The sequence below is a fragment of the Eulemur rufifrons genome, chromosome 7 (genome assembly GCF_041146395.1).
Source record: "Eulemur rufifrons isolate Redbay chromosome 7, OSU_ERuf_1, whole genome shotgun sequence".
Taxonomy (NCBI): Eukaryota; Metazoa; Chordata; class Mammalia; order Primates; family Lemuridae; genus Eulemur; species Eulemur rufifrons.
The window spans coordinates 191,731,108-191,802,545 of NC_090989.1; the positions used below are offsets into that span (position 1 = coordinate 191,731,108).

General features: G+C 43.5%; 2 protein-coding genes, 1 non-coding gene and 1 pseudogene across 3 annotated transcripts; 3 read left to right on the forward strand and 1 right to left on the reverse strand.

Moving 5' to 3' along the window:
- Positions 1 to 18,795: 18,795 nt before the first annotated feature.
- On the forward strand, positions 18,796 to 18,899 carry LOC138389043 (small nucleolar RNA U13). The gene has a single exon (XR_011234483.1). It is a non-coding gene; the product is annotated as a small nucleolar RNA U13 (small nucleolar RNA).
- An 8,410-nt stretch (positions 18,900 to 27,309) lies between these two features.
- On the reverse strand, positions 27,310 to 28,251 carry LOC138385872 (olfactory receptor 1f45-like). Its single transcript, XM_069472068.1, has one exon. It carries the CDS (start codon positions 28,249 to 28,251, stop codon positions 27,310 to 27,312), a length of 942 nt encoding a protein of 313 aa, XP_069328169.1.
- An 8,175-nt stretch (positions 28,252 to 36,426) lies between these two features.
- LOC138387076 (heterogeneous nuclear ribonucleoprotein A1-like) lies at positions 36,427 to 37,365 on the forward strand (annotated as a pseudogene).
- A 19,345-nt stretch (positions 37,366 to 56,710) lies between these two features.
- Positions 56,711 to 59,337, forward strand: PROP1 (PROP paired-like homeobox 1). Its single transcript, XM_069473960.1, has 3 exons — positions 56,711 to 56,819; positions 58,018 to 58,247; positions 58,999 to 59,337. Exons 1-3 carry the CDS (start codon positions 56,711 to 56,713, stop codon positions 59,335 to 59,337), a joined length of 678 nt encoding a protein of 225 aa, XP_069330061.1.
- The last annotated feature ends 12,101 nt before the right edge of the window (positions 59,338 to 71,438 follow it).

Genomic DNA, 71,438 nt, shown 5'->3' on the forward strand with positions numbered 1-71,438 from the left:
GCAAGTTCTGCTATTTCTTTTCTCAGTGTTTCATAGTTTTCCTTATAGAGGTCCTTTACCTCTTTAGTTAGGTATATACCTAGATATTTTATTTTCTTTGTTGCTATTTTGAAGGGTATTGAGTCTTTAATTTGGTTTTCCGATTGACTGTTATTGGCATATATAAATGCCTCTGATTTGTGTATATTAATTTTGTAGCCTGAGACTTTGCTGTATTCGTTAATCAACTCCAGGAGTCTCATGGTTGAATCCTGGGGGTTTTCCAGATATAGCATCATATCATCAGCAAAAAGTGAGAGTTTGATCTCTTCCTTCCCTATTTGGACTCCCTTGATTCTGCTCTCTTGCCTGATAGCTCTCGCAAGGACTTCCAATACTATGTTGAAAAGTAATGGAGACAGTGGGCAGCCCTGTCTGGTTCCAGTTCTAAGTGGGAGTGCTTTCAATTTTTCCCGGTTCAGAATGATGTTTGCTGTGGGTTTGTCATATGTGGCTTATATCATTTTTAGGTAGGTTCCATCTATGCCTATTTTGTTAAGCGTTTTTATCATAAAAGGGTGTTGAATTTTGTCAAATGCTTTTTCTGCATCTAATGAGAGTATCATATGGTTTTTGTTTTTGCTTCTATTTATGTGGTGAATTACATTTATAGATTTACGTATGTTGAACCACCCCTGCATCTCTGGGATGAAGCCCACTTGGTCGTGGTGGATTATTTTCTTGATAAGTACTTGGATTCGATTTGCTAGTGTTTTATTGAAAATTTTTGCATCTATATTCATGAGAGAAATTGGTCTGTAGTTCTCTATTTTTGTTGAATCCTTTCCAGGTTTTGGTATCAATGTTATATTGGCTTGGTAGAACGTGTTGGGGAGAATTCCATCCTTCTCAATATTGGAGAATAGTTTATGTAGGATGGGCACCAATTCTTCTTTGTACGTATGGTAAAATTCAGGTGTGAACCCATCTGAACCAGGGCTTTTCTTTTTGGGAAGGTTTTTTTTTATTACTGTTTCGATTTCAGTTCTTGATATTGGTCTGTTCAGGTACTCTATTTCTTCCTAGTTGAGCCTGGGAAGACTATGTGTTTCTAAAAATTTGTCCATTTCCTCCACATTCTCCAGTTTGTGTGCACAAAGATTTTTGTAGAATTCATAGATGATATCTTGTATCTCTGTAGCATCGGTTGTGATTTCTCCTTTCATGTTCCTAATGGAGGTTATTACAGATTTTACTTTTGTGCTCTTGGTTAGTCTAGCCAGAGGTGTGTCTATTTTGTTTATCTTTTCAAAGAACCAACTTTTTGTTTTATTAATTTCCCTTATAGTTTCTTTGTTGTCCTTTTCATTTAATTCTGATTTGATCTTAGTAATTTCTCGCCTTCTGCTGGGTTTGGGATCGTTCTGTTCTTCTTTCTCCAGCTCTTTGAGTCTATTTGTTAGGTTGTCTATTTGCAGGTTTTCTGTCTTTTTGATATAGGCATTTATGGATATGAATTTTCCTCTCAGGACTGCTTTAGCTGCGTCCCATAGATTTTGATAAGTTGTATCTCCATTGTCCGTTAATTCAAAGAAACTTTTGATTTCCATCTTGATTTCTTCCTTCATAGAATAATTATTCAGGAGAAGGTTATTTAGCTTCCATGACTTTGAGTAAGCATGAGGGTTTCTGCTTGTGTTCATTGTTACCTTTATTCCGCTGTGATCTGAGAAGATGCATGGTATAATTTCTATTTTTTTGAATTTTTTAAGACATACTTTATGTCCTAGGACATGGTCAATCTTAGAGAATGCCCCGTGAGCTGATGAGAAGAATGTATATTCTATGGACTTTGGGTAGAATGTCCTATAGATGTCAGCCATGCCCATTTGTTCTAGCATTCTATTTAGGTCCATTATGTCTTTGTTTATTTTCTGTTTAGAGTATCTGTCCTGTACTGTCAGTGGGGTGTTAAAGTCTCCAGCTATTACAGTATTGTTATCTGTCATTTGGTTGAGATCTAGTAGGGTTTGCTTTATGAATCTAGGTGCACCTAGGTTGGGTGCATATATATTGAGTATAGTCATGGCTTCTTGTTGAATTGTGCCCTTGACCAGTATGTAGTAGCCATCTTTGTCTTTTATTATTTTTGTTGGTTTGAAAGCTAAGTTATTGGAAATTAAGATTGCCACACCAGCTTTCTTTTGGTTACCGTTTGCTTGAAATATCGATTTCCATCCTTTTATTTTGAGTCTAAATGCATCTTTGTAGGTTAGGTGGATTTCTTGAAGACAACAGATACCTGGATTGTGTTTTTTTGTGCATTGGGCCAGTCTATGTCTTTTGAGCAGGGAATTCAAGCCATTCACATTTATTGAGAAAACTGATAAGTGAGACGGTTTTTTGTTCAGCTTGTTGGGTAGAACTTTATTGCGATGTTTTCTCTTCTGAGCCATTGTGGTATCTGGAATTTGATCTTTAGCTCTTGAGTAGTTTTACATTCATGGATCTTTCTTGTGCTGATCCGTGTGTAACTCTCTTTTGAGTACTTCTTGGAGGGCTGGTCTTGTCTGGGTGAATTCCCTCAACCTTTGTTTATCTGAGAATGTCTTAATTTCTCCTTCGTATAGAAAACTTAGCTTAGCTGGGTACAAGATTCTAGGCTGGGCATTATTCTGTTTTAGAAGTGTGAAAATGGGGCCCCAACCTCTTCTTGCTTGTTAGGTTTCAGCTGAGAAATCTGGCGTAATTCTGATGGGTTTTCCTTTGTAAGTTACTTGTTTCTTTCTCCTTACAGCTCAGAAAAGGGATTCTTTAGTGGATATTTTGGTCAGCCTGATGACTACATGGCGTGGTGTTTTCCTATTTGCTATGACTCTCCCAGGGGTCCTTTGAGCTTCTTGAATCTGTATGTCTAGAGTATTGGCAAGGCCTGGAAAATTTTCCTCGATTATGTCTTCAAATAGCTTGTCCAACCCTTGCTTATTGTCTTCTTCACCCTCAGGAATGCCAATAACTCTCAAGTTAGGTTTCTTCACATAATCCCACATTTCTCGAAGACTCTGATCATTTCTCTTACTTTTTTGATCTATCTCTGTGACTGACTTATTTAGTTGGAAGGAGTTATCTTCAATTTCTGAGATTCTTTCCTCTATTTGATCTACCCTGCTCTTGAGACTTTCCACAGTGTTTTGTAGCTCTCTGAGTGAATTCTTTATTTCTAGGAGTTCAGTTTGGCTTTTCTTCAATATTTCAATTTCTTTAGTGAATTTTTCCTCCAAATCCTGTATTTCTTTTGTGGTTTCTTTGTGTCGATTATCCATTGATTCTTGTATATTATTCAGCTTGTTTATAATCCATAATTGGAATTCTTCCTGTGACATGTTGGTGTTTTGAGTCTGGTTTGTGTCAAATGGTTGAGAGCTGGTATTTCTCTTTGGGGGTGAGCTTTCCGTTTGATTCTTTGTGCTCTCCGTGTTTTTTTGCTGGGCCCTTCCCATCTAGATTTATCGTTGGATCTTTTCTTATAGATCTATTCTGGTTAACAGCACTCTTTGTGCTCTATTCTTAGCCTGTGAAACAGTCTAGGTATGTTGCTTCCTTTGGCAAGAGGGGGAGACTGTTGTGAATTGTTTAGAGATTTTTCTATTTCAGTTGGGGGATTGCTTCTGATGGATCCAATCCTAAAGAATTGGAGTGATCCAAGACCACTTTGGTGAGTTAGGACACTGTGTTGTGGTCTTTCAGAAGGCAGGCAGGGTCCACACTAGTAGTAGACTGAAATTCTCTTTGTTTGTTTTTTTGTTTGTTTCCCTTTGGTTCTTCCTCTATAGGGGAGGTTTCTGTCTCTATCCGCAGGAAAGATAGTAGCTATGGGGAGTGGACAGTGCCCTTGCTTACTCAGTGCCCCAGTTGCTGCAGCTCCCATGGGCAAAAGTCTGCCTTGGCCCAATGTCCCCAGGGACCAGGCTCCACACTCTCGCTTCTGGAGAAGTATTCAGTGTTTACACATGGGCAGGGCCCCTATATAAGGTCCGTGGACCAGGGGCGGGGGCTGTCCAGGGAGCCTCTTGGCACCCTATTGCTCCACAGTGACTTGGCTGTGGGCCCCAAGATGGCGATTGTGTGCCCGCAGATCGCTGGCGTTGGGGGTGACTGCTCAGGTTCTGGTATGTACCAGAGCCAGGGGCCTGCCCCGTTCCGAAGCTCACCGTGGCTCCCCAGTTAGAAGGCAAAAAGAAAGAAGAAAGAAAAAAAAGAAAAGAAAAGAAAAGAAAGAGAAGAAAAAGAAAGAGAAAAGAAAAAAAGAAGAAAAAAATATATATATTAAAAAAAACACAAAAAAACAAACCAAAAACACCAAAAACACAAACAAAAAAGAACAAAAACAAAACTACACAACACCACACCACACCGCTAAACGAAAAGATACACAAATCTGAAGTATATAGTTCGGCGACTCAATGTTTTTGTTTTTACACCTTAGCACAGCTCCGCCCCTTCACGCCCGCTCTGCACCTTTTGGGTCCGAGCGGTTTCGCTGTAGATTTCAAGATGGCGCCTGCACGCACGCAGAGCTCCGGGGGTGGTGGGGATCTAGCTCCCGCGTTCAAAAGGCACAGCAGTCAGAGGCCTGGAGGGCAAAGGTGCCTGCTGAGGCTGTCCAGCTCATGAGGCGCCGCAAAAAAAACCAGAAAAAGTACACCAAGAATAAAATATATAGTTCAGCAAGCCTATTATTTATTTTTTTTTTTTTTACGCCTTAGCGCAGCTCTGCCCCTTTACGCCCAGCGCGGCCCTGGTGGAGATTCCCCCAGGGTCCAAGCTGTTCACCCTTTAATGCCTCCTGCCCAGCATGCCCATACATATCCCGCACTCCCGGCGCGGGCCCAGAGACCAGCGGAGGGCGCCGGCCAGAGAGAGCCGCTAGGCACCTTATGGCTCCCGAGCGGTTCCGCCTTCGCTTTCAAGATGGCACCTGCAGAGCTCCGGGGCTGGAGGGGGACTGGCTCCCCGGCAGGCAGAGACCACCACTGCCGGGGGGCTGGCGAGCAAAGATGCCCACCGGGGGCCACCGGCGGGAGAACCGCCGAAAGAGGCAGCACGGAGGCACAACGCAATTCACTGTCCGGGGATCCTTCATGCCCTTCCGCCCTGGCGCAGGTCCATCCCTCCTCGCCAAGCGCTGTCTCAGCTGAGACTCCCCAGGCTCCAAGCTATTCTCCCGAAAAAGCCTCCTGTCTGCAATGCCCCATGTCTCCCTCGGTGATTCTGCACTGGCTTGAGGGAGGTCTCCAAACAACTGGGAGTGGAGGTCAATGAGCAGAGCAAGCCGCATTCCCAGGAGGCTGCCCCGGCCCCACCTGAGGGCGGGTGCAGCCGACCCACGCTCCACTGACTACTGTCTGTCCCCCGTTCCGCAGAATTTCGCGATCCTAATTTTCGTTCACCTCAGACCTCAGTTGCTCTGTTTGTCCCACGTTGATTTTCCGTGGATTCACACCGCTGTTCCTGTGTGGGAGCGGTCCTCTAGCATTGTGGCAGGTCCGGATCCACGACTTCCTCACCGGGAGCACAGATCCAGGCAGTCACCACCACTCCGCCATTTTGGTAAAAATGGCAGAAAGTTTGTGGCATTCTATTTGCTGTATGTCCAACACCTCCATGGCTCAGCAGTGATACAGAAGATAGCAGTTGACAATCCCAGTGTGGGATTCCCACTAGTTCTAAAGGGAACAGATGACTGATTTTTGAGAGTTGAATTTATATCCTGTGACCTTGCTAACCTGAGTTCCAGGATATTTTTGGTTATGTTTGTTTGTTTCTGTCTTTTCTTGTGCATATTTCTTAGGATTTTCTACATAGGGGGTCGTGTCTTCTACCCATAGGGTAGCTTTATTTTTTTTTTCTTTTCGATCTGTGTACTTTTACTTTTTTTCTTGCCTCATTGCACTGGTGAGGACTTTTTAGTAGAATGTTCAATAGGAGTGGTGAGAGTGTACATCTTTGTGTTGTTCTGAATCTCAGTGGGGGAAGCATTTGGTCTTTCACCATTAATTATGACAATAGCTCTGGGGGTTTTGTAAAGGCACCATATCAGGTTGGAGAACTTCCCTTTGATTTGGAATTTACTGAGAATTTTCACAGTAATTGATTTTAATTTTGACAAATGCTTTTTTTCATTGATTAATAGGATTGTATTGTTTCTATTCTTTTTTTCTTTTTTTGAGACAGGGTCTCACTGTTTCACCCAGGCTATAGTATGGTGGCATGATCATAGCTCACTGTAACCTTGAACTCCTGGGCTTAAGGGATCCTCCTGAGTAGCTAGGACTACCGATGCACACCATCACACTGGCTAATTAAAAAAAATTTTTTTAGAGATGGGGTCTTGCTATGTTGCCTAGGCTGGTCTCAAATTCCTGGCCTCAAGCATTCTTCCTGCCTTGACCTCCCAAAGCACTGGGATTACCGGTGTGAGCCACTGTGCCAAATGATTCTTCAGTCCATTTATTTAGTGATTACATTGATGGATCTGTAGTTTCCTTTCTGGCAATGGATTTGCCAGGTTTTGGATCAGGATTATACTGGCCTCATAAATGAGTGGGAAGGGTTCCCATCCTCCTCCGTATATTTTGGAAAAAGTTTCTGTAACATCAATATTATTTTTTCTTTAAATGTTTGATAAAATTACCAGTGCAACCATCTGGGCCTAGAGTTTTCTTTTTAGAAGTTTTTAAACTAAGATTTCTATTTCTTTAATAGAAATACGGTTACTAATAGTTTCTTTTCATTTTATTTGGCATACATTTTGGTAAGTAATGTTTTATTCTGGAATTTGTCTATTTCTTCCTGATTCAATCTTAAAGATTGTATGTGTCCAGGTGTTTTGGGAAAATCCCAGGATGGTATAGAATAACTTACCCCCAAACTGAGAAGGAGCTAAGAAACCAAAGAATGACTCAGACAAGTCCAGTTTGACAAGTTAGATGAGTTTCTTAGAGGTTGCCTACAAGGGCACTTGCTCTTGGGTGGCACAGGAATGTCTTCTGCAAGAGCTTCCTGACATGCAAAATCTGCATCTGCCTACCCTGTGGTGTTGTCTTAAATCCCTTCCCAAGGAGTTATACTGAGCCGTTACATTGTATCATTGCTTGTTCACAGTGAAACAAATCACCCATGCATAGTACCATCATCATGGGCCATCACACCACCCCTGTTATGTTAATGATATTACAGTTTTCCCTTTGGTGAGGATTTTAGGATTACAACTAGCTAAGGGCACTGTAGGAGAGTGAAAGCATTTTTAAAGCAGTAGGGGCTTGTCTGAGCTGGCCATCTCAGGGCAAGAAAGTGCTGAGCTGCCCAAGACAGTGCTGGGCATGTCTACTGGGCCCAGTAGTTATCTTGGTACTTGCTTAATCTACTTTGTAACAATTTGCTGAGCACTCCAGGCTAACACGGTGTTCCTTTCATGTGGTGTGGAACTTGCATTTTTCCCTATACCAGGTATTTATCCATTTCCTGTAGGTTTTCCAGTTTGTCAGCATGTAGTTGATCATAATAGTCCCTGATGATCTGTTGTATTTCTGTGGTATCAGTTGTGATGTCTCCTTTTTTTGTTTCTGATTTCATTTCTTTGGGTTTGTCTCTCTTTTCTTTTTGGTTAGTCCAGCTAGCAGTTTATTCATTTATCTTTTCAAGAAACCAACTTTTTGTTTTGTTGGTCCTTAGTGTTATTTTTCAAAATCTATATTTTGTTGATTTCTGCTCCGATCTTTATTGTTTCTTTCCTTCTACTAATTTTGGGTTTGCTTTATTCTTGCTTTTCACCTTCCTTGAGGTGTATTGTTAGATTGTTTATTTGAAATCTTTCTACTTTACTGATGTAGGCATTTATTGCTATGAAATTACCTCCCAGCACTGCCTTTGTTGTATCTCACAAGTTTCAGTATGTTGTGTTTCCATTTCCAATTGTTTGCTTGAATTCTTAAATTTCCTTGTTAATTTCTTCATTGACCCCCGCCATGGTCATTCAGGATCATGTTGTTTACCTTCCATGTATTTGTGTAGTTCCCAAAGTTCGTTTGGTATTGATTTCCAGTTTTATTCCATTATGGCCTGAAAAGATACCTGATATGATTTTGATTTTTAAAAATCTATTGTGACTTGTTTTGTGACCTAATATATGATATATGCTGGATAATATTTAATGTGCTGATAAGAAGAATGTGTATTCTGCAGCTGTTGGATAAAATATTCTGTAAATTTCTATTAAGTACATTTGTTAATGCACTTAAGTTTAAATCCAATATTTCTTTGTTGATTTTTTTTTTTTAATTTTCAGAATACTATGGGGGTACAAATGTTTAGGTTACATATATTGCCTTTGCCCTGCCCGAGTCAGAACTAGAAGTGTGTCCATCACCCAGACAGTACACACTGCACCGTTAGGTGTGAATATACCCATCCCTTTCTCCTCTCTCCCCACTGCCGAATACCCAATGAGTGTTATGACTATATGTGCACATAAGTGTTGATCAATTAGTACCAATTTGATGGTGAGTACATGTCATGGTTGGTTTTCCATTCTTGTGCTACTTCACTTAGTAGAATGGACTTCAGGTCCTTTCAGGGTAATATAAGAGGTGCTAGATCACCATTGTTTTTTGTGGCTGAGTATACTCCATGGTATATATACACCACATTTTATTAATCCACTCATGTATTGATGGGTATTTGGGTTGTTTCCACATCTCTGCAATTGTGAATTGTGCTGCTATAAACATTCAAGTACAGATGTTTTTTTTAATAGAATGTTTTTTGTGGGTTTTTTTTTTTTTTTTTTTTTTTTACCTTTGGGTAGATATCCAGTAGTGGGATTGCTGGATCAAATGGTAGCTCTACTTGTAGCTCTTTGAGGTATCTCTGCATTACTTTCTGTAGAGGATGTACTAGTTTGCAGTCCCACCAGCAGTGTATGAGTGTTCCTATCTCTCTGCATCCATGCCAACATTTGTTGTTTGGGACTTTTTGATAAAAGCCATTCTCAGTGGAGTTAAGTGATATCTCATTGTGGTTTTGATTTGTATTTCCCTGATGATTAGAGATGTTGAGCATTTTCTCATATGTTTCTTGGTCATTAGTGTTTGTTCTTTTGAAAAGTTTCTGTTCATGTCTTTTGCCTACTTTTTAATGGGGTTGTTTGATTTTTTTCTGGTTAATTTTCCTGTGTCCTATGTAGATTCTAGTTATCACCCCGGTATTGGTTGTGTAGCATACAAATATTTTTTCCCATTCTGTAGGCTGTCTATTTGCTCTCATGACAGTTTCCTTGGCTATGCAGAAGCTCTTTAATTTTATCAGGTAGGATTTACTTTCTGTTGTTGTTGCTGTGCTTGCCTTTGGGATCTTCTTCATAATTCTTTGCCTACGCAAACTCTGTAAGAGTTTGTCCAACATTTTCTTCTAGAATTCTTATGGTCTCATGATTTAGGTTTAAGTCTGTTATCCATAGTGAGTTGATTTTTGTGAGAGGCGAGAGGTGTGGATCCTGTTTCAGTCTTCTACATGTGGCTATCCAGTTTTCCCAGCACCGTTTATTGAATAAGGTTTATTTCCCCAGTGTATGTCTTTGTCTGCTTTGTCAAAGATCAGATGGCTGTATGATGATGGTTTTATATCTGGATTCTCAGTGCTGTTTCATCACTTTATGTCTCTGTTCTTGTGCCAGTACCATGCTGTTTTGGTTACTGTAGCCTTGTAGTATAGCTTGAAGTGTGGGAAATTGATGCCTCCCAACTTATTGTTTTTGCGTAAGATAGTTTTGCTATATAGGATCTTCTCTGTTTTCATACATAGCATAGAATTATTTTGTCTAGCTCTGTGAAAAATGATGTTGGTATTTTAATAGGGGTTGCATTGAATCTGTAGATCACTTTGGGTAGTATAGACATTTTAACAATGTTGATGCTATTGACCCAAGAGCATGGTATGGTTTTCCATCTGTTTATATCCTCTGCTATTTCCTTGCTGAGTGTATGGTAGTTCTCTCTATAGAGATCTTTCACTTCCTAAGTTAAATATATTTCTAGGTATTTTATTTTTTTGTTGCTATTATAAAGGGTATTAAGTCTTTGATTTGGTCCTCAGTTTGACTGTTGTTGGTGTATAGGAATGCTACTGATTTCTGTACATTCATTTTGTAACCTGAGACTTTGCTGAATTTGTTTATCAATTCCAGTTGTCTCATGACAGAATCTTTGGGGTTTTCTAGAGATAACATGATATCATCAGCAAAGAGCGAAAGTTGGACCTCCTCTGTCCCCATTTGGATGCCCTTCATTTCCTTCTCTTGTCTGCTCTGGCTAGGACTTCTAGCACGATGTTGACTAGAAGTGATAAAGGGCAACCTTGTCTCGTTGCAGTCCTAAAGCGGGAATGCTTTCAATTTTCCCCCATTTAGTATGATTTTGGTTGTGGGTTTGTCCTATATGGCTTTTATCATTTTGAGGCAAGTGCCATTGATGCCTATTTTGTTAAGCCTTCTTATCATAAAAGGGTGCTGCATTTTGTTTAATGCTTTTTCTGCATCTATTGAGAGGATCATATGGTCTTTGTTTTTACTTCTATTTATGTGGTGAATTACATTTATAGATTTGTGTATGTTGAACTGTCCCTACATCTCTGGGATGAAGCCCACTTGGTCATAATGGATTATTTTTCTGATAAGCACTTAAATTCATGTTGTTAGGGTTTTATTGATAATTTTTGCATATACATTCATAAAAGGTATTGGTCTGTAGTTTTCTTTTTGTGTTGAGTCCTTTCCTGGTTTTGGTATCAGGGTGATGTTGGCTCATAAAACGTGTTGGGGAGGATTTCTTCCTTCTGGATGTTGTGGAATAATTTCTGCAGGGTAGGCACTAGTTCTTTGTAGGTCTGGAAAAATTCAAGTGTGAAAACATTTGGTCTGGGACATTGTTTTAGGAAGGTTTTGTATTGCTGCTTCAATTCAGGAATTCCATTTCTTCTTGATTAATCCTAAGGAGGCTTTGTGTTTCTAAGAATTTGTACATTTCCTCCAGGTTTTCAAATTTATGTCCATAGAGGTGGTGTTCATAGATGATATTTTGTATTTCTGTGGTATCAGTTGTCATTTCTCCTTTTTCATTCCCTATTGAGCCTATTAGATTCCTTTCTTTTCTGCCTCTGGTTAATCTATTGAGAAGCATGTCAATTTTTTTTTTGAAGAACAATTTTTCTGTTTTATTAATCTTTTGTGTGGTTTTATTATTGTTGATATCATTTAGTTTTTCTCTGATCTTGGTTATTTCTTTTGTTGTGCTGGGTTTCAAATTGGTTTGGTCCTCCTATGCCATTTCTTTGAGATGATTCATTAGATTGTTGATTTGTGATCTTTCTGTCTTTGGGATGTAGGCATTTATGGCTATAAATTGTCCTCTCAGGACTGCTTTAGCTGTGACTCAGAGATTTTGATAATCCGTGTCCCCTTTATCATTTAATTCAAAGGATCATTTGATTTCCATCTTAATTTGCTCCTTGAGCAAAGGTGGTTTAGTTTTCATGACTTTGTGTAGAGATGAGTGTTTCTGTTGGAGTTGATTTCTAACTTCATTCCACTGTGGTCTGAGAAGATGCATGGTATAATTTCTATTTTTTAGAATTCCTTAGGCCATGTTTTGTGGCCTAGAATATGGTCAATCTTAGAGAATGTCCCATGAGCTGGTGAGAAAAACGTATATTCATTGTTTTCTGGGTAGAATGTTCTGTAAATGTCTGTTAGGCGCATTTGTTCTACAGATCTGTTTCAGTTAACTGTTTCTTTATTTATTTGCTGTTTGGAGGACCTGTCCTATTATGTCAGAGGTGTGTTGAAGTCCATGGGTATCATGGTGCTGTTTATCATTTTGTTTAGATAGAGTAGGATTTGCTTTATGAATCTGGGTGCACCTGAGTTACATGCATGAATATTTAGAATTGTTGTCTTCTTCTTGAATTGTATCCTTCTCCATTATATGACATAATGATCATCTTTGTCTTTTATTACTTTTGTTGATTTGAACTAAGTTATCTGAAATCAGAACTGCTACACCAGCTTTCTTTTGGTTTTCATTCGCATGGAATATTGTTTTCCATTTCTTCACTTTGAGTCTAAGTGAATCCTTGTGGATTGTGTTTCCTGAAGACAGGAGATACTTGGCTTGTGTATATTTATCTATTCTGCCAGCCTATGTCTCTTTTTTTGGGCAGTCCAAGCCATTCACATTTATTGAAAGAATTGATAAGTGGGACAGATTTCTGTTCATCCTTTGAGTTGACATTGTTGCTTTGTTTTCTCTCTTGACCCATTGTGGTATCTGGTCTTGGACCTTTAGCTTTTGGATGATTTTACACTAGTGAGTGTCTATTGTGCTGATCTGTGTGTATCACTGCTCTGAAAACTTCCTGGAGGGCAGGTCTTGTCTTGATGAATTCCCTCAATGTTTCCCTGTCTGAAAAGGCCTTTCTTTCTCCCTTGTATAAGAAACTTAGTTTTTCAGGATACAAAATTCTAGGCTGGGCATTATTCTGTTTGAGAAGACTGACAATGGGGACCCAGTCCGTTCTGGCTTGTAAGGTCTCAGTTGGAAAGTCTGCAGTTAGTCTGATAGGTTTTCTTTTGTAGGTTACCTGCTACTTTCACATTATGGCTCATAGGAGGGCCTCTTTCATGCTTATTTTGCAAGTCTGATTATTATATGTCGTGGTGTTTTTCTGTTTGCAATGAATCTCCCAGGAGTCCTTTGAGCTTCTTGTATCTGGATGGATATCTAGATTTCTAGCAAGGCCAGGGAAATTTTCCTCCATTATTCCCTGAAATGGATTATTCAACCCTTGTGTATTTTCTTCTTCACCCTCAGGGATGCCTGATTCTCACCTTAGCTCTCTTCACAAATCCCACATTTCTTATAGGCTTTGTTCTTTTCTTTTCTTTCTCTGCTCTATCTCTGCAACTGAGTTGTTTAATTGAAAGGCATCTTCAATCCCTGAAATTCATTCTTCTGCTTGATCTGGCCTACTCTTGAGGCTTTCCACTGTTTTGTAATTCCTTGAATAAATTTTTCTTTTCAAGAAGTTCTGTTTGGGCTGGGAGCGGTGGCTCACACCTGTAATCCTAGCACCCTGGGAGGCTGAGGCGGCCGGATTGTTTGAGCTCAGGAGTTCAAGACCAGCCTGAGCAAGAGCGAGACCCCGTATCTACTAAAAATAGAAAGAAAGTACATGGAAAAATAAAAATATATACAGTAAAAATTATCCGGGCACAGTGGTACATGCTGGTAGTACCAGCTACTTGGGAGGCTGAGGCAGGAGGATTGTTTGAGCCCAGGAGTTTGAGGTTACTGTGAGCTAGGCTGACGCCACGACGGCACTCTAGCCTGGGCAACAGAGTGAGACTCCATCTCAAAAAAAAAAAAAAAAAAAAAAAAAAGAAGAAGAAGAAGTTCTGTTTGATCTTTCTTTAATATTTCAATTTCTTTAGTGAATTTTCCGTTCATTTCCTGAATTTCTTTTGTGTGTGTGTGTGAGTGTGTGTGTGTGGTTTCTTTGTGTTGGGTTTCCATTTATCTTGCATTTCATTGAGTTTTCTTACAATCCATGTTTGAAGTTCTTCATCTGTTATTTCAGTGTTCTGATTTTGGTTGCTACCCATTGCTAGAGAGCTGATGTTCCCTTTGGGGGTGTCCTTTAAATTTGATTCTTCATACTTTCACAGTTCTTTCACTGATTCCTTCTCATCTGCACCAGCTGTTGCTTCTTTTCTTTGGATTTTCGTTTAGATAATGACATGTCTGTGAGCCAGTTTAGTGGTACTTGTGGGAGAGAATTGACCACACCCTGTATGATGAATCAGTAGATGCAGTAAAAGGGCATGCAAATTGACCTCCCTGTCAGTAGGTGGCACTTACCTGAAGGAACAAGCTGCAGTGTTGTTTTTGGGTCCTGTGATCAGCTCTTGTTCCTCTGGAGAGGCACTCTAGTGCCCCAGGTGGTGGCTGGGGCCTTGGGACTTCCAGGTGGGTTCTTATTCTCCACCTCATCAGGGGAAGGTGGGAGAGGGATGCTGGGTGGGGCTGGGTTGGGCAAACCTGCCCTCAATCTCCACAAATGCTTTCAGCAGGGCTCAAAGTTCTGTTCCCTGAGTCTGGGCAAAACTGCCAGGGAGGGGCTGAAGTGGCCCCATTCAACCAGAATGTATGCGTGTGAAGGTGGGCCTGTCTGAGACCCTCAGTCTGGCAGTCTGGAGGAGACCCTGCTCCTTTCCACCCTCCCCTTTTCCACAGTTTCTCCCAGGCCTCTGCTGGCAGGAGGACCTCAAGCCAACTGAGCTCCCCTCTGGCTGTCATGTGGGCTGGGAGATTCCCTGCCTTCGATCCTAGCCTGAGCTGGGAGTATGGCCTTCCTGTGGAAGGAGAGGTACCCGAGGAGTGCACTGCAGCTAGGACTCACTCTGATCTGCCCCCACAGGCTTCCACACCACAGTAGACTAATTCACAAATATCCCCTCTGTGCTCCCGGGCAATGCGATTGAGACCTGGGTGTACAGGATCTGGCCTGCAGACCTGTCGCCCGGGCCCCACAGATCAATCCCTGATCATGCCAGGGAGAAGAATGCTGGTTGGAAGTCACCCACAGGGTGCCAAAGCTGATCAATGTCCCTCTGCCTTGGAGTTTGCCCTGCTCTGCTAGAGTCACCAGGCAAGCAGCACCAGGAAGGGCCATCATGTAGGGAGTTCACAGTCTGAGCACTCCTCAGTCCACTGAGGGCTCCAGTGGAAAATGTCAGAGCCCAGTTCCCAGGGGATGCCTCCTGGTTGTGGCTAAATTGTCTCTCTTGGCAGCCATGAGTTGGGGAATGGAAGGGGAGAATAGAGGACTAGGTGGAAGAAGGACTGCACACTGGTTGTATTTGACCCACTGTCTAGGAGGCAGTCTACCTACAATGATGGGGCTCTGGAGTCATGCAGTTCTCCCAGGACCCACTGGAACCCTGTGGCTCCTGGAGTCTGGGCTGGAGTTGACAAATGTCTGTGTCAGATAAGCAAGACTCATCCTGAGGAGTTGAGGTCCCCCAGGCAGAACAAAGACATCCAGTGGGTAGAGAAGCAATATGGCACCTGCTCACCAGCTTGAGTATGCAGGGCAAGAGGTGCCCTGAGGGAGCTGGGAGCCTTTTGCTCTGTCTGCAAGAGGCTCTCCACTCACTGGCAGCAGCAGTCTCTGGGCTGGTGTCAGGGGGTCTCTCTAGTAACTCAGGACCACCCCCCAGCAGTCTGAGATGTAAAGGAGGGGAATTTTAACTTCTCTAAGTACCCTTCTTGCTGGTCTCCAACCTTTTGGGGCTTAATCCCTGCTGATGTCTTCCTCCTTCCATTTCTGCTCTGCAACCTCGTCCCATGGAGTCTCCTATAGGTTCAGGCACCCTTCCTTCCAACTCTCATCTCATCTATGTTTATCTGTTTGTTTTTTTCCTCTTTCATCTTAAATTTCTCCTTCTTGCAGAGATGCTCTGGCTGGTGGTGTTTCTCGTCCACCATCTTACCTCCTCCTCTCTTTGTTGATTTTCTGTCTAGATGATCTGTTTAATGCTGAGAGTAGGTGCTGAAGTCATGCATTATTATTGTGTTGGAGTCTCTCTCTCCCTTCAGACCCTGTAATATTTGCTTTATATATCTGCATGCCCCAGTGTTAGGTGCATATAATATTTAGAATTATATCCTCATACTGAATTCATCATTTATCATTATATGCTGACTTTATGTCTTTTTATTGTTAACTGAGTCTGTTTAATCTAAATATTGCTACTACTGCTGGCTTTTGGTTTCTGTTTCCAAGGAATATATTTTTTCTCCCTTTGATTCCTACTTTTAACATTATTATTTACTTCATTCATGTTGCTTTGTGTATATTTTCTTTCTTTTATTTCTGTCTTTTACAGTTGAAAGCATAGATCATTGATTTCAAAATTTTCTCTCTTTTTGTCTAATGTAAGCATTTTAAATGGCAAATTTCCCCATAAACATTATACAGGTTTGATATAATTTATTTTCATTATCATTCAATTAAAAATATTTGTTTCCATTATGTTATTTAATTTCCAATTATGTGGGGGATTTTGTAGATGTGTTACTTTTAATGTTTTCCAATTTAAATTTGTTTTGGTCAGAGAACGTAATATATAAGTTTGATGTATAGTGTTGAATAATTCATGTGCATTTGATAGGAAAGTGCAGCGTAGCTTATTGTCAGTTATGTCAAGTTGTTTGATAAGTTTATTCAGCTCTTCTCTATCCTTATTGATTTTTAGTTTAGTTGTTTTACCAATTACAGAGAGAAGGCTATTAAAATCTGCTTTTACTTTCATCAGTTTTTATTTTGTGTGTCTTGAAGTCTTCTTTTGGTGCTTGTACATTTAGGATTATCATGTCTTCCTTTTGAACTGACCCTTTTATCACGTTGAACTGTCTCTTTATTTTTGGAAATATTTCCCTCTTTAAAATCTATTTTTATGTGCCATGGTGGCTCATGCGTGTAATCCTAGCACTTTGGGAGGTCGAGATGCAAGATTGCCTGAGGCAACGAGATTAGGTTGCAGGGAGTTATAGTGATGCCACTGTCCTGGGCAACAGAATGAGACCTTGTCTCCAAAACAATTTTTGTTTAATATTAATATAACCATACCAGTTTTTATATACTTACTGTTTGCATGGCATATCTTTTCCACCTTTTAACTTTCAATAATTGATATGGTTTGTCCAGAAACTTTTTCCAGGGTGTTTAGGTTGTTTTTAAGGGGATAGGAAGTCTGCTACAGTTACCCTGATACGGCTGGAAATGGAAGTTCCCCACCATTTTAGGAGTTCTTCATATATTAAGAACATATAGTGTAGGCTGGGCGCGGTGGCTCACGCCTGTAATCCTAGCACTCTGGGAGGCTGAGGCGGGTGGATCGCTTGAGGTCAGGAGTTCGAGGCCAGCCTGAGCAAGAGTGAGACCCCATCTCTACTAAAAATAGAAAGAAATGATTTGGACAGCTAAAAATATATATAGAAAAAAATTAGCCAGGCATGGTGGTGCATGCCTGTAGTCCCAGCTACTCAGGAGGCTGAGACAGAAGGATTGCTTAAGCCCAGGAGATTGAGGTTGCTGTGAGCTAGGCTGACGCCACGGCACTCTACTCAGGGCAACGGAGTGAGACTCTGTCTAACAAAAAAAAAAAAAAAAAAACCACACAAAACAAAACGAACATATGTTGTAGATGGATTATATCCTTTACCCAATTTTCCAGTCTCTGCTTTTTAATAGGAGTGAATAATTCATTTACATTTAATGTAATTACTGATAAAAAGGATTTATTCTGCCATTTAGTTATTTATTTTCTGCACGTCTTCTGTTTTTTTGTTCCTCCATTCTTCCATTCCTATCGCTTTTTTTTTATTTAGTTGAGTTTTTTTTATTCCTTTCTCTCTTTTTCTGTTTTTTTTTTTTTTAATTTTTTAGTGGTTACCCTGAAATTATAATTTAAAATTTAAACTTATAGCATCTAGTTTGACTGATACCAACTCAACTTTCTTTTTTTTTTATTTCAGCATATTATGGGGATCTGAAAGTTTGGTTTACGTATATTGCCCTTGCCCCTGGCGCCCCCGAATCAGAGCTTCAAGCCTGTCCATCCCCTAGATGGTGCGCATCGTACTCATTATGTATGTATACACCCATCCTCTTCCCCCGCCACAGCTGCCGGACATTCCATAGTATACACTTTATTCCTATGCATCTCTGTCCCCCACCTTTATATTGTTATCACAGATTACACCTTTAGACATTGTGTGCCCATTAATATAGATTTATTGTTGTTTTAGGCATTCATCTTTTAAATGATAGAGAAACGTACAATAATGCTGGCTTCCATATTTACCTATGTAGTTACTTTCGTCAGTGCTCTTTTTTTTCTTTTTGTTTTTTACCAAGTTTCTTCAGTGTATCATCATCAGTGTTCTTTATTTCCTCTTACAAACTTGAGTTACTGTCTAGCATCTTTCATGTTAGCCTGAAGGACACCCTCTAGCATTTCTTGCAGGGCATATCTACTGGTAAGGGACTCCTTCACTTCTGTTTGTTTGGGAATGTCTTAAATTCTCCTTTATTCTTGAAGGGTAGTTTTGCCAGATATAGAATTCTTGATTGACAGTTTTTCTTTCAGCACATTAAGTAGAGTCATATGTCACTTAATGATGGGGATATGTCTTGAGAAATGCATCATTAGGCAATTTCATCATTGTGCAAACTCCATAGAGTGTAGTTACACCAACTTAGATGGTGTAGCCTACTACAAACCTAGGCTATATGATATGGCCTACTGCTCCTAGGCTATAAACTTGTACCACATGCTATCAAATACTGTAGGCTATTGCAACAGAATGGTAAGTATTTCTGTATCTAAACGTATATAAACATAAAAAGTACAATAAAAGTATGTTATAAATGATTAAAAAATTGTACACTGTATAGGAGCTGTCAGGACTGGCATTTGCTTTGGGAGAGTCAGTGAGTGAGTGGTGAGTAAACGTGAGAGTCTAGGATATTACTGTAAATTCTGGGATAGACTTTATAAACACTGTACACATAAGCTAACTACATAAGCTAAATACTTTTAAAAGTATTTATTTCTTCAATAATCAATTACTATTAGCTGACTGTAACTTTACACTTTATAAACTTTTTAATAACTCAGCTGAAAACACAAACACATTGATCCTTTTCTAGTTCCTAAGCATGATGATTGGGTGTTCACACACATGCGTGAGATGTGCCTCCCTCAATCCTCGTCATGACGTGGGCACATTAGCCGTCTGACATGAAAACAAAACAAAACAAAAAACCCACACAAACACATTGTATAGCTGTATAAAATATTTTCTTTCTTTATGTCCTTATTCTATGAGCTTTTTCCTATTCTTAGTTATTTCATTTTATTTTTTTCTTTACTGTTTAAACTGTTTTATTAAAAACTAAGACACAGACTCGAGATGGTTGCAGTTTGGCTTCTCCAACCTCCAGGGCTGGGAAGGGGAAAGGAAAGAGGGAGAACAGTGGGGTTGGGAGGAGGAGCCAAGAGGGTGGGAGAAAGGCGGAGTGCGGAGAGGAAGGGAGCCCAGGCAGAAGTCAAGGAACCTCCCTCGTGGATGTGAGGCTGCCCCTGCTGCCCAAAATGTGGGTGCCCAGAGGGAGGCGTAAGTAAGTAAAGAGGAAAGCCAAGTGACATCCCCGGCCACTCCAGGTCTCCAGGACCTCTGCTCCCTGCGAGCAAGGTGGACTTGGCTGGTGCCGGCACCACCTGATCTGCCCCCGCCCCAGGGGCCAGGTCCCTCACCTTTTAGGGACAAAAGGAGGGGCAGAAAAGGCTGAGGCTTGGGGCCTGAGCCCCGGAGTGGACTGGGAAAGGTAGGCCAGCTTTGCAGGCTGTGCAGTGGAGAAGGAGGTGGGGATTAGTGGTGGTTGAGGTGGAGCAAAGGCTGGGAGGAGCCTGATTTGGGCGGGGTTTCAGGTGAAAGTGGGAGGGGTTTGTGTTAACATACCCACAGAGGGGGTTCAATGTTGCCCGCTGCACAAAAAGCCAATTACTGAGACAGTGAGGATTGTGAGGAGGAATTTTTTGCTATGGATGTGTCAACAGGGAGGGGGAGGTTATGAGTTGCCTCAAATCTACCTCCCTGACCAGCAGGTTCAGGGGATTTTCCTGCAGACGAAATGAATAATGCATGAGCGGGGTGGGCATCATTGTGCGTTTGGGGTGGAGTGTAGGGCACGCAAGCGCAGGGAGAAATCGTGCCAATTCATAGAGCCCATGATCAGAAAATGGCAGATAAGTCGATCTCTGGGTGGAGCTGCGGGTTAATATTGGTCCTTCATTGAGCTTTAGGCACAGGCTCAGTGGGTCTTCAGGCACCGTCTGTGGTGGACTGTGACTTCTCTTCTCTTCTCTTCTCCAGACAAGCTGATGGTGTGAGGCTTTGTAGGAGGTTCTACCATTCCTCGGAAAGAAACTCGAAAGAGAATGCGTCAGTGCAACAGAAAGTTACAAAGTTCTCATCAGCAAATTTTACTAAAGGGTTGCCTGTCTAATTGAGACTGAAGCTGTGAAGTTACCAGGGCTGAGATAAATCTTGCTGTCAAGGCCACTTAGAGCTGCCAGCCCCAGCCACAATGTGAACTCTGAAAACGCCTTTGAAATATGAGGAAACCAAGCACATTATTGAGAAAACATTTTTTTGCGTATAGAACTGGTTACAATTTCCCCCATTTTTCTTGGCTCATTCCTCAGTCTTGGGGAATCAGGGTGTCGATCGATCTAGCTGCTTTTTGCTGAAGTGAGGTCTCATTAGGGCTCGAGAAATAAAACTTTGAGCCTGTTGTTGAACGTACTCTTGAGTCATAGGTGTATTATTGAGAGTCTGTAGTACAATTACTTGAGTGTTTTGGGTTTTTGTTTTAAAAGAACATTTTAATCTACATTTAATTAATATATTTGTAATGAGATAAATCAAGAAAAATATCAAAGAGTGGAACAAATATTCTGAGGAATCCAAGAGAATAGTTCTGAAAACCAATCTCCTGTTCCTAGATCATCTTTATTAACCTGCTGTAACCACTAAGCTTGTTGTCTAATTTTATCAACATGTGTCTCCACTTCTGTGGAGGTATTAATATAAGGGCAACATGAGGAATTAGCTATAACACAAACACCCTCGTGTTCTGCTAAAATATATTCAAGAGCAATGCGATTATCAAGAGCTAAAGGGGGCTGGGGGAGGGTAAATGCACAACTAATGGACACGGTGAGCATTGTAGAGGGGGAAGGGCACATCTCAAATCATGGCTGGGATGTGAAAAAGTCATAACATGTAACCAAAATGTTTGTACCCTCATAATTTCCTGAAATAAAAAAAAAAATTAAAAAAAAAAGAGTTCAAAGATTTTGTTGAGCAGCTATTGCTAATACAGTTTCATTAGCTAGCATTTTTAAGGTTATAGATAGGTTGCAAAGCACATGTTGGTGAGCTGCCACTCCCCACCAGGGCAGTAGGGTATACCCAAAGAAGTAATTATCTCCACCTGGGATTCCTTCTGGGAGGTATTTGTTGCTGCTTCTCAATCATCCCAAAACCATCCTCCTGTGCCCCCCAATGTGTGGAAAAATTGTCTTCCATGAAAATGATTCCTGGTGCCAAAAAGTTTGGGGACTGCTGCGTGGTTCATTTATTTTTCCATTCTTTGTGATACTTCACTTAGAAGAATGGTCTCCAGTTCGATTCAGGATGTTACAAAAGGTATTAGTTCACTATATGTTTATGGCTGAGTACTATTCCATGGTATACAATTGTTGACTGAACTGTGGTTATGCAGCACATGACTATATGTCATCCCACTTCCTTCTGGCCTCCATGGTTTGTGATGAGAAATCAGCTATTGATCTTATTGAGAAGCTCTTGTATGCTATGAGTCACTTCTCTCTTGCTGCTTTCAAAATTTTCTCTTTCTCTTTAGCTTCTGACAATTTGACTATACCATGTCTTGATGTAGATCTCTTGGAGTTTATCTTCCTTGGAGTTTGTTGAGCTTCCTTAATGTATATATTCATGTCTTTCATGAGATTTGGGGTATTTTGTTTTGTTTTGTTCTTTACCCCTTTACTCCTTCACACAAATGAGATTTGGGATGTTTCAGGCATTATTTCCACAAATATTTTTTTTCTGTCTCATTATCTCTCTCTTTCTTCTCTTGAGATTCCTTTGATGCCTCTGTTGTTATATTGATGGCATTCCACAGTTTCCTCAGTCTACATTCCTTTTTATTTATTCTTTTTCCTTTCTGCTTCTCAGACTGTATAAGCTCCTCAGACTGTATAATTTCCATTGTCTTATCTTCCAGTTTGCTGACCTTTCTCCTGCCTGCTCAAAGCTGCTGTTGAACCCCTCTAGTGAATTTCTTATTTTATTTATTGTGCTTTTTAGCTCCAGAATTTCGGTTTGGTTTCCTTCCACAATTTGTATCTGTTTATTGATTTTATTTTTCTGTTTTTATAGCATTTTCCTAATTTCCTTTAGTTCCTTATTCATGGTTTTCTTTAGCTCATGAGTGTATTTAAGACAGTTGGCTTAACAACTGTGATTAGTAATTCCAATGTCTGGGCTTCCTCAAGAATGGCTTCTGTGAAAGTTTTCCCCTGTGAATGGGCTATGTATTTTTTATTTGGTATGCTTTGCAATGTTTGATGATGTTGAGAACTCTATATTCTGAGAATAACATTTTGGCGACTCTGGAAATTTAATTTTCCCTACTTACAGGGATTGCTGATATTTCTCCTTGTTGAGGGCTGGAGCTGTCCAATTGTGACTTTTCCAACATATTTGCAAAGTGTGTATTCCTCATGGCATGTGGTCACTAAAATATCTGTTCCATTATCTCTGCAATCATCCAGTGACCTGACAATGATTTCCTTAAATGTTTGGTTCCAAAACAATGGAAAAAATGGACAAGGTACTGTTTCCTTACATCTTCTGATATGTGCCACTGAAGAAAGGCATTGCAGTCCAGATTGCTGAGAGCAAGCTAGGCATCTATGGCATCCTCTCGGGGATCCACAAGACCATCAAAAACATACAACCCCAGATTTTTGTAGGATGAGGTCCCCACTGCCCACTCTGTCACTGTTCAGCCACTCCAGGAATGTGGGCTACTATTCCCACAGACACAGGAAAGTTAAGGGATGGGGTTTCATGTATGTCACCAGCTAACCAAAGAACTGCAGCCTTTTTCTTCATCAAGCACTCCCTGATTGTTATAATTGTCTGATCAGGATCCAGAGTTCTGAAATGAAGGATTATAATTTGTTTTTCTCCTTTACTGGTTGTTTGGTAGAGGAACCAACCCCTAGATTCCTATGTCTCCATTTTGCATCTGGGTCTATATCTGAACTTTCTCTTTTAATCTCCTGAGGTTTTTGACTAATCACTGGTTTGATCACAATAGCTTTATGGTATGTTTAATATCTAGTATGGCTAGTTCTCCCCTTGTTTTTATTCTTTATCAGCAGTTTCTTAGCTATATTGACATATATCTTTTTCTTTACAATTTTAGTACAAACCTTTATGACTCCAGATAAAAAACTTTGCTGATATCTTACTTCTTACAGCTTCTAAATTAGTGGAAAAATAGGGAAACTGACATCTTTGTAATGTTGAGTTAAATGATTTAAGGACAAGGAATATATTCCCTTGTTTGATTCTACTTATATGTGTTTTACACTTCCTAGAGGTTTTTAACATTAATTGTTAACTTTATTCTTTTTTTTTTTTTTTTTTTTTTTTTTTTTTTTGAGACAGAGTCTCACTCTGTTGCCCGGGCTAGAGTGAGTGCCGTGGTGTCAGTCTAGCTCACAGCAACCTCAAACTCCTGGGCTTAAGCAATCCTACTGCCTCAGCCTCCCGAGTAGCTGGGACTACAGGCATGCGCCACCATGCCCGGCTAATTTTTTGTATATATATATTTTAGTTGTCCATATAATTTCTTTCTATTTTTAGTAGAGACGGGGTCTCACTCTTGCTCAGGCTGGTCTCGAACTCCTGACCTCGAGCGATCCACCCGCCTCGGCCTCCCAGAGTGCTAGGATTACAGGCGTGAGCCACCACGCCCGGCCTGTTAACTTTATTCTTAACTGTTTTATGTTTCATACTTTATTATAAATGGGGTTTCCTTTGCCATTCTATCTTACAACTAGTTATTTTATATATATATATATATATATATATATATATAAAGGCTATCGAATACTATTTGTTAATTTACATTCTGGTAACTTACTGAATTCTTCCATTTGTTTGATTCAGTTTTACTATTGTTCCTCAAAGAATCTGCAAGCGTACCATCCTATCATCTGGATATAAAGATAGTTTTGCTCCTTATTTTCCAATTCTATTTGTCTAATTGCTTTGGCTTACACCTTAGGTTAATACTGCGTAAGATCAGAGATAGTGGACATCTTGACCTTCTTACTGATTTTAGTGAGAATGTTTTTAGTGTTTCCTCATTAAGTAAAATGCTGGCTTTAGAATTGAAGTATGTGTATTTTAACATGTTAAGGCAATATCCATAAATTCCTATTTTTCCTATGGAAAATTGGTTCAGATTGTGTCAAATTTATAGATTAATTCTAAGAGAGTTGAGCTTCACAATATTAAGGCTTTTTCATCCAAGTATATAGTTTGACATTTTATTTATTCAAAGTTTCTTCAATGTACACATATAGGGATTTGTGATTTTCTTGATATCGACACTGTCATCTACTTTTTCAGTTCTTATTAGAATTTTTAAACTCAAAGTTTTAAAGATTGAGGTATAATTTACATAAGGGAAAGTTTATCCTTTCTGGCGTACATTTGTATGAGTTGTGACAAATATATACAGTAGTGTAGCCACAACAACAACCAAGATCATGAACACTTCCACCTCTTCTTAAAATTCCATTTTCCTCTTTGCAGTCGACCCTTCTTTCAACCCCACCTCTTGGCTGATTTCCAATGTTCTTCCCACTTTTTATATTCCATGAATTGCACTGGGAGATGTGAAGAGTGAATCTTTATTTCAACATGCACTAAGTTGAAGTTGAACTTTTCTCCCTAAGTTTTGTTTGGTTTCCAGAGAGCTGTCTCCAAATGGCGAATTAGTTCTGGGTGGGACTTGACTTTGGGGAAGAGGGAGAGGTGCATTCTGGGAGCCCTAGCTGCAGGAGAGCTGATCTCTGATGGTTCAACCTGTCTGCTAAATGACACATCTGGAGGGCAAATATCCAAACACAAGTGGCTTAGATAGAGACCAAGGCAGATGCTTGCCATGATACTTCTTTTTAATTTGTAATGGATTTAGGTTGTACGAGTGCCTCCAGGTTGGGGAGCTGTGACCACAGCAACTTACCTGTTAAACCCAGTAACAACACAGTGCCTGGCCCATAGCAAACCTTAGAAAAAATGTTTGTTTCTTGAGTAACTATTGAGTTGATTAGAAGTAGGAACCCACGGCATCCGCCTTCATAGCACTGAAGTCCCTACCTCAGAAAATACCCACGGGCCTCAGCAGTACAGCATTTGGGCACATTTCCTCTCTCTGCCTTCATAGCTCTCATCTGAGCGGATTCTCAGAGTATGAGAAAAGGAGTAAGAGATGGCCCTCAGCCACCGGGCAGTTAAGCATCTTAGGGAGTTGAACTGCCTGAGGCTCATGCAGAAATAATTAGCACGTAAACTTCATCCAAGGCCAGGGCTGGGAGCAAGAGACAGCCTTTTGTCTTTCTACCCATTCCATGCTGCCAAATGTTTGGGGGTTTCCTCTCCCTCTTCAGGCAGGCCTTCCAGTTTGGTGTATGTTGAGTTCTACTCTGAGATCAATCCCAGGGAGACTGTGGATAGAGCACAGAGACTGATTATCCCCCTGACTGTGTACCCTCTAGTAAGTGCACTGCCACACCTCCATTCCTATCCTCCTCAAACCCAGCTCTTGACAACAGGTTGAGGAAAAGAGGGATTGACCAATGAATTCTATATTCTGAATCATAACTCTTTCCATTCAGCCCTGTTGTTTCTCTAGATCCCAGACTCAGTGAGGTCATACTGTGAAATCTTTCCAAATCCTGGAGTAACCTAGTGGGGACTTCAGTTCCACCAATTTCCCATTGCATCACTATGGTTTTTGGTATCTAGGAATGTTCACTTCTCAATTTCCCATTCAGCTTTGTTTACCACATCATCACTGATTCTTTAACTCATGTTTATTGAAGAGGAATAAAAACTGAACTGAACATTGTAGGTAGGACACAAAGTGTGAACTGTGGTACTTGTTAAAAATGAGTCCATAATGTAACAATGAGGAGGAGACATATGTGAAGATATGTGTAGTGTAAGAAAGAATATGATGACACCAAATGAGTCATATAAATTTGCACACCAACATATAGTCTATTATATTTCAAATCACCTCTTAAATGAAACTAACAGTCCAAAAAGTGCATCAACTTTATCAGGTTACTTCAAATACTCACTGGCATTAGGATGCATTCCTTTGGTGACTCACATGCCCCAACTGGAGAAGCACAATACTGAATGCTTCATGCACATCAGTTGAATATAATTAGAAAATGGAGAGAGTGAAATGCAAAATTAATAGATTTTTGCAAAAGGAAGGGATTATTTCATCAATGGAAGGATCAGAGAAAGAAAGAAGGAACACATTATTGATACCTGCAGCAATATGGACTAATCTCAAAGGGTTTATGTTGAATGAAGAAAGAGTGAAAAGATTATACACGTTATGATTCCTTCTATATGACATTATGGAAAAGGCAGAACTCTAGGGGTAGGGAACATACCAATGACTGCCAGCGGTTAGGAATGGAGGAAGGATTTCACTACAAGGGGGCAGCATTGGGGAATATTTCGAGGTGACAGAACTGCTCTGTATCCTGATAATTATGGTGGTTACATGAATCTATATATGTCTTAAAACTCAGAAGTATACAACCCCCTTAAGATCAATTTTATTGTATGCAAATTACAAAAAAATAAAAATAAAAATAACAACAACAAAAAGAAAATCATTGGATCTCTTTGAGCAAAATGTTCAGGACCATCCTGGCCCTAATATTAATTCTGTAGGCTTGAGCAAATTAATCTCTCTAGTGATTCAATTTCCTCCTCCTATAAATTGGGAATATTTTTGGTCTCACATCATGAGGTTGTGTGAGAGTTAAGTAAGATAATGCAGAAATAGTCCTTAATATATTAACAGTATTTGGTGAGTGTCAGCTCTTATTTTATTTAACATTATGCACAATAAGATAATTGGGGTGATATTGGTGAAACTTCAGTTGCTATATGTGGCTCTCAGTTGGCATATGCAATTTCCAAGCCATTTTTGTGACTGGTATCTTATAACATTGCTAGATCGACCCTTAAAAATGCAATGAGGTGTCACTTTGTATCAATCACCTAAATGCACCTGGGTCTCAGTCTAGTTTTATCTGTATCTGAGAGTCCTAAGATTAGCTCATTATATGGATAAGGGATAAATGCTTTTATGACGTACGAGTGCTCATCAGCCTCATATTCATAAACTTGATCATGATCACACATCACTAATTAGTCATGGGTGGGTTTTGCAACTATTGGGCCCCAGTCTCTCTGTTCTCAGTTCTCTCAATTCTAAAATTTTCCAATTCTAGAATCTTGACAAAACTGGTCTCCTAAAAGTTAGTTTCCTTAGGGCTCCCTTCATGTAATGATTCCGGAGGCTGTAGATGAAGGGATTGAGCAGCGGTGTCAACACTGTCAAGATGACAGTGGCCACCGTGTCCTGAACTGAGTAGGAGGATGAAGGGCGCATATAGACCCCCAAGACTGCCCCGTAGAACAGGGCCACCACAGTGAGGTGGGATCCACATGTGGACAGGGCTTTCCTTATCCCACGGACAGATGGAGACTTCAGTACTGTAGAGAAGATGTAAGCATATGAAACAATGATACATGTAAATGGCGTCACAAATATCAATCCACTCACAGTGAAGACCATCAGATCATTGATAAAGGTATCAGAACAAGAGAGCTTTAGAATAGCCTCAGGGTCACAGAAGAAGTGGTGCACAGCATTGCTGGAACAAAACGTGAGGTGAGCTATGAGAATAGTGTGTAGAAGAGCATGCAGGTGTGTAATGACCCACGACATGGCCACCAGAAGGACACAGAGTTTGGGCCTCATGCTCATGGTGTAATGGAGCGGGCAACAGATGGCTGTATAGAGGTCATAGGCCATCACACTCAGGAGGAAGCCATCCATGTTGCCGAAAGTGATGAAGAAGTAGATCTGGGTCATACATCCCACGTAAGAGATGGACTTGCTTCCCAACATGTGATTCACCAGCATCTTGGGGATGGTGACTGATGAAAAGCAGATGTCAACACAAGAGAGGTTGGCCAAGAAGAAGTACATGGGTGTATGAAGATGACTGTCACAGCTGACGGCCAATATGATGAGAATGTTCCCAGTGATGATGACCAGATACATCCACAAGAACAACCCGAAGAGAACCTCTTCCTGCTCTGGCTGCCCAGAGAGTCCCAGGAGAAGGAATTCTGTGGCTCTAGTCTGGTTGTTTCTGTCCATGTCTGTGAGGGAGCAAAATGTGGTTAGAAGAAAGATTTAGTTTATTGGCCTCCATCCATTGTTTAGAGATTGCCATTTTTAATGACACCAGATCCAAGGTTTATTAATATCATTTCAAATATAAAATTACATGAGACTGGTGATAATATGTCACCATTTGAGCAAAATTTTATGGTTGAGTTTTTGTTTTGTTTGAGAGTTAATTCATGTTAGATAATTCCATGGAGTTAGTTTTAGTGACATCAGTAGCTGGTTCATTTTCATAATGTTTAATTATGTTTGACTACATACAGCTTAATTTATATTTAGCTAACATTTACTAAGCAGCTAGTATATACAAAGTACTTTTTTTTTTTTTCTTTTGAGACAGAATCTTGCTCTGTTGCCCAGGCTAGAGTGCCGTGGCGTCAGCCTAGCTCACAGCAACCTCAAACTCCTGGGCTCAAACGATCCTCTTGCCTCAGCCTCCTGAGTAGCTGGGATTACAGGCATGCGCCACCATGCCCTGCTAATTTTTTCTATATATTTTTAGTTGTCCAGATCATTTCTTTCTATTTTTTTAGTATGGACGGGGTCTCGCTCTTGCTCAGGCAGGTCTCGAACTCCTGGGCTCAAACGATCTGCCTGCTTCTGCCTCACAGAATGCTAGGATTACAGGCATGCCACTGCACCCAGCCTGTACAAAGTACTTTCACATACATTCTTTCTTTTTACCCTATGAGTTATGAATAAGTACCAGAGACTCAGAGTTTAGGTGACATTCCCAACCGATATGATCCATAACATTTAGCAGTCCTAAAAGAGAAAAAAACCCTTTCTTTACATTCCTCCCTCATTTCACGTCCAGATTTTGATTAGCTACCATTTGTTGATTAACCTAGTGCCAGGCACTGTGCTCTTGCTTGATGTGCATTTTCTGATTTTATCCATATTAAAATCTGCCAGGTAGATATAAGTAGCTTCATTTAGCAGAAGGAAAAAGTAAAAGCAAAGACATTTAGAAATTTGTTGAAGGTCATAAATTCTTTTACCTTGATGAAGTGTTATTTTATACAACTCCCTCAAATTCATTCTAGGTCTCTTACATTTTCCCAGGATTTTACTGCTCAGAGGCTTTGAAGGATCTCCCTGATGGTTCATCCTCAACAACCTAGGAACTGCACAGCATCAAAACGTCCTTGTTGGCTTGGTTGAGCTAAGCATGCTGGTGAGGTTTCTATGTGCAGGGTTCTGCTAAGAGACTTCTTTTCCCCCTTATGCTACACAAAATAAGAAAATCAGTATTATTTTTAGAAGGGAAAGAAGAGATTTATAGAGAGCAAAATCATGGGATATATCTAAACCATAATGCCAGCATTTAGAAATCAATACTATTTCAAAACATTGTGGTTTCAATAATCCTTAAAGGAGTCACAGTGTTTAAAGGGGCGTGGGTTAGGGAAAAACAAGAATTCACAGTGTTTGGATAATAAACAAGAGAGGAGATGGCATTTCTGGTGAGAGCAAAGGCCCAGGCCTCTCAACTTGCTCGGGCTGAAGGTGGTATAGACGGTACTTTTAGGAGACAGGTTGTAGGATGTAGATCGCCTGGCGACAGTGAAGAGTCCTGGCATCTTGAGAGTTAAACGGCAAAACCCGTGTAAAATCGGTAAGATCTGAAGTCATTTTCTCACAAATTATAGCACAGATTACGTGGTGGTAAGAGAGTCCTAGGCTGTGTCCAGTTTTACCGAAGGAAGATGCTCCCGGGAGAGGCTGATTCAGGTGGAGTGTGGAATTTGGGGCTAGGCGTGGCACCAAGGAAAACGCACAGCAGTGTTTGTGCCGCCTCTGTCCTTGCACCCCGAAGAGCAGACCTGAGGAGCCTGGTCTTAGTTCCCCATAACGGAAATGGCAGTAGAAGGGGAAAGAGCTACAGCGGGATGGCAGTGGGTTTTTCCTACTGTCTGTAAACCGTGGATAAGTTGAAGGCACAGGAAAACTAGCTGTGAATACTCCAGACTCTACGATGAGAGAGCTGCCAGCGTCCGCGTTGGCTACTTCCCGTCAGTGTCTGCCGGACGATCTGACCGGGGCAAAGCCGGCGCCCTCTCCCGTCCTCAAGTCAACATGCTGGAAGGACCGAGACAGGAGAGAGCGGTGGTTGTGGAGAAAGCTCAGGCCCTCCAGTCACACCCCCGGGAGAGGAAAGAGGGCTGCCCGCTCCCCGGCTCCGCGGGAGGCGAGCTCTGCGGAATCACTGCAAAGATGGGAGATGCTCGCATGGTGGGGACCCCGTCATTTGGTTCTCTGGCTTGAAGGACGTCCTTGAGCTAACGGACTTCTTGATCCGACGTTGTCTTCTCTGAGCGGAGAAGAGGGAGTAGAGCCGAGGTGAGCTGGTGGAGAAGCCCCTACGCGCTGGCAGGGCCACCACAGGGGCGTGGGCCGGCGGGCCCCGTGGAAGGCGCCCGGCCTGGGATGTCCCGCCGCTCCCGAGGCAGAGGTGAGCCCCGCGAGGAACGGGGAACCGGCCGTGACACGCCGCACACTGCAGCCCGGACGCCGTTCGCGTGGGGCTCCCAGGGCGGGGGTGAGTGACAGCCGGGTCTGCCACCTCAGAGCCCCTCACGGAGAGGGGCTCCCGGACAGCCCTCCGCCGGGAGTCCGCAGAGCGGAGCCCGGACCCCGGCCACAGCCAGCCGGGGACGGCCGGGGAAGCCCGGACGGCGAGAGAGGAGGGGCAGCTTCCCCACACGGTGCAGGAAAGTCGGCCCCGCCTGGATCCCCCTCCTCCTCGGCCCACCTCGGGAGATTGGCTCCAGAAGAAGAAAGCACGCAGTGCCCGAGGCTCAAGCCACGTCCCCGCCACCCCATCCTGCAGCCAGGAAACACTGGGAGAGGGGGCAGGAGAGTCTGACGTTTGGGGATGTTTCTGACTGAGAGGGATTTTTATAACGTATGATGCTGAAAACGCTGGGTGTGGCAGGACATTTTTTTTTTATGAAAGCGGCCAGTAATTAGTTACTAGAAAACAAATGCTACTAGTTCATGGTTTAAACTCCAACACATTGAGATTCCCGGTGAGTGGGTCATGTTGTAAACGCCTCTTACTCTGAGTGGACACTCACCACCCAGCCTCTGGATTTGGCTTCAACTTACCACACGGCTTCCTTAGAGGGAGAGAGTGCTCCTGCCAGCCCCCTTGGCAATAACGTTCGGTTGCTACAACTTAACCATGTTGAAGTCTGCTGTCCTGCTTTCATCTCTTGTGAGTCTGTCGCCGAGTGACTGTGGCGGAGACATCGGACGTATCTGCAGCATTGAGTGTTTGTGATCCTGGACCTGGAAACTAAGGCTGCTCAGGCCCTGGACCCAGCCCAAGCCAGCACCCCTCCGTGCGGCTCTGCATGGCATCCAATAGCCTCCCCTGGGGCAGCTTCCTTATGTGGTCACAGGCCACAGTGGATGAACACGGGGAAGCATGTGGCACAAAGGTGGAGATTAGGGGTGGAATGGAGGGTCCTGGAGGTCTGAGAGAATCCCTCTTTGGGGTGGGAAAGAGTGGCTCTTGGCTCTGAGCTTCTGGCCAGGTTTTTTAGGAGCCTGCAGTCACCGATCCTAGCACCACAAGCCCCGTTGTCTCCTTCCCTTTCCACTGCTCCCCTTTCTGTTGCCTCCGTGGCCACGTGCTTGCCTCTTCTGCAGAGGACGGCACATCCTGCTCAGCACATCCTGCTCGGGAGAAGGCTGCACGTGGCAGACCAAGAGATGCTCCCCGCTCTGCATGTGGTTAGATGCAAAGGGATTTGGTGGGTCTCTGCGCGCGTGTCCATGCGGAACTGTCTGTGGCGGGGTGTGACTGTGCCCTCACCGGCTTTCCCAGCCCTTCTTACCTGGCTGCTGTCCGCTGCTGTCAGATGCTTTCAGGGAATCCCCATCTCTGTAGACGCTGCATTGGACCCTGGATGGTGGGAATTTCACAGCTGGGGCTGGGGATCGAGGGACCTGTTCTCACTGGAGGACAGCTAGCATGAGACCCTGTGGCTCTCCCCAGCCAGGCTTGGATGATTGGGAGCAAATTAATAGGTTCGTCCATCCCTGGACATCAGGATTTCCACAGGGATCAGGGCAGACCTAGTTGCCAAGTTTGGGTGACCCTCGGGTTGATTGCTCAGAAGTCCTCATTAGACACACACACTAAATATGCTTTGTTCCTATGTCTCTGGGCTGAGAGAGATATCAGGGTAAGGGGAACTCATTTTAGGGCATAGACTTGTTGCTTGAGCTTGTACACTCAACTTTATTTTTCTGGGTTTGTTTGTCCATCAAAGCAATAAGGAGAGGCAGGAAAGAAAAGTTCATGAGATCCAAAGTTCTAATAGTCCATTAATCTATGATTCCATAATATATTCAGTATGTATTCATTTTTATCAAATATATTTATAAAATTGATTCATTCCTATGTGAATATTTATTTATAAAAGTTTCTTCTTGGACCAAGATCTGAGAAGCATATAATATCTTAGTGTCATGGTGCCATCAGCCAGGCATGCTGATATGAACAAAACCTAAGATTCTGTCAACCAAACTAATCTTTGACTTCTGTGTGTTACCCCAGGATCCAGACGGGCTCTGCCAAAGAAGGGCTCCTGGTCAAGGAATGCTCTTCTCAGAAGCTGTACCCCTGGCCTTGACCCCTGCCAGTTTGCTCAGACTCAGTTAATTTTACCTTTGAGACATTTCCTATCCCCAGGAAAAGCCTGGGTCTTTAGAGCTGCCTCTTTGGGCTTCTTACAGCCAGGAGCCACTACTCTGGCCATTCTCCTCCTTTGGAAGTCCAGGTGCTGCCCATTGACCTGAGCTCCCTTCAGTGCCTTTGATACATGGCTGACTCTGTTCAGTCACCCAAGACCAATCTGCCACAAGGGGCTGTTCCTGTATCAGGTCCTCCCTCACCCTGAGTCTCCTCTGCTTCCTATTGCCTTAAGAACATCTCATGCCCATGTCATAGACAGAACATACCTGGCTGGACCCGTGCCCTGTGCCCAGAACTGACCTGAAGCAAAATTGTGAAACTGGTGAAATTGGCTCCCAGCACTTCATAGCCACTCTGTTCTGCACACTCTGCTCCTGCACTGACTCCCTTTTCTATAACCATTAGGACTCCAAGATCTTGCACTCTTTCTTCTTTCAAATATTATTACAAAGTTCAGTTTGATTGTTTATACTAAGAAAGTAATGACTAAGAGCAGAACCTCAATTCAGTGTTTTAATCTCTATAATAGTTATTCTATCCCTGACATAGGAAATCAGAGGCATCACCTACAGATGGTGGCCTATGGACTGGGGCTAGGGAATACTGAGGGGCGGGGGCGGGGGGGTGGAGTGTGTGCCCATCTAAATACGCTGTTATGGACCAGACACAGTGGCTCACACCTATAATCCTAGCACACTGGGAGGCCGAGGCAGGAGGTCAGGAGTTTGAGATCATCCTGAGCAAGAGCAAGATCCCATCTCTACAAAAAATTGAACAATTAGCAAGACATGGTAGTGCACACCTGTAGTCCCAGCTATTCAGGGAGCTGAGGCAGGAGGATCTCTTGAGCCCAGAAGTTCAAGGTTGTAGTGATCTCTGATTGAGCCACTGCACTCCAGCCTGGGCAATAGGTGAGACCCTGTCTAAAAATAAATAAATAGGTTGTATATATGTGCCTTTGGGTGTTGAGTGTGTGAGTGTTTGTTTCTAAGTGTCTATTTGTGTATCATCCACAAAGCAAAAATCTAAAAGAACACAAATGTGAAATTGGACACATAAGTGTTAGATAAAAGCAAAAATTAAAGAACAAGGGTAGCATATTAATTACAGATAAAAAAGTATTTAAGTCAACCAAAAGCATGAATCATAAGGTAATATTTTACAAATAAAGGAAAAATTCATAGAACTTAATAATAGTAGGCCTGGCACAGTGGCTCACACCTGTAATCCTAGCACTTTGGGAAGCCAAGGCAGGAGGATCACCTGAGGCCAGGAATTCGAGACCAGCCTGAGCAACATAGTGAGACTCTTTCTCTACAAAAAATACAAAAATCAGTTGGGTGTGGTGGCACAAATAGTCCCAGCTATTTGGGAGACTGAAGTAGGAGGATCACTTGAGTCCAGGGGTTTGAGGTTGCAGTGAGCTATGATTGAGCCACTGCACTCTAGCCTGGACAACAGAGTGAGACCCTGTCTCAAAAAAAAAAAAAAAACAAAGGCCTAATTATACTTATGAAACTTCAAACAAAAAACAATGTAACAATAAATTACATAAGACAAAGGTTCAAAAAAAATTTTAAGGGCTTGATTAAATCAGTATCTTAATGACAGACTTTACTGTACACTTCCCAGAATTTGATAAAGTAGTTAATGAAAAATATAGAAGAGATTTTGTTTATACAATGAAAAAATATATACATATAGATATATTTCCACACTGCAAATCCATTATATATATGTACATATATATACTTCTTTTTATTTTTTATTTATTTATTTTTTTGAGACAAGATCTTATTCTGTTACCTGGGCTAGAGTGCAGTGGCATCATCATAGCTCAAGCTTCTGGGCTCAAGCGATCCCCCTGCCTCAGCCTTCTGAGTAGCTGGGACTACAGGTATGTACCACTGCACCCAGCTAATTTTTCTATTTTTCTGTAGAGGGAGTCTCACTCTTGCTCAGGCTGATCTCAATCTCCTGGCCTCAAGAAATCTTCCTGCGTTGGCCTCCTAGAAGTATTAGGATTACAAGCATGAGCCACCGTACCTGAACTTCTTTTTTAATTTAAAAAAAATTATTGATATGTAATAGTTGTACATTTGGGGGGGTACATGTGATATTTTGACACAATTATACAGTATGTAATGATCAAATCAGGGTAATTGGGATATCCATCACCTCAAACATTTATCTTTTCTTTGTGTTGGGAACACTATAATTCTCTTCTAGCTATTTTAAAATATGCAATAAATTATTAACTATAATTTTCCACTCTATTGAATATTAGAAGTTATTCCCACTATCTATTGTAATTTTGTATCCATTAACCAACTTCTCTTCATCCCCCCTCCCCACTCCCTTCCTCAGCCACCATTCTACTATCTACCTCCATGAGATCCACTTTTTTATCTCCCACATGTGAGTAACAACATGGAATATTGTCTTTCTGTACCAGGCTTATTTCAGTTAACATCATGACCTCTGTCTACGCATGTTACCACCAATGACAGGATTTCATTCTTTTTTATGTGAATAATATTCTATTGTGTGTAACACTAAATTTTCTTCATACAATTATCTGTTGATGGGCACTGAGGTTAATTCCATATCTTGGCCATTGTGAATAGCACTGCAATAAACATGGGAGTGCAGATATCTCTTCGATATACTGATTTCCTTTCTTTTGGATATATACCCAGCATTGGGATTGCTGGATCATATGGCATTTTTAATTTTAGTTTTTTGAGGAACCTCCATATATTGTTTTCCATAGTGGCTGTACTAATTTACATTACCACCAACAGTGAAGTGTTCCCTTTCTCTGCATCCTTGCCAGCATTTGTTATTTTTGTCTTTTTGATAATAGCCATTTTAACTGGGGTGAGATGACATCTCAGTGTGGTTTTGATTTGCATTGCCCTGATGATTAATGATGTTGAGCATTTTTTCATATACCTGTTGGCCATTTATGTGTCTTTTGAGAAATATCTCTTCAGGTCTTTTGCCCACTTTTTAATCAGATTATTTGTTTTTTGCTATTGAGTTGTTTGAATTCCTCATGTATTCCAGTTATTAATCCCTTATTTGGATGGATAGTTTGCAAATATTTTCTTCCATCCTGTGGGTAGTCTCTTCACTTCGTTGATTGCTTCCTTTGCTGTGCAGAAGCTTTGTAGCTTGATGCAATCCCATTTGACTATTTTCATTTTTGTTGCCTGTATTTTTGAGGTCTTACCCAAATAATCTTTGTCCAGACCAATGTCCTGTAGCATTTCCCCAATGTTTTCTTCTAGGAGTTTCATAATTTCGGGTCTTACATTTAAATCTTTCATCCATTTTGAGTTGATTTTTTATATGGTGAAAAACGGGGATCTGGCCTTTCTGCCTGTGGACGCTGCCAAGGAAGCATCGTTAAAGTCTCTCTTCCCACTGCCGGCATGTCTAACTCAGAGTCTGCTAAAGAGCCTGAACAGCTGCGGAAGCTCTTCATCAGAGGGTTGAGCTTTGAATCCACTGACAGGAGTCTGAAGAGCCATTTTGAGCAAAGGGGAACACTCAGGGACTGGGTGGTAATGAGAGATCCAAACACCAAGCGAGCGCTATGGGGGCTTTGGGTTTGTCATGTACGCCACTGTGGAGAAGGCAGGCGCAGCAATGAATGCACGGCCACACAAGGTGGATGGAAGAGTTGTGGAACCAAAGAGAGCTGTCTCCAGAGAAGAGTCTTAAAGACCAGATACTCACTTACCTGTGAAAAAGATGTTTGTTGGTGGCATTAGAGAAGATACTGAAGAACATCACCTAAGAGACTATTTTGAACAGTATGGGAAAACTGAAGTGACTGAAATCATGACTGACAGAGGCAGTGGCAAGAAGAGCAGCTATAACTTTTGATGACCATGATTCTGTGGATAAGACTGTCATTCAGAAATACCATACTGTGAATGGCCACAACTGTCAAGTAAGGAAAGCACTGTCGAAGCAAGAGATGGTCAGTGCCTCATCCAAAGAGGTCAAAGTGGTTCTGGAAACTTTGGTGGTGGTTGAGGAGGTGGTTTTGGTGGGAATGACAGCTTTGGCCATGGAGGAAACTTCAGTGGTTGAGGTGGCTTTGGTGGCAGCCATGGTGGTGGTGGATATGGTGGCAGTGGGAATGGCTACAATGGATTTGGTAATGATGGAAGCAGTTTTGGAGGTGGTGGAAGCTACAATGATTTGGGCAATTACAACAATCAGTCTTCAAATTTTGGACCCATGAAGAGAGGAAATTTTGGCGGCAGAAGCTTTGGAGGCCATTACTTTGCCAAACCACCAAACCAAGGTGGCTACGGTGGTTCCAGTAGCAGCCTAGCTATGGCAGTGGCAGAAGATTTTAATTGCTCCCAGGAAACAATTAGCAGGAGAGGAGAGCCAGAGAAGTGACAGGGAAGCTACAGGTTACAACAGATTTGTGAACTCAGCCAAGCACAGTGTTGGCAGGGCCTAGCTGCTACAAAGAAGACATGTTTTAGATAATACTCATGTGTATGGGCAAAAAACTCAAGGACTGGATTTGTGACTCATTGTATAACAGATTATTTTAGTTTCTGGTCTGTGGAAAGTGTAAAGCATGCCAACAAAGGGTTTTAATGTAGTTTTTTTTTTTTGCACCCATGCTATTGATTGCTAAATGTAATAGTCTGATCATGACACTGAATAAATGTGTCTTTAAAAAAAAAAGAAAAGAAAAGAAAGGAAGAAAAATGGGCATCTGGTTTCATTCCTCTGCATGTGGATATTCAGTTTTCCCAGCACCATTTATTAAAGAGACTGTCCTGGCTGGCTGTGGTGGCCCACACCTGTAATCCCAGCACTTTGGGAGGCCAAAGTGAGAGAATCACTTGAGGCCAGGAGTGCAAGACCAGCCTGGGAAATATAGTGAGACCTCATCACTGCAAAAATAAAAAATTAAAACAAATTAACTGGGCGTAGTGGTGAGCACCTGTTGTTCCAGCTACTTGGGAGGCTGAGCCAGGAAGATCACTTGAGCCCAGGAGTTTGAGGCTGCAGTGAGCTATGATCACACCACTGCATTCCAGCCTGGGTGACAGAGAGAGACCCCATCTCAGAAAAAAAAAGAAGATGGAAAGGGAAAAAGGAAGGGAAGAAAAAGAAAAAGACTGTCCTTTCCCTAATATATGTTCTTGGTGCCTTTGTCAAAAATGAATTGGCTGCACGTGAGTGGATTTTTATTTCTGGTTCTCTCTCTGTTTCATTGGTCTCTGGGTCTGTTTTTATGCCAGTATCATGCTGTTTTGATTACTAGTGCTTTGTAGTGTACATATTTTTCTTTTATGCCCTTACAAATACTGGCCATTTTCTTGGTTACAACAAAAAAATTTTTTGCCCGCCCCTTCCCCCAACAAAAACTTTAATTGAGTCCTCAGATATTTATTTCATGGGGTACATTTCTCTTACAGCCTCTGATCACAAAGCCAAAAATTAGAAATCACAAATCAAAATATGAAAATAAATGTCCAGTTGGTAAAATTAAAAACTGTTTTCCGTAATACCCATATCAAAAATAAAATTAAAACCAAATGATTTATAAATTAAAGAAAACTTAATATAAAAACCTATGGTAAAATAACCTTAAACACTTGTATTATTAATGAAGAAATATAAAAAATAAGTAAATCAATCATTTCCATTTTAAGTTACTGTTGTCAAATAAATATGTTAACATAGCTTTAAAAAGTCAAATAAATCTTTATTTATTTATTTATTTTTATTTCAGCTTATTATGGGGGGTACAAAAGTTCAGGTTACATACGTTGCCCATGTACCGCCTATCCCCCCAAGTCTAAATCCAGTCCCCCTATCCTTTGTCCCTCCACCCGTGAGTCCCACTTCACAGTGTAAAAATTTTCACATATTTCTAAATAATCTGCCTTAATGCTATTTTGTGATCATCAGCTTGCAATGGTATAATATCTATTCTGTTCCCACTGTGGCAGGTGATGTGTAATACCTTCACCACTCCATTTCCTCTTCCTGACAATTTTTGGGTAAGTCACTTTTTATTATCGACATTCTGGCTCTGTTATTTGTTGCTAGGCCAAATGGTGTACTACTGTTACTTTTTTCCTTGCACAACTTATAAATGTTCCTGAAGTTAATAGTTGCCTATTTTTTTATATACCTAATTTTTATGCCTTTATCCTTCCCATAATCAAAAATTCATTTGTCAAGGCTTTTGAGTCATAAGTGATACACAGTAAGCATCACCATTTACGTGTACACTTTGATGACTTTTGATAATTGTGTACAGTCACGTAACTACCATTACACTCAAGATGCACAATAATTTTCTTGTTTCCTTTTGCAGCGGATCCCCTCCCACTGATCTGCTTTCTTCCACTATAGTTCTGTCTATATAAATTTGATATAAATGGAATTACACAGTGTGTGATTTTTTGCATTTGATTTCATTCACTTAACACAATGTCTTTTGAGATTCATCTATGTTGTTGATGTGTTACTAATTTGTTGGTTTTATTAACATTGTGTTCCTTTATTGCTGAGTAGTATTCCATAGTAAGGAGATCCACAATTTTTATGTCAATTTAACAGTTGATGGAAATTTGGGTTGTTTCCAATTTGGAGTTCCTATATATTTAATATAATAATGTATGCATATCTGTATATATGTATGTAATGTGTGATATATACATGTACATTTCTGCATGTCTGTGTGTGAGCATATATTTTCATTTTTCTTGGAATGCGATTGCTGGATCATATGATAAATGTATTTTTAACTTTATAAGGTACTACAATACCATTTTGCAAAAATAACTATCATTTTGGGATGCTATCAGCACTATATGAGAGTTCCAACTGCTCCTCCTACTAATACTCAGTATTGTCAGTCTTTAGAATATTAGAAATTCTACTGATTAATATCTCATTGTGGTTTTAACTTGCATTTTCCTATGACTAGTGGTGCTAAGCATCTTGTACTTATTGCCCATTCATTTATCTTCTTTTGTGAAGTATATGTTCAAATATTTTGCACATTTTTATTGGGGTACTTGTTTTCTCATTTTTGAGTCATTAAGAATTCTCAATTTGTTCTGGATTCAAACCTTTTGTCAGATATAAGTTGTGCAAATATTTTTTTCCAGTTTGTGGCTTGCCTTTTTTTTTTTTTTTTTAAAGACAGAGTCTCTCTCTATCACCCTGGGTAGAGTGCAGTGGTGTCATCATAGCTCACTACAACCTCTAACTCCTGGGCTCAAGCAATTCTACTGCCCCAGCTTCCTGAGTAGCTGGGACTACAGGCATGCACCACCATGCCCGGCTAATTTTTTCTGTTTTTAGTAGAGATAATAGCTCCCTCTTGCTCAGGCTGGTCTCGAACTCTTGACCTCAAGTGATCCTCCCACCTCAGCCTCCCAGAGTGCTAGGATTACAGGCATGAGCCACTGAGCCAGGCCTCACTTGTCTTTTAATTCACTTAATAGTGTCTTTTGAAGAGAAGTTTTAAATTTTAATGAGGACCAATTTATCAGTTTGTTTTTTTATGGATGGTGCTTTTATTGTCGTATCTAAGACATCTTTGCCTAACCCAAGGTACTAAAGATTTTCTCTTGTGTTTTACAAGTTGTATAGTTTTAGATTTTACATTAGATATATGGTCCGTTGTGAGTTGATTTTTGTAAATGGTGTGAGGTATGGATCCAAGTTCTCTCTTTTTTTTTTGCATGTGTATTATATGGATATCCAACTGTTCCAGCACCACTTGTTGAAAAGACTATCTTTTCTCCACTGAATTGACTTTGCACCTTTGTCAAAAACCAATTGATCTTATGTATGTAGATCCATTTCTGGATTCTATTTGTTTCCATTGATATGCCATTTATATTGATAGCAGTACCATCTGTCTTGATAGTGTAAGTCCTCTAAATTTGATCTTTTTCAAAGTTGTTTCAGCTATGCTAAGTTCTTTGCATTGTCATATAACTTTTAGAATCAGTTTGCCAATTTCTATGGAGAAGTCTGCTGATATATTGATTGGGATTGCCTAGAATTTTATCAATTTAAGTAGAATTGACAGCTTAACAATATTTAGACTCCTGACCTAAGAGCAGGCACATTTCTTCATTTTTCAAGCATCTTCTTTAATTTCTCTTATCAATCTTATTTTTTAGTTCTCATTGTACAGGATGTTCACATCTTTTTTTCAGCATTAACACTAAATATTTCATATTTACATTGTATTGCAAATGCTATTGATTTTCAATTTGAATTTATTTGTTGCCATATGTTTAATTTTTAAAATACTGGTCTGAACCCTGAAACTTTGCTAAACTCCCTAATCAACTCTAGTAGATCTATAATTCCATCAGAATTGCTACATAGATGATTATGTTGTCTGCAAACAAAGACAATTTTACTTCTTCTTTTTTTTTTTTTTTTTTTTTTTTTGAGACAGAGTCTCACTCTGTTGCCCAGGCTAGAGTGAGTGCCGTGGCGTCAGCCTAGCTCACAGCAACCTCAAACTCCTGAGCTCAAGGGATCCTCCTGTCTCAGCCTCCCGAGTAGCTGGGACTACAGGCATGCACCACCATGCCCGGCTAATTTTTTTTCTATATATATTTTTAGCTGTCCATATAATTTCTTTCTATTTTTAGTAGAGATGGGGTCTCGCTCTTGCTCAGGCTGGTCTCGAACTCCTGAGCTCAAACGATCCGCCCACCTCGGCCTCCCAGAGTGCTAGGATTACAGGCGTGAGCCACCGACAATTTTACTTCTTACTTTCCAATCCAGTTGTCTTTTATTTCTTTTTATTGCTTCATTGCACTGACTAAAAACTGCAGTACAATATTGAATAAAAGTGGTGAGAGCAGACATACTTGTCTTCCTAATCTCAGAGGGAGAGCAATCATCTTTCAACATTAAGTATGATGGTTGTAACTTTTTCACATATGGCTTTTATCAGGTTGAGAAAATTTCCTTCTCTTCCTATTTTGCTGAATGGTTTTTATCAGGACTGTGTGTTGAATTTATCTGTTGCTTTTTCTATATGTCTACTGGGATGATCACATGGTGTTCTTTTTTTAATTGCTAATGCAGTCAGTTACATGGATTGATTTTCTAATGTTAATCCAAACTTGCATTCTTGGGATAAAGCCCACTTGATCATGATGTATTATCTAATCTAAATATTTTTAGATTTGATTTTCTAAAATTTTGTTTAGGGTAGTTGAACCTATATTCACAAAGCATATTGGTATGTTATTTTCTTTTCTTATAATATCTCATAAAATAAATTAGGAAATATTCACGCCTTTTCCATTTTCTGAAAGAATTGATGTAGGATTTTATTATATATACAGTATTTCATAAAGGTTAGATAGAATTGACCAGTGAAGCCATCTGGATCTAAAGTTTTCTCTGTGAGAAGATTTTAAACTATAAACTCAGCCGGGCGCGGTGGCTCACGCCTGTAATCCTAGCACTCTGGGAGGCCGAGGCGGGCGGATTGTTTGAGCTCAGGAGTTCGAGACCAGCCTGGGCAAGAGCGAGACCCCGTCTCTACTAAAAATAGAAAAAAAATTATCTGGCCAACTAAAATATATATAGAAAAACTTAGCCGAGCATGGTGGCGCATGCCTGTAGTCCCAGCTACTCGGGAGGCTGAGGCGGTAGGATCGCTTAAGCCCAGGAGTTTGAGGTTGCTGTGAGCAAGGCTGATGCCACGGCACTCACTCTAGCCCGGGTAACAAAGCGAGACTCTGTCTCAAAAAAAAAAAAAATAAAATAAAATAAAATAAAAAAATAAACTATAAACTCAATTTATTAATTAGATATAGGGTTACTTGGGTCCCCCTTCTGGGATTCCAGCTGGCTATATGTTCACAATTTATGGTCCTCTGTAGTGCATATCTTTAAGTCAACAGGTAGAGTACACCAAAAGACCCCCAGGATGGACATTGGGTTCCCCAAACTTGTCTTTCTTAGGACAAAATTAGAAAACCATGGTCCCAAAATTAAACAACCTGAATGCGAAGCATACTTCGATTTGTATCTCGAAGCTCCTAAGCACATTCAGGGTTATAAAATTGCCTCCTTACAGGGTTCTGTTGTAAAATTAGCTTAGACAAACAGTTGAGGAAGAGCAACAAGGCCTCAGGGAGGGGCCTAGGATCTCTCCTCTCTGGAGGAGCCTCCCTTCTCTTTCCTCTGTCCCTCCTCACTCTCCCCTGGCTGCATGGCCTTTCCCTCTGATTCCTCAACTCCCGCTACACTGAGCCTGGTCCCGTGCAAACCTGTCCCTGTAAAGTTAAACTTACTGATGATTCCTCTAAACCCTAAATTTCTTTTGTCCCTTGGAACAAGGCTGAATTTCAAGCCATTGCCAAGGAATTCCCAAAGGTTACTGAAGACCCTCACAGGTTTGCTGATGAACTCAACACAGTAATTCAGGCTGATGGGCCACGCTTCTCTGACCTGTGCCAGTTGGTTCCCACACATGGTGAAGGCCGGCTCAACACTGCGTGGCCAAGCCGCCTCAATCCTGAGGAGGATTTGAGCAAAAACACCCCCAAAGACTGTGAAGAAGCCCAAGGCATGGCAACAGATATTCCACAAGGCTACTTTCAAGGCTTTTCCCACAACCTTAGACTGACATAAAATCCAGGCCTGTACCCAAGAACCTAATAAGCCAGTTTATGACTATTACAGACAGCTCCAGGTTGTGTTTAAAGAAAATTCTGGATTACCCGTGGATGTTGAATCTACTCAGCTAGCCTTTAATTCTGTTTGTGAATGGCCTTTCTAGAGAACTTTCCCAGCTTGTTGAAAGGGCCCGCATGGAGTGGGAAACTATGCCCACTTCTTATCAAGTTATTAATAATTTGGCAAATGAGCTTGCCTGTGCACTTGAGGACACCAGTGAAAAGAAAACCATGAAAATTCTTAATCTCCAAGTACAGCAGACTTAGGATCCCAGAGGTCACACTTGGCAAAAACCCCCTGAGCTGCGCCACTGCTGTGAGAAGCCAGGGTGCTGGGAAAGAGATGGCCTCAAAAGACAGAGAGAACCTTTTCCTTCCTCCTCCTCCACCTGGAGACCACTCTCAAGGAAAGGGCTCTGAGGATTTATAGGGGCTCTTCCCAGTTTTCCCACTTAATCATCTGGGGGAAACCACCCTTCCAATTAGGAATGAGGTTTTAACCGTGCTCACAGACATTGGAGCAGTTATCAGTCCTCGGAGTACCAAAGAGATACAAATGGTGGGAGTGTCCAACCAGCCTCCAACTGCTGTCTTTTTCACAGCCCATTCCTTTCCACCTCGGCCTTCTCCAGGACACCCACCCCTCTGTGCTCATTAATTCTGCCCCCATCCACCTCCTTAGATGTGATTTTCTGGAAAACTACCATGCTGGAATTTCTTTTTCCTGAAAGGGGAAATAATTTTAGGATTTGACAAACCAAACTGTGCTGACTTGATCTTGGAGTTCGCTGATTCCCCCAAATCCTTCATTTGTTATGTCACTCTCTGCTCAGAAAACAAAAATAATGCCACCCCTTCACTGCTGAATCAAATACCTGTCTCTTTGTGGACAAAATCATCCACTGATGTTGGCAAAATTCACAATGTACCTCCTATTAAAATTCAGATCAATCCATCAAAACCCCTGTCTAATAGTAAACAGTATCCACTAAACCAGATGGCATTACAAAGTATCAAATCTATTATAGAAGAGCATGAAATATAGGACTTTGTTATTTCGTGAATTTGTCTTTGTAAAACTCTGATTAAACCTATTACAAAACCAAAGAACTGTGAGTGGAGGTTTGTTCAGGACCTCGAGCAACAGGCCATATTGTTATTCTAAGACATCCAATGGTTCCAAATCCCCATACCTTGTTAAACTTTATACCCATTGATAGCAGGTCTTTCACAGTCAATGATCTGTGTGGTGCAGTCTTCAGTATTCCAGTGGATTAGCGACACCAATATCTTTTTGCCTTTACTGGGGAAGGCCAACAATTCACCTGCACAGTAATGCTCCAGGGTTTTACTAAAAGCCTTTCCTGCTGTTCCCAAATGTTAGAGGCAGACTTAGGGGATGTGGGTTTTCCCCAGGACTCCACTTTACTACAGTATTCAGATGACCTCCTTCTGTGCTCTCCTCCACAGGGAGCCTGTGGGAAAGACCGTGCACACCTGCTAAAGCCACTGGCTTCTGAAGGGCATGAAGTCTCCAAAGAAAAACTGCAACTAGTAAAAGCTCAGATGAAATATTTGGACCATTTAATTTCAGCGAATTGGATTGCATTTAGATCCAGACCAACTTCAAAGCATTTTGCAGTTTCCTCAGCCAAAAACCAAACGCTAACTCCGTGGGTTTCTTGGACTTGCTGGTTATAGTCGTAACTGGGTAACTGGATCCGCAACTTTTCTCTTCCCGCCCAACCCCTGTGTGCTTCACTTAAAGTTACCAAACCTGACCCTGTTATTTGGACAGAATCTGAAAAGCAAGTTTTTGTTTTGTTTTTTTGTTTGTTTTTGAGACAGAGTCTCGCTCTGTTGCTTGGGCTAGAGTGCTGTGGCATCAGCCTAGCTCACAGCAACCTCAAACTCCTGGGCTCAAGTGACCCTCCTGCCCCAGCCTCCCAAGTAGCTGGGACTACAGGTGCGCACCACAACGTCCAGCTAATTTTTTCTAGTTTTAGTTGCCCAGCTAATTTTTTTTCTATTTTTTAGTAGAGATTGGAGCTCGCTCTTGCTCAGCTGGTCTCAAACTCCTGAGCTCAAACGATCCTTCGGCCTCAGCCTTCCAGAGTGATAGGATTACAGGCATGAGCTACTGTGCCCAGCCTGAAGAGCAAGTTTTTAACAAACTAAAGAAAAATTGGTAAATCTTACAGCTGTAGGTCACACTAATTATAAGCTCCCTTTTTTCCTCTTTGTATATGATAAGGAAGGAAACACTTTGGGGGGCCTTAGCCCAGAAGCATGGAGGCCAACCCAGTCCTCTGGGACACCACAGTCAACGACTGGGTCCCGTCGCCCCCAGATTGCCCCGCTGCCTAGGAGCAGTGCCTGCTGCAGCCCTGTCAGTCAAGGCAACTGAGGAGGTAGCCGTGGGATCGCCCGACGGCATCTGTCCCCGTGCTGTGGAAGCTCTCATACCCGCTGCGCAGCTTGTCTGCAGACTCACCTCCTACGGGCTTCCGCCACATGCTGCTCCTCATCACTCTCTCGCGCTGCAATAACCTTAACCCTGACTGTCCCGCCCTCTTCTTCCGATGGGACTCCCGTGACTGCTTAACTCCACGCGGCGTCTGCGAGAGACTCCCTGGACAATGCGACGGGTCCTGCTTTACAGACGGCTACACAGTCACTGCTTCCTTCGACTGTGGAAGCAGCTCCTTTGCCTTTGTCCACTGGGGCCCAGCAGGTGGCGCTATGGGCCCGCCCTCGGGCCTGTCCCTCGCCAGGGGGAAACGTTTATTTGGACATTGTGATGCTTTTGGAGTTGCTCATGATTTTGGAATGTTGTGGAAACAAAGAGGTTTCCTCACTTCCAGTGGAGACAAAATAAAGAATGGGTCTCAGCGAAAGAATTATCAGGCAGCCGTTACCGCAGTTCCAGGCCTTTCAGAACGAGGCTTCGCGGGACGAAATTCACCTTCCCAGAGCACGGCAAGGGACGCTGCCCTCACCGTTCCTACTGGCCAAACTGTCACGGCCCCGCTGGAAAGGTTCCCAAAAGATAATCTGAAAACAATTACTAACGATATACAGAGTTGGGCACCAGAGGCCCAAAAACAAAATTGGAAAAATAACGGCTTCTGGTTCATTGATCAAGAGACACTGCAATGTGGGCCAAATAAAACGCCTGTCCTGCCAGACGCCGTGAAATGACTGTTATGAACTGCCGCACTTGATTAAGTCGCTTGGGCTGCAGAAAAGATGGTTACTTTTAGGAAACAATTCTGGCAGGGTAACATCGATAAAGCGGCCACAGGTGCTTATGTGGCCAGCCCCGCCTGCCGGAATTCAATCTGCGGAAGCCGGTGCGCACAGCCTGTGGGCCGGCCGAGGTCTGCAGATGGGCTTGCCACCTCCCTCGCACGGATGCAACTACGCTTTAGTTTCGATCTATAGGTTCTTCCGTTGGGTTGAAGTCTTCCCTTGCAGACGAGCCACCACCTCAGCAGTGGCTAAAGTCCTATCAGAGAAGATAATCCCTCCCTGGGGTACCCACGCTAGAGAGCCACAGAGACTGAGGAACCATTTTACTGCACAAATTACAGAACAAGTATGTGATATCTGGCCAATTTCACAGCACTTTCCTTGTGCTTATGATCCCCAGTCTTCTGGGCTAGTTAAATGCACCCATAGTACTCTTATGAACCAATTGGTGGCCAGGTGTGGTGGCTTACACCTGTAATCCCAGCACTTTGAGAGGCCGAGGCAGCTTGAGCCCAGCTATTCAAGGTTATAGTGGGCTAAAGTGAGCTATGATCGCACACTGCACTCCAGCCTCGGCAACAGAGCAAGACTCTATCTCTAAAAAAAAAAATTTAAAAACACAACCAATTGGCAAAGTTTATGGAAACCTTGCCCGCTTGCCCCTTGCCATGGCCAAAAGCCCTGCCTATTGTGCTTCTGAATTTAAGGGCCACTCCCTTTGAATTATGTAAGCTTTCACCAACCAAGATAATCACTGGATGCTCCATGCATTTGGCCCCAACTTCTTTAGCCCTCAAATTAATAAAAGGTGAAATACTTCAATATTGTAAAGGTATAATCAAGGCTATGGATAAAAATTATGTTGTGGTAGAACAATCTTTCCACAATGTGCTCCCTGGAGACAAAGAGCTAAAACACCACAACCTTCAGCTAGGAGAGTCTGTCTATTGGAAAAAACATTTACAAAAGTATTCCTTCCAACCTTGCTGTAAAGACTCATACCAGGTCCTGCCGACCAAACCCCTGTGCTGCCAAACTTGAATTGATTCCTGAATACTTGTATCTCATCTAAAGAAAACAGCAACTCCTGAGTGGATGTGCATGCTTATTGGTGAACTAAAACTAAAAATTTTGGGGATTTGAAGTAGAGGGCATCTGAGTAGATAGTTTTTCCCAAGAGGTCCAGACTAGGCCTGTATACCCTTTCCTCATTTCTAATTCTTACTTTATTTTCTCCCTCTTTTCCCTGTGAAAACAAGGCCCTTGTCTACGTTTCCCAGTCCATCACCACAGTGAGGAAATCTTACTAATCGTCATATCTGTTATGAGAAATCTCAGTCTGTTCATGACTCTAGTGACCCCTTAGTCCAACCTATAACAAATGTCACTAACATCCCAGGTCCAACCACCTGTATAGATTGTATTCCTGGACCTCCTATAGGGTTAAATGTTCTCAGTCACCTTCAATTCCTGTCCCCTGCCTGACCTACTCAAATGATGGTCTCCTGGTTGGACCTAGAAATACGCAATGGACCATCCCTCTCGAAGCATCCCTTGAGCTTCCCTAATATAGATAAGAAAAATTGTTAGGATGGATTTTTGAGAGAAAGAACATTAGCACTATGTAAATAGAATAATTGACCCCAGGTTTAATTCTACCACAGACAGGAAATTCACAGAAGATTGTCTGTGTTCCTACTGGGTATATTTACTTTTGTGGATGGGATACTTTAATATGAGCCTCCAGATGTTTAGACACCTGAATAACAAGAGGCCAATGTGGGTTGGGATATTTGACTGCTCTGTTGTCAATACATAATAGATCTGAAACTGATCACTGGAATACTCATGGGAATAGCCTTCTCTCCTACATCAAAGAGTTAAACATGAGTTACCTGGTGGGTTATGGGCTCTGGATTTCCTTCCTTTGGCAGATATTTTGTATCATAGTATGGTGTAGCCACTAGTGAAGAAACAATAAGATATTTTTCTGCTACCTGAGAAATTTTTGCAGACTCCACTGCCAAAGCCATCACTGTGCAACTGCACCTATTAGCTTCTCTTTCCAGAGTAGTGTTAGATAACAGCACTGCTCTTGATTATCTATCAGCTCATAAATGTAGTGTCTGTGGTATTGCTAATACTACATGCTGTACCTGGACAAACTCCTCTGGGGAAGTTGAAACTCAGTTATGTAAAATAAGAGAACAAGCCACCTGGCTACAAGAAATCTCACCCGGTTTCCCACAGTCACCTGATCCATTCAGTTGGTTGCTTTTAAGTCTAGGTTCATAGCTCAAAACCATTATGCAAACTGGAATTGTCATGTTGCTGTTATTTTTGTTTTGTATTTTCCTTTTTAAGTTGTGTACCTTTTTCTGTCAAATCTTTGCAGAAATACAACCCCTGACAAAATAATATTGGCCCAGTGCTTTGAGATGATAGTCGATGCCTATGGAACAGACAAAATCAAACTTTGCAATGACATCCAGGCAGACTAAGCCTGAGAGCTTCTCCTTCTGGCATCCTTGTTGCTCAGATGTGGCTAAAAGGGTCTTGAGGCTGACTTCCAGCCGTTGATCACCTCCTGCTAATGTGGGACCAGACCAATTAACTGAGACAGGTTCATCCCAGTACTGAGGGACACTTAAAATCTGATTATAGGCTAATTGATCAACAATGCTTTTGGAGAAATATCTTGATCAAAAGGGGGAAATGTGAAAGTTGCAGATACCACGATGAAGCATGTCTGAGATAAGAACTGTTTCCAAAGACTTTGTAAAAACCCCACCAGAAATCCCTTCACATCCTTCATTCATCACCTGCTTTGCACAGTTTGCACATTTTGCATGTATGCATATATTTCTATGACAAGGTTTATCACTAGACATTCTTTAGAACTACAGTAATCCAGATAAAATGCTCTTGAGAGAACACTTGCCCAGTAACACCATCTCAGCCAGTGAAGTGATGTGAACTCTGACTTTGAGCCATCAGAACCAATGAACTCTGTTTCTAAGAAGCTTACATGAACTTCTCCCTTTTTGCCAATGACAGCTTTCCTTGACCCTTCCCTCACCAGGTGTACCTGTGGCTTGCCATAGTGCATTCCAGATTATAATCCTCTTTTCTATTCCCGAATAAATTAAAGCTGAGCTCTCTGATTTAGGGAGAGTGAGTATAGACAGGAAGCCTGGACTCCTATTGCAAGGGACAGCTACCCTAAGTGTCCAAGAAGAGGTCATCATCCAATCCAGGCTTAGCAACTCAAAGTAGGAAGGCCCAGTGAGTGGCAGGCACACTCTCAAGAGCTATCCGTGGTACATAGAGATAACTTATTGTCAGTATGAATGTAGTATTCCATTGTATGGATAGACCAAAATGTGTTCGTCTATTGCCTTACTGATAGAATTTGGATTGCTCTATTCTTTGGTATTGGAAGTGACGGTGCAATGGACATACTCCTCCATGGGTGGGAGAATTCTTCTAATGTACATAACTGTGAGGTTGAACCTTATGAGATTGCTGATGGTTGACTAATTTTTTGACCTACAAGAAATAGCAATTTCTTATGGTTCAATTTAATAGAAAAGGAATTACAGGGTCATAAGTGTGGGTTTTCTTTCAATTTTACTAAACATTTGTTGCAATAATTTACTCTCACCAATTAACTGACAGTGAGAGGAGTTCTTTCTCCAGCTCCTTGCCAACAGCTGACATTGTCATATAGTTTCATTTTTGCCACTCTATGATGGATGTGAAATAGTAAACCAGTGTTTTAATTTTAATTTTTCTTATTTTCTTACTAGGGAAATTGAGCATCTTTTCATGTATTTATTGGATATTCTATTTTTCTCTTCTCCAAATTGCTCTTTTATCGCCCTTCCCCATTTATTTTCTAATGGATTATTTATTTTTTTCTTATTAATTGGTCTTAGTTTTTTGTAAATTTTGGATTTTAATCCCCTGTGTTTTTACATATATTGCAAATATCCTTTAAGTTTTTGGCTTTCCTTTTACCTTTGTCTAGGCTGTCTTACTGCCTTTTGTCATACAAAATGCTTTATATGAAGTAATTAAATTAACAGAAGTATCCATTATAATTTTACGTTTGATATCTTAAGAAACTCTTATTTAACCTGTGTTCTTAAACATATTCTCCTATGATTTTTTTCTAATAGTTTTAAAGTATTATTTTTTACATTTAAGTCTTATAATCCAAAATGATGGTTATTTTGATATAAATTGTGAGTGGGATATATATTTCTAACTTTTTTCCCATGTGGGAAGCTAAATATTAATAATACAACATCATTTGTGGAATCATTTCCCTGTTTCGTTTCATTTCGTTTCATTTCTTTTCTTTTCTTTTCTTTTTTTTTTTTGAGACAGAGTCTCACTCTGTTGCCTGGGCTAGAGTGCTGTGGTGTCAGCCTAGCTCACAGCCTCAAACTCCTGGGCTCAAGCAATCCTCCTGCCTCAGCCTCCCGAGTAGCTGAAACTACAGGCATGTGCCACCATGCCCGGCTAATTTTTCTATTTTTAGTAGAGATAGGGTCTTGCTCTTGCTCAGACTGGTTTTGAACTCCTGAGCTCAAGCAATCCTCCCACCTCTGTCTCCCAGAGTGCTAGGATTACAGGCGTGAGCCACTGCGCCCGGCCCATCTATATTTTTAAATTAATCATTGAAGATCTATGACAAATCTTAGATTTTGATTGAAATTATATCAAATGTGTAGATTAACCTGGGGGAGAACTGACACCTTTCAATACTGAGTCTTCTCTCAATGGGCTACTTTCTCATTTAATTGGGTCTTCTTTATGTCCTTCAGGATCACTTTTGTAACCTTTCAACCCTCTAAATTTCTTACATATCTTTAACAGTATTGATAGTTATGTACTATTCTGATCTCTTTCCTGTTGCATTATTTTACTGGCTATAGCTAGCATATGTAAATGTAATTGATTTTGTTTTTTAATCTCCTATCTAGAAATGTGTTGATCTGTCTGGTTAGTTCTAATTATTTTCTGTACCTGACCTTGAATGCTCTGTACTGACAAAGATATGCTCTATAAACGATGGAAACAATTTTCTCTTCCTTCAAATCCTTATACCTCTTATTTCTTTTTCATGTCTAGTTGGATTGGCTAAGGCATCCAGGACAATGTTGGGGAGTGGCAGTAAGGCCGGCCAGGCCTTCCTTTTCCTGACTTAGGAGAATGCTAATTATGTTTTACCATTTAAGAATGACAGGTTTTTGACAGATCGTTTTTATCAGGATATCTTATAGGTTTTAATGGATAACCTTTATTAAGGTAAATATTTTGCTAATAGTGTTAAATATCATTTAAAATTATAAATAGGTGCTGAGTTTTATCAAATGCTGGATAATATTTGGTTTTTATCTGTTGATATAATGAATTATATTAAAATGAGCCTATTTTCTTCCTTTTGCTAAGGTCAACATTTTGTTTCTGGGACTTCATGCTGCTCATATATAATACCTTATGTATTTCCTTTTGTCAATACACTAGGTATCATTGCATTGTCTTTTCTGAACAGATGAGCTAAACAAAAATTTGATAGAATCTTTATAAGGCATTGTTCATACCTGCCCAGAACACAGAAGGAAAGTTCTAGGATTGTATTTATTTTACAAATGAGGGAGGTGCAGCTTATCTGAATTCAAATTCTGGAACCACCCCTTACTACAGCAAGTAAGGGATGGTTCCAGAATTTGAATTCAATCTGACTTGCATGGTGTCCTCTTAGGATCACAGTGTCCTTAAGGGACAGAATTTATTGGGTGCTCAGTGTATTTTCAGTGATCAGCGTTTCTGCAAGGTCACAGTGGACTAGAAAGGCAGCAATGTGTCCTCATGGGGTTAGTGTTTCCTAAGGTGTCAGAAGTACTAGAAGGTCTAAGTATCTCTGGAAGGCTAGCCTGCCTGTGAGTCAGAGTACCTTGGGACATTAAGATATCCCTCTAGGGTCAAATAACCTAGAAGGCAAGATGTTCATGTGCTCAGAGTAAACAAGGTTTTATGTTATCCAGGGGAATCAATGTGTCTTTACAGAGACCTGATTCACTGGGGCTTCAGGGGGTCCTTGTGTGGTCAGATCGGTACCCTGTGGGTTCACCTTGTCTCAGGATAATGAGCATGCCCATGTAGGTTCCAAGTGTCTTGTAGGATTAAGATGTTTTAAAGGGTCAGAGTACCCTGGGACAACTGGGTGTTTCAAGGATCCAAAAACACCATATAGGATCAGATGAGCCTGAAAGGTGAATGTCAGACAGACTGGGAGACTTGGAGCATCCTGGGAAGGCAGGGATATTTGCAGAGACAAGGTGCCGTGGGAGGCAGGTGTTCTGGGTCTACAGGCATTTTTAACATGTCATTACGCTTTCAAAGTGTCCAACATCAGTAACTTTGAGGTAAGAGCATCCTGGAAAATCAAATTGTTTTCACAGAGTTGGGGTGCTTTTGAGGTTGGTCTGGCTGGGTGATTCAGAGACTCCTGGATGTTCTGGGAGTCCAGAGCTGTCAAGATTTTCAAGTAGGTCAGCATATCCTTTTAGTATCTGAATGTATGAAAATCACATATTCTAAGGAGATCAAAGTTTTCCAGAGATCAGGTAGTCCTTGAGAGTTTGGATAGACCTGAATGGACCCATCCTGGAGTACAGTGTCAAAGTATCCTTGTACAATGAGAGTATTTTCAGGAATCAGAGGGTCCTGGAGGGGTGGATTATGGTAGGTGGGGTAAGAGTATCCAAGAAGTCAAGATATTTGATAGTTCAGGGGATACTATGTATTTTACATAGGAGGTCTTGTAGGGAATGGTTCCCTTCAGAGGCCAAGATTTCTTGAGAGTTAGAATAATCACCTTATGTGTCTGGGCTCAACGGCTCACACTTATACTTTCATTAACTTGGCAGGCTGAAGCAGGAGGATCACTTGAGCCCAGAAGTCTGAGGCTGCAGTGAGCTATGATGGCACCACTGCACTCCAGCCTGGGTGACAGAGCGAGACTACTTCAGATAAAGAGAATTGACAGTATTATTATCCCCAGAAGATAAAACTGTGACATAGAGATATTAAGTAATGAACTCAAGATCACATGACATAGGGATATTAGGTAATGAACTCAAGATCACATAAATAGTAAACGGCACAGCTGGGATTTGAACCCTTGGCAGTTTGGCTCCAAAAACCTATGTCCTTAATCACCATGCCACTCTGCCTCTTCTGGGAAGAGAAGATTCTGGGAGTCAGGCTTCCTTGAAGGTCAGCATTGTGGGTGGGAGATCAAATGCTTCTAAAAGCTCCAGTATCCTGAGAGATTATGATATTCTGAGACAAGTTAAATTTGTAGAATCTCAGTGTCCCTGAAGAACAGGAGTGTTGGGTTAGTTTCTTTGTAATGTCAGAGTGTCCTGGAATAATCTAACTTCCCTGGATGGATGGACAGAGTTCTCTTGCAGAGTCAATGCATCTCAGGCAGTTCCCCTGTGGATCCCAACTGACTGTATGTTACTGGATCCTGCTAGCTTAGGGCTGGCATTGGGTTCAGAGACCTCTAGGAGGTCACAGTATATCCTGGGGTAGAAGGGGAAGGATTGTTGTCTTGAAGCAGTGTTACTCACCTTTACTGTGGTTATGGACTGAATGTTTGTATCGTCCCAGAATTCATATGTTGAAGCCCTAACCCCCAATGTGATGGTATTTGGAGGCAGGGCCTTTGAAAGGTAATTAGGTTTAGATGAGATTATAAGGGTGAGGCCCCATGATGGGATTAGTGTCCTTATAAGAAGAGGAAGAGAGTCCAGAGCTGGTTCTTTTTCTGCCATGTGAAGACACAATGAGGAGGTGGCCATCTGCAAGCCAGGAAGGGAGCCCTCACCAGGGAGCCAAATAGGCCGTCCCTTTGATCTTGGACCTCCCAGCCTCCAGAACTGTGAGAAATAAATGTCTGTTGTTTAAGCCACCCAGTGTACAGTATTTTATTATGGCAGCCTGAGCTGCCCAAGGTAAACATGCACTCAGTTTTCCTGGGGATCTTGCTATAATGCGGATTCTGATTCAGTAGGATGACGGTGGGGCCCAGGATTCTGCATTTCTGTGACGCTGCTGCTGATCCATGAGCCATGTTGTAAGCATCAAGACCAAAAAGATTATGATTTTTTCCTGTACTGAATTGTCAGAGTGTTTAAAGGATGTGTGCAGAGTTGGGTGTCGTGGCACATGTCTGTAGTCCCAGCTACTTGGGAGACTGAGGCAGGCGGGTCACTTGAGCCCAGGAGTTTGAGGTTGCGGTGAGCCATGATCATGCTACTGCACTTCAGCCTGGGCAAGAAAGTGAGACCCCATGTTAAAAAAAAAAGAAAAGGAAAGGAACAAAAGAAAAGGATGTGTGTAGGGGCAGATAGCCTGACCTTGGGGATCAGACTGCCTATGGGTACTGTGTGTTCCAAGAGGGTTAGTGTGTCCTTATCAGGTCAGCGTGTCCTGAGAGGTTGAAGTGAGGTGTTCTGGGTACTAGAGCATTCCTAGGTTTCAGGGTGTCCTGGAGGATCCTAAGGTCCTGGGCTGTCACGTTATCCTTAAAGGGTCAGGGTGTTCTGGGGATGTCAGAATGTACTTCCTGGGTCTAAGGAACATCAAGAGGCAGAGTACTATGGGGTCAGGCTGTCCTTGAAGAATTAGCATGTTGAGATGTCATGTGAATCACAGTCTCTTTCAGAGTCCTGAAGCCTGGGGGTGAGTGGGGAGTCAGGATGCCCCTGGAATTCAGATGCTCTTGCTGGTCAGGGTTTTCTGAAGGTCTGAGTGACCTTGGAAGATCATGGTGTCCTGGGGGTTCTGGGTGAAAGAAGAGGCAATGTTTTTGAGGGAGGAAATCAGAGAGTACTGGAGAACCATTCTACAATTGGGTTCAGGTTGTCCTGAGGGGTGGCGTGTATATTCTGACATATCAGGATGTCTGGGAAGAAACAGCATGCACTTGTGACTTTTTGGTTTTTGGTTTTCTGGAAACAGGTCCTTGGGTGTCATCCCATGCTGAGATGCCAGGCAGGTCCTGCTCCGGGCCCCCCTCGTCCCTCTCTTTTTTCCCCTCCCACAGTGGGGTTCTAAGGAGGGGTTTTGGAAGGAATGCATTTTCTCCTCCTTCCCCTCCCGGCTCTGAGAGGGGATTTAACAGGACAAAAGAACCTGGTCCTCTGGGAATACGAGCTCTTGGCCCTGGTCCCTGGACCCTCCGATAGAACACCTTCCCTCATCCGGCTTGTGATCCTCCCCTGAGCAAGGGTGCTCTGGTGATCGGGTAATGATTGGAGGGACCCACAGGGGTGAGGAGGAGGTCACTCCTCCAAGACTCAGGGAGAGAGGGGTGGTGTGGGAAAGTAGGCAGCCGACAGGAAAGAGACAGCAGCATCCTGGTGGAGAGAAGGGGCGGAGAAGAGCAGAGACAGAAACAGAGAAACAGGTGAGGTCCAGACAGAGAATGAGATGACACTCACACTAAGGAATGGGGAATTAGGAGACAAGTAGAAAAAAGGAGAGACAGTGAAAAAGACAAGGATACCTATCTATATCTACACACACACACATCAGAGACAGACTCAGGTACAGACAGAGGTGACATAACAGGCATAGAGGGGAACAACAGAAGCAGAGAGAGACTGACCTAGCATCAGAGTGGGGGACACAGGACACTGGACGTCGTTGGTGCCTGTTGCTAGCCATGGAAGCAGAAGGGAGGAGTCAGCAGGGTCAGCCGAAGAAGGGGCGAGTTTGCAGCAGCCTCTTGCCCGAGAGCAGCCCCGCCGCTGGGACTCTGCACTCCATGATGGGTGAGTGTATCTCTGGGATGCAGGCAGGTCCCCAAGGAGGCAGTGGAGGTGTGCGGCTCCGTGCCTAGGCTCCGGGGCAATGCTTTGCCATGAGGAAGGTTAGAAGCTAGAATCAGAATCCTAGCATGCTAGAACTGTGGGAATCTCACAAAGTGTGGAGCAGTAGGACTCCTTGGCTTTACAGAGGGAGGAGCTGAGCCCCTGGCGTGAGGGAGCACTATGGCAAGGCCAGAGGCACAGCTGGTGTCTGTCCCCTCACTCCTGACCGCAGCGCTCCTCAGCCCAGGGAACCACCTTCTCTGAGGGAGGGGGCTAGGGGGCCAGGGCTTTGGGTCCAGGAGAGCTGGCTCAGTGTAGGTGTCCCCACAGTGGACAGTGAGCCCCAGCTGGGGGCCATGCCCTTGGGTCCCCATGGGGATGCTGCCTCAGCCCCAGACATCTCCTTTCTCAGTGTGTGCCTTCCAGGTGTTTCCTTTTCCCTCCCTGTTCTCTCCCTCCGTAGGCTCTCAGACTAATTAGTGTGGGGGCTTAGTGAGACTGCCGGGAGGAGAGACAAGCCTTTCCCACGAGCTCAGGTTCCTGCAGCCTGGTGGCCGGGCCAGGCAGGGTTAGGGGAGAAAATGGAAAGCAAGTGAGGGGAGGGTGTGTCTGAGCAGAAGAGGAGGAATGTTTCTCCTTCCCAGGTGAGGGGTGCAGGAGGATGGGAGCTGTATATAGAAGACGCAAGTTGAATGTGAACCTTAACAGAGGGGACAGGAAATGGGGCTCTTCGCTGGTTGTTGGGGTGCGGGTGCAGACAGCAGAGCCTTAGGGTGAGCCCCAGGTGGTCGTGTGTGCTGAGAGGTGAAGGGCACCTGGAGGGGCAGGGCACCTGGAGGGGCATGTGTCTGAGGGGAGGGGGGCGGGGGGGCGCAACAGAGAGTGGGCGCACAGTGGGGTTGCCAGGTGGACAGTGCGTGGGTGCTCGGGGTAGACATGAGTCTGAGGCTGTGCCCTGTGGAGAGCACAGCCTGGAGTTGACGACTCAGAGGTGACACAGGGGTGGAGGCGGAGCAGGGTGCAGAAACAGGGGCTGTGCATGCTCAGGTGTTCCTGATGGGGGCAGGGTGAACCCAAGGAGCGCAGCAGAGGACCAGCACCTGGCTTGGACAAGTCCTACTGGAAGCGACTTCGATTTCTCCCTTCCCTCTGTCCTCAGACACTAGTGCTCAGCCCTGCAGGAGGTCCTCTGGTGCCGGAGTGGGGAGGCCAAGGCTCTCCCCGCAAGGAGCTCAGAGGGGTCGCCCGCACTCTCGGCGCCACCGCACCACCTTCAGCCCAGTGCAGCTGGAACGGCTGGAGTCAGCCTTTGGGAGGAACCAGTACCCTGACATCTGGGCCCGGGAGGGTCTTGCCCAGGACACAGGCCTCAGCGAGGCCAGAATCCAGGTGATGCCCCAGCGTCCCTCCTCCCTCAGAAAGAAATGCAGATTTCTTTGGTGCTAGGGGCCTGACTGGGCATAGACTGTCATATAATGTCAGGCATTATAACCCTGGCCTAAATGTTTGCCAGAACATAGGCCTCATCTAACCTCAGCATAACCTCACCTTCATCATGAATATCATTTGAGTTTAACCCACACTTTAACTTGAATTTCAGCACCTACCCCAACCTTTAATAGTGATGTGCATTCCAACAGAAATTCAATGCTAACTGCTCACATACATACCTAAGCTTGTCCCTAACCATTGCCTTGAAACTCAACCAGCCCACTGCCCCTTGTCCTAACCACAGAGTTATAATAGCCTGGAATAAAAACCCTACTCTAAATCCAAGCTTCTCCACAACAATTAAACCTATCCATAGTCTTAATTTCTAACCCTAACCCTAGGGGAAATTTCCCATTCTCTGGGGAGGGAAAAATGTCATCATTATCATATTTATCTTTTTCTTTTTGGAAGTTGACATTTCTTACTCAATGTTGCAGAAATTGGGCAAATGTAGACATGGGTTGGGAGTAAGGGTGTGGGTTTCACTTTGTCAGTAGATGGGGCTCAGCCGTGCCCTCTGGAAGAGCTTTACTTCCTCTGGCATTGTGGGAGAGGCTTACCCCTATACCTGTACCTCCTGTCATTGGAGGAGGGAGTTGCCACCTCTTTGAGACATGGGTCTGATGTGGCTATTCTCCCCCCTCCCCAGGTCTGGTTCCAGAATCGCAGAGCTAAGCAACGGAAGCACGAGCGGTCATTGCTCCAGCCACTGGCCCATCTGTCTCCTGCCACCTTTTCTGGTTTCTTACCCGAGTCCCCTGTTTGCCCCTACTCCTATACAACACCACCTCCACCAGTGACCTACTTCCCTCACCCCTACAGCCAAGCCCTTCCCTCTCAGCCACCCTCAGGCACCTCTTTTGCTCTTCCACACCAGCCTGAGGACTGGTACGCCAACTTGCACCCCACTCCCGCTGGTCATTTGCCCTGTCCCCCGCCACCCCCCATGCTTCCCCTCAGCCTTGAGCCACCAAAGTCCTGGAACTAAGGTCAAACAAATGCCAACAAGGTGATCCCCAGCCTATGGCCCTCGTGAAACACTAAGAAAATTCAGTGGCTTTCTTTCCTTCTAAGAGTGCAGCAGAAATATGGTGTAGGGCAGCTCAGTGATTGGAAATTAAAAAATGCAAGACGGGCTGGGCGCGGTGAGTGGCTCACGCCTATAATCCTAGCACTCTGGGAGGCCGAGGTGGGAGGATCGCTGGAGGTCAGGAGTTCCAGACCATCCTGAGCAAGAGGGAGACCCTGTCTCTACTAAAATTAGAAAAAATTAGCTGGGCAACTAAAAATAGAAAAAATCAGCTAGGTGTGTTGGCACGTGCCTGTAGTCCCAGCTACTGAGGAGGCTGAGGCAGGAGAATCGCTTAAGCCCAGGAGTTTGCAGTTCTGTGAGCTAGGCTGATGCCACAGCACTGTACTCAGGGTAACAGAGTGAGACTCTGTCTAAAAAAAAAAAAAAAAAAAAGGAAGGTAAATTCTCACTGAGGTGATTAATGGAGAGAATTTGAAGATACAGGTAAAAATGCCTCAGTGGAGGTGAATGGTGGAGGCGATACTGGTAGAGACTCTTGGTGAATGCAGACAATTGTAGGCCTGGGACTTGAGGGGCTTCGTTCACAGCGATCACGACTGAGAACTCCGTCCCAGCTCTTTTTAGCTGACTTCACTAAGGCTTTTGATTTAAAGTCTACCCTGTACCTCGCTTGCCTGTCGCCCACCCCATACCCTAATCCAGTCAGTAACCCTTGTTCATTCTGTCCTAGCAATATCTCTCGAGGTTGCTCCCCTTCTGTCCACCTGGTGGACAATTGCTTTTTCTGGCCCCACATATTCTGACTTACCATCCTCATCAGTTCCCTTAGCTCTAGTCTTTCCTGCTTCCAGCAGACCTCTGCAAATCTGAACATCAAGGAATGGTTCTCCAGTGTCTTATAAAAAAGACATAAATAAGATCTAGTTAGCTTGGCCTGTGGGAGTCTTCAACATCTGCCTTCAACTAACTTAAATCAGGTACATGTTTTAGTAGATATGGTTTCTGGTAGAGAAGAAGCCATTCGATTTAGGGCAAACTTTTCCAAGACCAAATCATTTGAGGCTCATAAAAGGTCATTTCCAGAAAAGGACTTCCCTTTCATGGGAAATGCCTTGGTCTGAGTCTTTCCAAAAGAAACCCAATGTAGACTAGTTGGTGATACCATTTTTGTACCATATTGCCTGTAATGTACTTATTTTATTCATAATTCACTTATTTGTAGGTAGGCCTACCTCCCTTATTGGCAAGTCTACAGAAGAATCCTTAGTAAACAGGCCTCTAGTGATGGATACTCATGTTGTTTGTAGTTTTTATATAGATTATTTTAAAAGCCTGAAGTTAAACTTCTGTATTACACATTTGTACGCCTATCTAATTGTCTCCTTGGGCCACACTGCCTTCTGGAAAGATTATACTAGTTTGCATTCCACCAAATGTACTTGAGAGTTGGTTTTAGCATACCCTTGTTGACCTTTACCATTTTTGACAATTTGTTGACTGAGAGTGATGTCTCCCTGTTACTTATTTAATTTTATTTTTTTAGAGACAGGGTCTTGCTCTGTCACCCAGGCTGGAGTTCAGTGGCACAATCATAGCTACATGTAACCTTGAACTCCTGAGCTAAAGAGATCCTCCTGCCTCAGCCTCCCGAGCAGCTGGGACTTACAGGTTCCCACCACCACATCTAGCTAATTTTTAATTTTTTTAAAAAAATGGGGTCTTGCAGTGTTGCCCAGCCTAGTCTCAAACTCCTGGCCTCAAGTGATTCTCCCACCTCTGCCTCCCAAAGCACTGGGATTACAGGCATGAGCCACTGTGCCCAGCCATTGTTTATTTTAAAATTTTCATTAATTAGTGAGAGTTGAATTAGTTTAATGCTTATTGTTAATTTTCATTTTTTCTTTTCTGCATTGCTTCTGAGTTATTTGTGTATTTTTACACTGAAATAGTCATCATTTATTAGTGATTGAGAGCTTTGTGTATTAGGGATATGAATATCTGTTTGTATACGTTGCAACTATTTTTCACAGTCTGTTATTTGTTTTTTAGCATTTCTCAACAAGAATTTCCTGAGAGAATTAAACCTGAATTCCCTATAATACATAGTGAATTAACTTCTGTCTTAAACATCTACAGTGATACCAGTTGTGTAGAATTAGTAGAATTTAAAAATTAGTCACTCAGTTCATTTTCTGTGTTCTGTGCTTCAAATGAGGAACCCCAGGAGAGAAATTTGTCTTTGCTTTTACTGGCTTCCCCTTGTGTTTTTTTCAAAATGTTATGCCTTGAATCATCTGGAATGTATTTCTCTATGTGAGTAAAATAGTCCATGTAATATCATGACCCTGAGTCAGAGAGCCAGTTGCTCCAATATCATTTATTGAATAGTCTAACTTTGCCCTATTGATTTGTAAAATCATATATTTTCATATGCTAAATTCTCATATATTCATGGGACAGCTGTGGACTCCTAATTCTTTTCCATCAGTTAATTTCTCTATTCTGGTACCAATACCACAGTGTTTTAATGACTGAAAATTTAAGGATTATTGATGCCTTTAAAATATTTAATTTTCTTATCTAAACACAAGGTATATCTTGTCATTTCTTCTAGACTTCTCCTATGTCCTTCAGGAAAGTTATTTTTTAAAAAAATAATAAATCGTAATATGCATTTTATAAATTACAGAAGTCATATATGCTCTTTGTAATGAGTCAACTCAAAAGAAAAAGACTACACATATACGTACACACACACACACACACACACACACACCTGGATTAATTATAAAAACTTTATGTTAAAATTTTTTTTTCAGAAAATGACTTCAATATATCATATCCTTTATGTAAAGTTTTAAATATGCAAAATAAAAATGATTTAAAAACTTAAAAATGATTATATGTTTCCTTTTGCATAGTACATGTTAGAATGCACAGAGAAAAAGTAAAACATGAAGACATGCACACAAATGACAAGCACCAGCTTCAGGAGGGGAAAGCACAAAGTAACCCAGGAGATGCACATGGGCTACTCAATCCCATCTGCGGTACCTTTGTGTTTGTTGTATTAGTTTAGTCCTAAGACTTTTTTGAATGTCTGAAATATTTTATAATAAATGTTGAAGTTAATGATCTCATCCACTAATTCTTATCCAATGCCACCATTAGGACACAAACAACTTTGTGTGTTTCTTTCCACAATTTATTTATGCTCACAGAAAAAAATACAAATATACACACACTAATTTTTTTTTCCTTTTTAAAAATAATAATGGATTCTACCATATATATTAACTCCTTAATGTCTTTTTAAAATTAACAGACTGTGGCTGGGCGCGGTGGCTCACGCCTGTAATCCTAGCACTCTGGGAGGTCGAGGTGGGCGGATCGTTTGAGCTCAGGAGTTTGAGACCAGCCTGAGCAAGAGCGAGACCCCATCTCTACTAAAAATAGAAAGAAATTATATGGACAGCTAAAAATATATAAAGAAAAAATTAGCCGGGCATGGTGGCGAATGCCTGTAGTCCCAGCTACTTGGGAGGCTGAGACAGGAGGATCGCTTGAGCTCAGGAGTTTGAGGTTGCTGTGAGCTAGGCTGATGCCACGGCACTCACTCTAGCCTGGGCAACAGAGTGAGACTCTGTCTCAAAAAAAAAAAAATATATATATATATATATATATTTAAAAAAAGATTAAAATTAACAGACTGAGAACATCTTTCCAGTGGATCACATGGATTTCATTGTTGTCATTGCTGTTCAGTGGCAGTTCCAAGGCCACTCAGCCATCTTCTGTCATTCAAGGGTCAGAGTTGGTTTGGTGTTTTGTTTTGTTTTACGACCACCAAAGCCACTGCAATTGTATTGTTAAAAGATAATTTTTCTAAAAGAAGGTAAAATCATGACTCTCAGAGATGCAAATAAACGTGTATTAAATATTTTATTTAACTCATTATTAATGAGGCAATAATAAAGATGTTAAAACCTGTCAGTTCAAATGACAGTCCAAAGAACAGACACATTTATAGATGAGGAAAAGTGAAATGTATGTGTAGAGGGAGGGAAAACTGGCCTTTTTCACTGTTCGGTGGGGTAGTCAATTGAATCTCCCAGGAACAGAATTTACATACATGTCTATGGACAAGAATTATTTTTGGGCTGGGTGCGGTGGCTTATGCCTGTAATCCTAGCACTCTGGGAGGCCAAGGCGGGAAGATTGCTTGGGCTCAGGAGTTCGAGACCAGCCTGAGCAAGAGCGAGACCCCCGTCTCTACTAAAAATAGAAAGAAATTAGACAAACAACTAAAAATAGAAAAAAAAAAAAATTAGCTGGGCATGGTGGCCCAGTGCCTGTAGTCCCAGCTACCTGGGAGGCTGAGGCAGGAGGATCGCTTGAGCCCGGGAGTATGAGGTTGCTGAGAGCTAGGCTGACGCCACAGCACTCTAGCCTGGGCAACAGAGTGAGACTCTGTCTCCAAAATAAATAAATAAATAAAAATAAAAATAATTTATTTTTGCATTGCTATCAGTTATCTACAATTTACAGAGTTGTAAAATAGCCCAATGGCTAGGAAGGCCTCAGAATCAAAGATCTTAGATTCTATGGAAGGCCCCATAGAATCAAACCTGGAAAGGAGGGTCTTAAGGCAGCTTTCCACTGAGCACGTTCTTTCCCCCGTAGCTTCCTTTCGCACTGGTGCGTTCGCGTCCCTGGGAGAGCTGTCATAAGTCAGGAGTGCTGTGTTAAGGGTTATGTGCAGCTTAGGATGTTGTCCTATTTGATACTTGTTTTTTTTTTTTTTCTTAAGCCTAGAAAAACTTTCCCCTAATATTTCTTTAACCACTTGACTAAAACAACAAACAATAAAAAACTAAATCTGGAACCAATTTTTGAAATGCCAAGAACCTGAGGGTTGAGTTTCTTCTAGATCGCTAGTCAAATATGCCAGCAACACTTATTAAATGAAGTGCCTTTCTCATACTGAAACAAGTTGCTACCTTTATCATATATCATAAATTAAATTCCCACAAGTTTTAAAATCTATTTCTGGTTTTCTATTTTGGAGCTCGTTCTCCCACCAGCTTTTCAGGCTCACGCAGGCGGTGGCACAGACCTGGGGGTGTCCCTCGTCCTCCCCGCCCCCACCCCCCCCCAACCCCACCCCTACCCCTGAGCTGGGCTGGGAAATGTTGAAGGTGGGAGGTCAGGTTCTCTGCGCCCTTCCCTCCCCAATTTCATAGTCCTCCTCAACCTCCTCTCGGGGCGGCCCCGACCCTCCGACCCTCCGGGCCCCCAGAGAGGGCTAAAGAAGGCGGGGGAGCCTCCTCAATAGAGGGCCCTTCTCGCCACCCGGCGCGGGAGTCCTGGCGCCTCCAGGGCCCTGGACTGAACAGGCGGGAGAAGGCCTTCGGGCCTCGCACCGCAGCGCTGTGTCCCAGCAAATCTTCTTTGAAAGCCTACAAGACAGGGCAGGGCGCACCTTGACTCTTCCAGTCCCCCTGCCTTCCCTTCTAGGGAGAGAAGATATTCTTAAAGCTTAAAACTGGCAGAGGGGTGGAAGTCCTTGCCCATTTGGGATTAAAAAAATAAAACGACTGTCCTTTCAAGCAGCTCCACCCTCCCATCCCCGCCAACGAAAGTGGGAAAGGCAGCCACGTTGAAGGTAAAGAAGTCACGAATGAACCTTGCGTTGGGAAATCGAAATCCCTAGTCTTTCACGAGGGTCCTTTCCTAGCAGAATCCAAATTGAAGTTCAGAAAACGAAACCACCTGGAGCCCGAAGTGGGTGTGCGGGTGGTGGAGGGCAGGAGCTCCGGGCCGCCGGGCCAGAAGCCTGGCTCCGGGGTGGAGGCATCTGGAGCTCCCTGGCACCACTAACAACCCCTGTGCGGGGCGCGGAGACCCAGGGCGCGGAGCCGGCCGGGAGGCGCAGTGTTCTGGCCCCGCGGGTTCTGGGTGCCCTTGCCAGTGCCTGCCCGGGCACTCCCAGCGCTCGGTGCGCAGCGCAGGCCGGGGCCATAGCGTTGCCAGACGCAAATGTAACGAGGACAAAGCGAAGGTTTAAAATATTCAACTTCTGTGCTAAACCTGGATTGCTTCGAAAGTTCCTTCGAGGGTCCGGCTGGAACCCGCTGGGGCCCCTCCTGCACACCTGACAACTCTGGGCGCGGGCTGCTTCCGGCTTTGGCAGCCTCACCTTCCCCAGAGCCCCGGGGGTAATGCGTTTCTGTGTGCTCCAGATACTGCTTAGTCCCGGAGTCTGGTTCACCTCCGACCCACTGAAAACTGCGCCTGGCAGCCCTACCGAATGTAAAAGGACCTGCTAGTTTGTGAGACCAGTTCTCCCGGTCGAAACCCATCGTCGGCTCCACCCAGCTGGTGCCTCCCAGGTCACCATAAAGCGTGTTTCGCCGATAGGTTACTCCTGACGTCTGGGTGTTAACAAGAGTCCTTCATCCATCCAGCTTCCGTGTTTCTTCCAGGACTGGGTGCCTGAGTCCGGAGATCGGCAAGGGGACAAGTGAAGACCCAGGTCCCCTGTCTGCCTGCGTCTCTTCTCAGCCCGGGCTCCCTCTGGTATATGGAGAGACCTCTACAGCTCTCAGGGCACAGTCTGAACTTTCTGGGGCTGTCTACACCTCCCAACTCCTCAGAGTGCTCCTAGGCAACCAAGGCTTGGCCTGCCCTTAGGAGGGTGACCCAGGGGATAGCTGGATCGGTACCGTTCTGGCAGGAAATTACAGTACCGAAACCTAGGCTAGAAACGAGAGTAGGGACCTGGGCTCTGAGGGGCACTTGCCCTGGACCCTGAGAACGCCTCACTTGGTGGAGACAAGAGCTGCTGGAGGAGGGCCAAGAGGGCTCTCAAGCGCTGGGCTTAGAGCAGGGGTTCTGGGTGCCAACCTCTAAGACTACTGGGTGGACATTCCTATGGGGTCTCCTTTTTCCAGGTTTTATTGGAATTTTCCGCACGCCTCCCCCCCCCCCCCAATTGAAACATCCATGTCCTTCCTTAGGTACTGGAAGGAAAAGCTGAACCTTAGAGTATCTCCGAGACTACTTTTTTGAATTTGTGTGATTGGCTTCTGAGTTTTCCAAGTTCCTGCCCCATTGAGATCACCCCTCCCTCCAGTCTGCCCCTGGGATTCACCCTGCTAACCAGGCAGCATCCCAGTGCCTCGGGGGTGCCTTACTGCTTTCCTGGCACCCAACTAGCAAGCCCAAGGTGGAGTAGGGGGTTGGGGTCAGCTCCACAGAGTGGCTCATTGCCCAGGTGTATGAGTGTCAGGGAGGTTGGGGAGAGAATGGCTCTGTGGGTGTGGGTGTGTATGTTTGCGGTCTGCAGTATCTGGATACACCTAGGAAGTCATATGGCTGAAGGCCTTGGGGCCCAGGGTATCAATCAAATTTATTTGCAGAACTCTTGAGTCACCGAAGCCCTGGAGTTCCTGTTCCCCAGAATGGGAGGTGAGTAGTCGCTATATCTCACCTAGTAACCAGGACACCTCTGGGAGAATCCAGCATTTTCTAGGGTGAGATGGGCCTATGTCTCCTCAGGGTAAGGTGGACATGGAAGCCCCAGGAACCAGAGGCTGAGACCTAAGTGCTTGCTAGGTGACGGGGGAGCAGGGGTGGAGACAGCCAGCTGCCCACCATATAGGCTCTTTCGTCTCAGGGATGGGATGGGCGCCCCAGGGTGAAAGAAGTCAGGTCATCTGGCCCATCTCCAGAGGACAGAACTGACCCTGGGCAAAGCTAACTGCCTGAGCAGTGGTAGACACACTGCTCAGGCCCCAGGACTCCTGATCCCCACCTCCTCCCCTTCCACCCTTATAAACGCTTCTGCTTTTTTGTTAGACTCCCAGATATCAACTGGAATTCTGATTGTTATAGAATCCTGCAAACATTTATTGGGCACCTACCTAGTGCCAAGTGGGGAGCCAGATGCCGGAGATTCATCTTGCCTCCAAGAAGCTCCTGCCAGACACTGGGACATACCGGGACAGGAGGACCTTGTGAGCCCCGAGAACCAGGTTTCTGGAGGGGATCCTCTCCCCTCCCCTTCAGAGACTCGACCCACTCTGCTGAGCTCCTCTTGTGAGCACACCTGCAGGCTGCCCCCGGGTGGGCGGGGCGGGGTGTGTGTACGCGGTGGCGGGAAGGAATGGGAGGGTCGGAGCAGCCCAGTCCGACAGGCACCTGCAGAAGCCCTCGGCCAAAGCCCTTGAAACCCGGCGGGGGTTTCGCTTGCGTGCCGATCTTCCGAGGCGGCCACTCTGCAGACCTAATCGTTACCCTCTTCGCGAGACGTCTTCCAAACTAAGCTAGGTGCCCCCATCCGGCCTAGTCATCTCAGCTCTGGGGCACCAGGCGTGAGCCGGGGACCCCGAGGGAAACCCTCCAGGCAGCAGCGCCTCCTCAGCGGCCTGGGGCGGAGCCCTGGCACCTGCTCGACCCCACCCACCCGCCTCCGCAAAGCCTTTTGTCCGCGGGGTCTCTGGCCTGCGCCGGCGTCTCCGGCTGCTGAGTCTTCCTGGGCTGTGCAGGGGAGCCCAGGCACCCCTTCCTGCCCTGCAGGGCCCACGTGGGAGGTGAAGGGTCAGAGCCCGGGAGGTCCTGCGCCGGGGCGGGGGTGCGGGGAGAGTGATGCTGCTGGCAGGAGACAGGGGCAGGACCGTCCGCTGGGGGAAAGGAGAAAGTGCCTTAGGTGGACTTTGTCTCTCACTCCCGCCAGAGTTCCGGTCCGGTGGTGTCTTCATTGCTTTGTTTCTTCTGTTCAGAGAGACCCGGATGGCTCTGCCACAGCCTCTGTCACCCTGGGACCTTAAGATACTGGGAGATCCATGGCTAAGAAGCCAGGACACCACAGAAGCTGGGAAATGGTTGAGTGTCCGGGGCGAGTGTCCTGCTGGGGGAGGGCGTTGGAACCGGCCCGAACCGGCTGTGGCGAGACACAGGCCTTCGGGTCAACTCCGGAGTCTACGACCCGAGTCCCCGCTGGCTCCCGGCTGTGGCTGCAGTGGGGAAGGGGCTGGGGCTGGCACCCGGGACCGGCCTCCTGTCTCATTCTCCGCGAATTATTTGGCCCAGCCAGAGCTCTGTCTGCAAGCTTCGGGTCTGCCCCAGATTGCGCGGTGACGACTGGGAAGTCTAAGGGCGGATCCCGACTCGGTGTGCGGGTTCGTGCATGGGAGGAGCTGTGGACGGTAGGTCTCCATCCGTCTTTTCTCCTGTTAAAAATTAAACTGACTCTTTGGTTGGGCGTGGTGACGCACGCCTGTAATCCTGGCACTCTGGGAGGCCGAGGCGGGCGGATCGCTGGAGGTCAGGAATTCGAGACCAGCCTGAGCAAGAGCGAGACCCCGTCTCTACTAAAAATAGAAAGAAATTATATGGACAGCTAAAAATATATATAGAAAAATTAGCCGGGCATGGTGGCGCATGCCTGTAGTCCCAGCTACTCGGGAGGCTGAGGCAGGAGGATTGCTTGAGCCCAGGAGTTTGAGGTTGCTGTGAGTTAGGCTGACCCACAGCACTCTAGCCTGGGCAACAGAGTGAGACTCTGCCTCAAAAAAAAAAAAAAAAAAAAAAAAATTAAACTGACGCTCCACTAAGAAGGAAGCAAGGGAAGGAGGAAGGAAGGAGAAAGAGAGCAAGCCTTAGGTGACCCATATCTTAATTCTTACCCAGTTAACCAAGCCAAACCAAAACAAAAAGCTACTTTGGAACTTCGGAAACCTTCCCTCCCCTCAAGAATTCAGTGTCCAAAAATGCAAATTTCCTCCGAGCGCAGATTGTAAACTCAAGGGGACCCCCTCCTTTAACACCCGCTGCCCCTAAGTCTCCTTTGCTAACCTCCATGCCAGCCCCTCACCGCAGGTGCCTGGGCGCCATCTCTACGGATCAATATACACTGGCAGGGCTTGAGTTTCTGCTTTGCAGGGACGACACGGAGCACTCGTGAGGTCAAACATTTAGGTAAGAGGGTGGGGGTAGGGTCTTCGTGATCATGCTGGGGTTCCGGAAGATCAAACTGTCCCGGGCCATGCCGACCTGGAAGATCTGAGTCGCCACAGCTCGGTTCTGCTGCCTGGTGCTTGGGCCTCATCTCCTGACACCCGTTGTAAGAGTCCTTTGACCTAGGGCAGGGGTAGGCGTGCAGGCAACTGCTCCCTGCCCCAAAGGGGCGCGTGGAGGGGCCCCACTCGTGCCTAAGCCAACTCGGGCCCCGCACGCCTGGTTAAGGGCGGCCGCGGCCCTGTCGCCGGGAAGTCGCGGGGGCCTACAAGCCCTGCGAGTTTACCTGGTGCTCTCCGCCCAGCCCGTGTCTGCAGAGACCTGAGCCCCAACATGGGGCGAATTAACCCTCTTGGCTGGGTCAAGGGTCCAAGGCAAATCTTTATTTTACCTCGGGAGGATACTTAAGAGGTGGCGGCTGCTCCTGGAGTTGGCAGGAGACGTATTTACCGTTAGTAATAGTCGTAATAGCGTAGCTGCAGTGGCCCAAGTCCGCTCCATTTCCGACCTGCAGAGCAGGAAAGCAGTGGCCTTGACCACAACACCTCGGCAGAAAACGGCAGAGAACCGCCGCGATGCCACGGTGGGGACGCGGGGGCGCAGAGCCGAGGGCCTGCAGCGGGAGGGAGGCGGGGCCGGCGGGGCATTCTCCCACGTTCCCAGTGGCAGCTGCAGCCTCCCACCAAGGACGTGTCGGAAGTATTTTTATGTCCCTTAAACTTAAAGCATTCAACCTGCTGGGTGTATAGAATGAAAATTGTTGCTTGGGCTCTGGATTGACAGGATCGAGTCCCAGCAAGGTCAGCGGGACCCAGCGGTTTGGTATTGTACCGAGTTCAGTGGACCGTGGGGTTTTTCCCCTTTCCCCAATCTCATGCTTTCTGATGGGAAACTGTGGGTTTTAACTTTAATTTTAAAGAGGAGGTCGTAGATAAATTGGGGCCCTGCAGAGACTTAAATTCAGACTCTGCGGAGCAGAGACGTCAAAGCCCCAGGCCCTAAACCCCCAGCCCCTTCTCAGGAAAGGCCAGGAGTCTGAGGAAGGGAGGAGGCAAGACTGGGAGCCGGGGTTTGAGTCTCTTCTTTTTAAAGGGACCTATGTCCAGTGGAGTTTTCCCCTTAGGTCAGAGTAAATAAATCCAGAGTTCTCTCCCTGATGTTTTTTGTTTTGTGTTGGTGAGGTGTTTGTTTGTTTGCTTGTTTTATTTCTATGATTTTTAATTTCTTCTTAAACCCCATCTACCCTGGTGGGGAACCTGTGGCCTTCTGATTTCAAGATTGTTCTTTTTTCTCTGGGAGGCCCAGGCAGGAGGATTGCTTGAGGTCAGGAGTTGGAGACCAGCCTAAGCAAGAGCAAGACCCAGTCTCTACTAAAAATAGTAAAAATTAGCAGGGCATGGTGGTGGTGCACACCATAGTCCCAGCTACTTGGGAAGCTGAGGCAGGAGGATTGCTTGAGCCTAGGAGTTTAAGGCTGCTGTGAGTTAGGCTGAGGCCACAGCACTCTACTCAGGGCAGCAGAGTGAGACTGTCTCAATAAAAAAAAAAATTGTTCTTTTTTAAGCACCAAAAAAGGCAAGAAAAACTTCATCTTTCTCTGCTGTTCTGCTGCACCCCTTTGATTTAATAAAAGGATTTGTTCTGTAAAATTTGGATTCAGTCAAAAGGCCACACTTAAGGACCTAGAAGGCAACATGTGGCCTTAAGGCCACAGGTTCCCCACCCCAGGCAGACACTCCTCCAGGACACATTGACCCAGGCACAACCTCCTGGGGCTTTTCAGAGCCCAGGAGCCAGCCCCCATCCCTGTGTGTCTCTGACTCAGCTGGGCCTAGTCCAAGTCTTTCCCCATACACCCAGAAATAGGGCTGAACTTGGACTCCCATCTGTTTGGGAAATAGAAATCAGAGGTCATCTGGGACCATGGCCTGGGCTCAGACCTGGTAGAGACCAGTCTCTCCCTCTCTCTTTCCCTGCTGTTTTGTTTTTTCCTGCACCCTTCTCCCTCCTTCCTTTTCCCAGGCTCACTTTGCCAA

Coding starts and splice junctions, on each gene's coding strand:
- LOC138385872 (XM_069472068.1), bottom strand. CDS start 28,251: ATGGACAGAAACAACCAGACTAGAGCCACAGAATTCCTTCTCCTGGGA.
- PROP1 (XM_069473960.1), top strand. CDS start 56,711: ATGGAAGCAGAAGGGAGGAGTCAGCAGGGTCAGCCGAAGAAGGGGCGA. Junction 56,820..58,017: donor GACTCTGCACTCCATGATGG/GTGAGTGTATCT, acceptor CTCTGTCCTCAG/ACACTAGTGCTCAGCCCTGC. Junction 58,248..58,998: donor TCAGCGAGGCCAGAATCCAG/GTGATGCCCCAG, acceptor CCCCCTCCCCAG/GTCTGGTTCCAGAATCGCAG.